The sequence below is a fragment of the Mus musculus genome, chromosome 5 (assembly GCF_000001635.26).
Source record: "Mus musculus strain C57BL/6J chromosome 5, GRCm38.p6 C57BL/6J".
NCBI lineage: Eukaryota > Metazoa > Chordata > Mammalia > Rodentia > Muridae > Mus > Mus musculus.
Window position 1 is genome coordinate 105,322,710 of NC_000071.6, and position 72,089 is coordinate 105,394,798.

At 40.8% G+C, this 72,089-nt stretch overlaps 1 pseudogene across 1 annotated transcript; it reads right to left on the reverse strand.

Annotated features, from left to right (window-relative positions):
- Positions 1–316: 316 nt before the first annotated feature.
- On the reverse strand, positions 317–23,767 carry Gbp11 (guanylate binding protein 11; annotated as a pseudogene). Its single transcript, NR_132129.1, has 11 exons — positions 23,705–23,767; positions 21,037–21,244; positions 19,290–19,417; positions 8,625–8,734; positions 8,243–8,439; positions 5,668–5,913; positions 4,626–4,906; positions 3,747–3,953; positions 2,721–2,823; positions 2,198–2,391; positions 317–1,291 (listed from the first exon to the last, which is right to left on the reverse strand). The product of NR_132129.1 is annotated as a guanylate binding protein 11, transcript variant 1, non-coding (transcript).
- Between the last annotated feature and the right edge of the window lie 48,322 nt (positions 23,768–72,089).

A 72,089-nucleotide genomic window follows, 5' to 3' on the forward strand; every position in this document is an offset into this window, starting at 1 on the left:
ACTCAAGTCTTGGTCTTGGGTTCCCTCTAGTGGCTTATGCCATTTCTAGAAGCAGAGATTTCATCCTGCACTGGTGGGTTTTAACTTATTGTCACTATCCTAAATTGTGAATTTGCTTTCCCAGCACTCTTCATGAAATGTATAAGACTGAGAATGTCATGGAATGCATATATCCGTTCAACATTTGACTCCAACTTATTTTCCCAAGATGAAGCCAGTAGATTAGGCTTTTTATTAATCTTCCAGAGGGCATTTTACTTGTGTTCTTGCATGTTGGCATGATAGTAGCATTTCTAATAATGATTGCACAGTTGTATGGTGTTTTCACTTTATTTTTAAGATATATTTTAGCTCAATTTAGATCATTATACAGATAGGTTGACTGATATTTGTTTCTTCACTATATAGTACTACAAGATCAAGCCATATAAAAATTTGTTGCCAATCTAACTCAGGGATGTTTAAGTAGTTTCCAGGTTATCACAGTTATAATATCAATGACTTTTCCTATTGTTATGATGAAATACCCTCACAAAACCAACTTAAGAAAGGGTTTGTTGTGGTCCATGAATCATGATGATACATTCTGTCAAGGTTGGAGAATGCATTCTGAGAGAAGTCGAGGCTGGCTTGTTGTATGGCATCCATAGTCAGGAAGCTACAAGTGGTAGGGCGATTTGTTTTCAACATTCTCTGTGTCTTCAGTCCACAAGAACAGTGCTGCCCACCCACAGAATGGGTTCCCTACCATATTAACCTGAGACAATCCTGCACAACCTATCCTGGGCTGAATGATCCTCACAAGAATACAGAAAACCTTGTCTCCTAGCTTATTCGATTTTCAGTTAAATTGGCCAGCAGTGATCGCATGTAATGACTAAATGCATAGCTTCCATAGGAATGTTTTCAAAATGTGTTCTCTAAAGGCAAGCATTGTCTGTGCAGACACGTAGGAGCTGTTCTATGTCTTCTGTGTGGGGCACAGATGCCCTCTAATCAGCACTTTTTATGTTTAATCTTCTCTGCAGAATGAAAATGGAAAACAGGCAGCTTCAAATAACACAAACTATATCACAGTCTCTCATTTGCTCCTAAAGAATGAAATAAGGCCTTTTATAGCCTTTTCAATCAGTAAAGAGGAAAGAAATAAAGCAAGGTCTCTTACAGCACTGTCCACAAAGAAATCACTGTTTTGTTTCATATCCTTGATGTTATGTCTCAGTCGATAGATCTCTCTTCTCATTTCCTCAGCTTTCTTCTTATAGCCTTCCTCAAGGAGAGCCTTTTGTTCCTAAAACAGTGAACATGACAGAAAAATAACTATTGTCAAGTTCAAACATTGTATGGCTTACAATTTGAAAACCTTAGCAAGCGATCCTTAGTGCATTTCTAAAAACTTTCCCTTACCATGAAGAAGATACACCAAAGTGAGACCTACACATTGTGAGGAAGCAGAGTTGAAACTTGACTAATTTTCATCTACCATGTTTGTTTCAGCTGTGATGGTAGTAAAGTTGTGCAAATGTGCTTAGGCTCATGTCCACAAAAATGCCACTGGGCTGACTGAGGAGAGCTCAACCCATGGAGAGTATATGGCAAATTTATCATGCAGACAAAGGCAACTCATTGGATGATAAAGAAGCTAATTACCATTTCACTTGCAGCTGGACAATGGGCATTGCTCCAATGTCCTGTGCTTCTTCAAGGAGGCTGTCTTTCCTGGGCACAACTTCAGAACCCGCAGAAACTATCGGGTCACTGTGCCTTTAAACTGGACATTTCCTTCAGTTTTATGCAGCATAGATCATCCTGGGGAGATTGGAGTGGGGTGGTAGGGGTTGTGGGGTGCAGTCAGGTGCCTGATGATCTGGACAACCAAGACAGACCAGTTTCTGGCATTATTATATTGCTTGGTTGGGAAGTTTGTTTAGTGAAACCTCATAAGGTCATTTTTAAATATCCCAAGTCTGTAAGCCAAACCATTGTAGTCATTAAAACCCTGAAAGAGCAACAGAAAACCTGATGTCCCCAGAGTCTACATTAAGAGCAAAATTCAAAGTGTACATGAAACATAACACATGATGTGGAGAGACTATTAGCAATAATATATTATGACTGTGTTCTTCCCATGACCTGGCTGACAACTTTCTCCTACAGCCTGGGGTACTAGAACCACCAGGAGGATCAGGAGCCCCACCTTCATTAGCTTCTCCAGCATCATGTTATGGTCTTTGATGAGCTGCTCTCTCTCCTGCATCAGCTTCCTTCTCAGTTGCTCTAGGTTTTCCTTGTTCCTTTTCTCTTGAGCCTCCATATACTTCTGCTGCTCCTTCTGCTTCTGTCTTAGCAGATCCTGCTCCTTCTCAGCTGCCTCCTTGTTGGTGCACTTCTCTGCCCCAAGAAGATTCAGGAGAGATGAAAGTGATGGTTCAAGTAAAATGTTAACATTCCACAACCCAAAGAGCAATTCAAATATGAAAAAGAACATAGGAAACCAGACTCAACTCTGGTCCACACTTGGGGAGCATGTTTCTGAAGATAATGGAGAAGACCATGCCCATGTGACTGACACACAGTCAGGACTGCCTGTGGCTTCCAGGGTGGGCATCCACAGAAAGATAGAAAGCTAATGCTCTTGGCATGGGTTTAATATGGCTTCTATCAGAAAGCCATGGTAGGAATCTGACCTCTGCTGAGAGCCAAGAGACATGTTCCTGTACCTGCAATGGCCTTCTGCCCAGCAATGAGGGCTGTGTCTGCCTGCAGGATGGAACTCTCAATGATGGCCTGTGACTGAAGAAAGCTCTGGAAGACTTCAATTGCCTGTAGGACCAAGAGGGTGCAAAGAACCCTGATAAATCCTGAGAGAGTGAGGACCCATGAGACTCAACAGAGTCCTCACTGTGCCTCATTGTCAAATACCACAGGGAAGCAAGCAGATGGCCCAAGCTCTTCAGTGGCCCTGGATACTTCCTGACCTGTGGCTCCCTCCAGTAACCTCAACTAGAGATGCCTGCATCCTCTCAGATGTAGCATATCCATGTCATGTGCAGTTGTGAATGCTTCAACCTATGATGCCTTTAGATATTGTATTCTGCTGTAAAATACTGCATGATTGCGTATAAGCCAAGTCCTTCTCTCTTGCTGGGTGTATTCATAAGCAAATCACTTTACCTTCCCAAGCCTTGTAGTAGAGATGTGTGAATGTGCACAGTAGTGGGGGCATTGCTCAGTGCATTTAAAAAACTAAAGAAAGGTCTAAAAGAAGTACTTAAAATGGTATCACTGGCAATAACAGTAATATTTTAGCTATATTATTACACTCACTACTCCACAGGTAGACCATCCTGACAGAAATATAGAGTTATCACTCAGAATGCTTTGTGAGAATATTTCTAACAATTCATACTAAAAAGGAGTCATTTTGCACCTACCATGGTCAAGGTAAAGCACTTGCCTTGCAAAGCAAAGCCCTGGCTTTGGTCACCAACACCAACATAAAGCTAAGGTATCAGGCTATCTTCATGTTTTCTCATTCCTCTAAGCAGGGAGTTCCCGTGCTACCTGCTCCTCATCTTCACCATGTTCCCATGTTCCGCGCTCATCTTCACCCCATTCACAGCCTCAGAATGTTCCCTGTTCCTTACCTTGACCCCATTCCTGGGCTCCCTGCTTTTAATCTTTATCCCATTGATGTGCTACCTGCACTTCACTTTCACCAAATTCCCATGCTCCCTGCTCCTCACCTTCACCCCTTTCCTGGGAACCTGCTAGTAGTCATGTTCAATCTTCTCCCTCATGTCCATGTAGAGCCTGTGTCCCCCAGGAACAGAAAATGTTGAGATATTGTCCATCAAATCCTTTGAAAGTCGATCCAGTTCTTCCTGGCAGTATTTATCAGATGCCTCTTCATTCTTCAACAGGAAAAGCCCATTCTTCTCACTTATTAATTCCTACAATGGAAATGTACAGAGATCTGACACAATTGAAGGAACAGAAGGGATATAATTCCAAGAAACGTCATAGAAGAGCCAACCTATTCCCCATGAGAAAGCATTCCAGGGTAATAAGACCTCACGGGAATGTGAAGTGCTAAAACCTGAACTTGGGTGCTCAAAAAGCTGTGGAAGCCCACACTAAATGCATTTGCATTCCTGGTATTGAAGACCTATAAAGACATGGGGTACATGCTACCATCTCTGGTTCCTTGTAGTTGTCCAGTCCTGGAATTCTATCTTCAAAGACAAAATGATATAACACGGAGCAATAGAAGAACACTAGGCTCTACAGAGACTCCAGTGAGAAACAGTGTCTTAGGAACAAAAGAATATAGCAGCTTCAAGGATGCACTATAGATGTCCTGGGCAGGATCACAGTCCACAAACATTAACTGGGTAAAGGATTTGGGACACTATATACTCATTATTCCATCTGTTAGACATTACTAGACTAAAAATACTGGAAATTTGGGAAGTAGACATGCAATCATCCATAACTATATTCTTCTTGATGCTCTGAAGGACATATCTTTGATTAAGAAATGTTACATATGGCCAATGAAGGCTCATCAACACTACAGTCTTGGAATGGTAGTGCCATGACATTTAATGCCATCAACAGATTACCACCAGCTTCTTCAGGAATTGCTGATTTTCGTCCTTGAAGGAATGCTCCATGAAGACAGCCATGGCTTCCTTCTCACAGGCTGCATGCACATCCAGCAGCTCCTGGAGCGTTTCTGTGGGAAGCCTCAGTCGCTGGGCCATCTGCTCACTGTAGTGGTCAGCTGCCTTCTGCACAGCTACTGAGTTCTCACGCTGGGCCAGAGTTGTCACAGCATCATGCAGACAAGGCACTGCTCCACTGTTGATGGCATCCACATAGGTTGTCACTAGAATACCCAGTCCTTTGTGAATCAGGAGATTTAAAGGATAAATAAGAGGTATAAGTGAATGGGATGCAAGAATTTAAGACTATATTTTAAATCTCTCACAACTAGACATGCACACACACATGCACACAAGCACACACACAACCTCCTTCAGCAAGCTATCAGTTTCTTTGTCCTATTCTCACTTCATTTCTTTGGTTTTCTAGTTCAGATTGTTAAAAGAAATTAATATGCATCCTCACCTAATAAATTCAACTGTCTATGAAAATATTATATTGCATTTAATATTTTGAATGAATAAAAATTCATGAACTAACAAGGAAAGGTTTGACACATTACTTCTGGAGCTAATTCTAAAAACTATGGGTTTGTTTTACAGACTAGTATTTATATTGGTACTATTTAAATATCCAAATTATATTTCACATAGTCATTCTAAAATGTAACATACAAGACATTCCCTGTAAAAATAGAAGGTATCAGCTTTAGCGGTTTATACACTAATTCTATAATATATTAAGTACCTTTTCACTGGTGATTTTATTATCAGTTGAGAATTTTATACAGGTATGTTGCAGCTGTAAATACTAATGATGTGGTCTCCATTTTTAAAGAAGGGTTTCTAATCTACAGTTATGAAATACATACAGTTTAGAGTTGGGATACATGCATACTACCATTGTATATACAATTAAAAACTTACATGCTAATAAGTTCAGCATATACTACTCTATAAAGAAGTGTGATTTGAAAAAAAACAAACAAACAAACCTCACCATTCCCGGTGACCTTAATTCCCTCTTTGAGGGTCTTAATCTTTGCATAATTGAAGATGTAAGAGACAAAAGCCTTTGTTCTTTCCTGAAACATAGGATCCAGTTGGTCTTCTGAGATGGTCTCAAGTTTTTGTAGGAGTTCTATGTCATAAGTTGGCCGGTCAAAGACAAAACACTTCCGATTTGGAAAGAAACGTCTGATGCATTCCCTGGCCAAATTGGATGCTTGCATTCTGGGATTGTTATCTAGTGTTGGAGAAAACATAAAACAACAGGAGTTGTCTTAGCACAGAGAACAGATGAAGGAGGCCCTGGTCTATGTGAAAAGTTCTGCACTTACAGGCTCTTTAACATATCATGCAACATTTCTTTGCCTGTCAAAAGTATAACAAGTTTGTACTTGGTAGAAGTCTGATGAAATATTTCAGGAGTTATTTGATTCAGTGGAGAAGCCTATGGCTGAAATCCACAGACCTGAACATGGTGTCAAGCATAGTGTAGCTGTGGTGTCCTGGTGACTGAACAACAGGAGGCTAAAGGTGATTTCTGCCCTAATCACTGCTTGTAGAAAAAGATTTGTGGGACAAAAAAAAAAAAAAAAAAAAAAAAAAAAGAACAACAAATAAAGGGTAGTCAAGTATTAAAAATAGCAACATTGGTAAATCTAAGATCAATTCCATGATTACCGACGAAGAACTACTTTAAGGTTAAACAGAATTCATTTTTGTAAAAGTCAAATATACACTCATAGAAAGTAAAAGTGAGGAGGAAAGGAGGGACTATGGACACACATGGGATACATAAGTCTAGAAAGCTAATGAGAAACATTAATATAGAACTTCATGAAACTGTGTATGTATGTGTTGTGTATGTATGTCTTGTGTATGTATGCATGTCTGCTTGTGTGTGGGTGCATGTGGAAAGAGTCATTCTCCACCTTATTGGTGAAGGGTCTCTCAGGTGAAGTGGAAATCTCTAATACAGCCAATCTGGCTACCCATCATGCTCCGGAGCTCTCCTGTGTCCTCGGTCTGTGCACTGGATTGAAGGTAGACTATCATATCCACCCAGCATTGAAGTAATTCTGGAGATCTCACCTCCAGTCATCCCTTGGGTGACAGAGCTTTAAGCATGGATTCACCGCCTGGCTCATATATTTGGGATTTTTTCCTGAATCAATTTTAGTTGTCAACAGAAAGTTAGCAACGTGAGGTGACAGATGTATCATCTCCTCTACTGAGTAGCCATTGCCATAGTACCTACATGTGTTCTATAGTATCCAGTTACAAAGCTCAAGTTCAACAAGGAAGTGTTTTCTGAAAATTGTATACAGTGCTGGTAACCTTTTTCATCAAAAAATTATGATGATCTGCAGGAGTTTGAGGCTAGTATGATCTACATAGGGTATTCCAAGGTAGCAGAGTCTACAGTGTGAGATTTTGTCTTCCAAAAAAAAAACAAAAGCAAAAACAAAAGTACAAAACAAGAGGAAAGAAAGAGAGGGAGGGAGGGAGGTAGGGAGGAAGGGAGGGAGAAAGGGAGGGAAGGAAGAAGGGAAGAAAGGAAGGAGGGAGGGAGGGAAGAAGGAAGAGAGGGAGGAAGGAAGAAAGCTAGTCATACATCATTAATCCCAGTACATAGGAGGCAGAGGAAAGAGATATGCTGTGATCTTCAGGTCAGCCCGTCTGGTCTACATAGAAATTAACCACTAGCTAAGGCTACACAGAGACATACTGTTTACAATTAAACAGTAGTTGCAGGTCATATGTAAATTGTAAGACTGTGCCTACTCCAGAAATGCTCCTAGATGAATAAATGCACTGATTTCCCAGGCTGGTCTCTACCAACTGTGTGTCCAATGTTTAGAGAAAGCAGACTGAAAATAGAGCAGTGAGCATTCCAGAATATGTGTAACTCACAAGGCTCCATCAGCTTCATACTCAGGCTGACAATGCCCATGCAAATAGTTTCCAGACCATGAATGTAACTGCTCTTGACACTGTAGCATGAATTAAAATGGGTAGCTATGACAGTCAAATAGACTCAGGAAAAACAATACTAACTATGGAGAAGGCATAGCCTGAGAAGACACATCTGTCACAGCTGCTTGTACAGACATAATCAAGCCAGCATTAAATACCTATGTTCCTGCATAAGGAGAATGATGTATGTCTCTGGGAAATATTTTTTAAGATGGGCTACATACAAAAAAAAATTCATGAATAATAATTAGGAAGCCAATGGTTTCTTAAAGGAAAGCAGACACAAAGACAATACAAACACCTGGACTTCAGGATGCATTCGTTGATTCTAGATGCTAAACTACAAACTGTAAAGAATGTCACCTTGAATAACTTTGCTGTGCTATGAGCTCTACTCTTCCCAAATGAAATTAAACACCATTTCCCAAATGTTATCAGCCAAAGACCTATCAGCACTTCTGCAAACCTCCATCCCATTGGGAATAGGAAGGATTCCACTGAGCATGGGAGACATTCAGCAGGTGACACCCTGTCCCCACCCTTCCAATCCCAACCCTCCCTCCCCAGCCTGCCCACCCCAGTCCTCCCTGTACCTGGGATCAGCTTCAGGGCATTCTCCAGGTACCCATCACTTGTGATGTCTTCCCCATTTAACTTCAGCTTCAGTGTGAAATCCCGAACAGTCCAGACAAAGTCTGGAAAGAAACTCACAAACTCTGTGGAATTCTTTATTCCATGGGGATTTGGGGAAGATTTTGCTCTGATCAGCTCAGTGAGTTCTGTGACATAACTGGCACTTGGCTAAGGAAAAGGGACTTCATGCACACGCTCTCATGATTCTCTTATTAAAATAAATCATCCTAAACACTCTGCTCTGCCCCATCAAAAGCCACAGAGTGACAGGGCAGGGCAGTGAGTCCATATTCATTCCAGAGCACTCAATCAAACATGGTGACTCAGATCCCAGAAGGATACTGCAGCTTCTCCAGGGAATCATGGCTGATGGTGTTCATGCTGTTGTAGATGAAGGTGCTGCTCAGAAGCACGCTGAGGGCAAAGATCCACAAGTCGTTCTTAGGATCACCCTGGAAGATATGTGAAGGAAGAGGGCTGAGCAGAGCACTCCTCAGAAGGGACTTGGGCTGGTCCTGTGGCCTTCTTATTCCATGTACTCTGGGGGGCCAGAATAGGAGGTGCACAAGCCCTTTACCTGATTAAACAAAGGATGTAAGGTCAGCCTGAGAAACTTAGTAGAATCTGTATCACCCTACACAGAACAAAAACTTCAAGTAGAGCAAGGATCTCAATGTATGATCAGGTACTCTGAATTTCATAGGCAAGAGGAGGAGAGAATAAACTGGAAGTCATTTGCACAGGAAGACTTTCTTAACAGGACACAGGTCATACAGAACCTAAGAACAACAATAAATAAATAGTGCTTTGTGAATAGGAAAAGGTCTTTAACAATTATAAGTCTGATAGATGGTTAGTATCCAGAATATATACAGAAAAAGAAAAAAAAAAAAAAACGACAGCATGCGCTTCTTGGCATCCACAAAAGTGTCTGTGTTGGGTGATTGTATATATGGGATAGATCCCCAGGTGGGGCAGTTACTGGATGGCCTTTTGTTTTCAGTCTCTGCTCCACACTTTGTCTCCATATTTGCTCCTGTTAGTAATTTCTTCCCCCTTGTAAGCCTGACATAGCTGTCTCCTGATAGGCTCTGCCAGAGCATGACAAATACTGAGGTGGATGCTCACAGTCAACCATAGGACTGACAACACTGTTCCCAATAGAGGAGTTAGAGAAAGGAATGAAGAAACTGAAGGGGTTACCAATCCCATAGGAAGAACTATAATATCAACGAACCAGACTCCCCAGATCTCCCAGGAACTAAAACACCAACCAAAGAGTACACATGGAGGGACCCATGGCTCTAGCCACATATGTACCAGAGGATGGCCTTGTAGAACATCAATGAAGGAAGAGGCTCTTGGTCCTGTGAAGGCACTACACCCCAGAATAGGGAAATGCAAGGGTGAGGAAGGAGGAATGGGTGGGGAGGGGAGCACCTTCACAGAAGAATGGGAAAAGGAGGGGGTTTCTGGGGGGGAGACTGGGAAAGGTGATAACATTTAAAATGTGTATAAAGAAAATATCCGATATAAAAACTGAATATAAAGAAAATAAATGGCCCAATTTAAAATTTTGGATAGAACTAAACATAGGCAAGTTCTCAAATGATGGGACATATAAAAGGTGAGCCACTCTTGTGTAGACCTGGGACAGAGTGAGCAGAGGTGAGGTGCATGCTGTTCCCTGAGCTCCACTGTCAGGTCAAAGTCTCTGCCTGGCTCCCTGAGGAGTCCTATCAGCAGCAGGAACATCCAGCAGACACCAGGAACAACCAGATGGCTAAAGGACAGCATAACAACACAACCAGAAAGAGCCAGGGCAATATGGCACCACCAGGGCCTAGCTATCTTACCACAGCAAGCGCTGGATATCTTAACACAGCCAAAGCACAAAAAGATGACTGTAAACCCAGTCTTGTAAGGATAATAGAGGCTTTTAAAGAGGAAATGAATAAATTCCTTAAAGAAATACAGGGAAATACAATCAAACAGGAAATGAATAAAACTATTCAAGACATGGAAGTAGAACAACAAAGGAAACACAAACTGAGGGAATCCTGGAGATGGAAAACTTAGGGAAGAGTCAGGACAGATGCAAGCATCAACAACAGAGTACAAGAGATGGAAGGGAATCTCAGGAAGAAAAGATACAATAGAAAAAATTGATACATCAATGGGCCAGATGGTTTTTATGGAGAATTCTACCAAACTTTCAAAGATGAGCTAATAACAACACTCCTCAAACTATTCCATAAAATGAAAACAGAAGGACGATTGCCAGACTCATTTTATAAGATCACCATCACCCTGATACCTAAAACAAAGACTCAATAAAATAAGAATTACAGACCAATTTCCCCTAGTATCATTAATGCAAAAATAATCAATAAAACACTTGAAAACCTAAGCCAAGAACACATCAAAATGTCTTCCACCATGATCAAGTAGGCTTCATCCCAGAGATGTGGGATATTTCAACATACAAAAACCCGTCAATGTAATATATCATATAAACAAACTGAAAGAAAACACATATTATTACATCATTAGATGCTGGAAATAGCCTTTGACAAAACCAAACATCATCTCATTGATAAAAGTCGTAGAGATATCAGGGATACAAGGCTAATATATAAACACAATAAAGACAATATACAGCAAGCCAATAGCCAACATCAAATTAAATGAAGACAAACTTAAAGCAATTCCACTAAAATAAGGAACAAGACAAGACTGTCCACTCTCTCCGTATCTATTCAATATAGTACCTGGAGTTCTACATACAAGAAAACTAAAGGAGATCAACGGGATACAAATTGAAAAGGAAGATGTCAAAACACCATTATTTGTAGATGAAATGATAGTGTATATGAGTTTCCCTAAAAATTCAACTAGGGAACATATACAGCTGATAAGCACTTTCAATGAAGTGGGTGGGAACAAGGTTAACTACAATAAATCAGTAGCCCTCCTATATACAAATGACAGACTGAGAAATAAAACAGGAAAACACTACCTTTCACAATAGTCTTTCATGATATAAAGTATCTTGCTGTAACTCTAACCAAGCAAGTGAAAGACCTGTACGACAAAAATGTCAAGTCTTTGAAGAAAGAAATTGAAGAAGGTATCAGAAGATAGAAAGACCTTCAGTGCTCATGGATTGGTAGGGTTAACGAAGTGAAAATGGCAATCTTACCAAAAGCAATCTATGGATTGAGTCCACTTCACATCAAAATTCCAACACAGTTCCAAACCTTTAAAGAGCAAGTCTCAAATTCATATGGAAAAGCAAAAACCCAAGATAGTGAAAAGTTCTGTACAATAAAAGAACTTGTGGAGGTATCACCATTCCTGATTTCAAGCTGTACTACAGAGAAATAAACACACACACACACACATTGTATTGCCATAAAAACAGATTGATCAGTGGAATAGAATCAAAGACCCAGGCGTAAATCCCCATACATACAGACACATGGATTTTTACAAGGAAAGCAAAAGCATACAATGATCAAAAAGAAAGCATTTTCAACAAATGGTGCATTTTGAAGAATGCAAATAGTGTATAAAACTTAAGTCCAAATGGATCAAAGACCTCAACATAAAACTAGATACACTAAATGTAATAGAAGTAGGGAATATCCTTGAACAAATTGGTTCAGGAGACAATTTCCTAAACAGAACAAGGACAGCTCAGGCACTAAGGCCAACAATCAATAAATGTGACCTCATCAAACTCAAAAGATTCTGTAAGGCAAAGGACACCATCAATAGGACAAAATGGCAACCTACAGAATGAGAAAAGATCTTCACCAGTCCTACATCTGACAGAGGGATAATATTCAAAATATGTAAAGAACTCAAGAAATTAAACATGAAAAAAACAAATAACCTAATTATAAAAATGGGGTATAGACTTAGACAATTTTCAACAGAGGAATAAAGAAATGTTCAATGTCCTTAGTCATCAATGAATGTAAATCAAAATGACTCTGAGATTCTATCTTATACCAGTCAGAATGGCTAAGATCAAAAGCTCAAGGGACAGTACATGCTGGTGTGGAAGTGGAGCAAGGGGAACACTCTTCCATTGCTGGTGGGAGTATAAAAATGCACAACCACATCACAAATCAATATGGTGGTTGCTCAGAAAACTGGGTATAGTTCTACCTCAAGACTCAACTATACCCCTCATAGGCGTATATCCAAAAGATGCTCCACTATAACATAAGGACCTTTGCTCAACTATGTTCATAGCAGATTTATTCAGAATAGTCAGAGACTGGAAACCACCTAAATATTCCTCAAAGAAAGAATGGATAAAGAAATGTGGTTGGTTGTCATGATTGAATACTATTCAGCTATTAACAACAAGGGTATCATGAGATTGCAGTCAACTGAATGGAAATAGAAAATGCTGATGTCCATGGAGTCATCTGACAAACCACATGAACACTGGTCACAGTCTGACAGGGATAGTTTATTGAGCATATGGCCCAGGATTGATCAACCAGGACCGTGGTACAGATTCGGAAACTAAACCATGTCCCTGGTTAGAGTCCTACAGGACTTATTAAGCCCAAGACCTATAAACATCTGTGTGCACGTTATTCCACAAATCAGGATTTAATAACAGGGTAATTTCCTTAAGATAGATCATTGGAGCCTGGTGCAAAATGGAGGACTTCTTTAACTATCAGGGATTCCCCTTCTCTGACCTTATCTGGGGATCCCTACTCCCCACACCCTCTATCTGGGGAAGATTGAGCAGTCTTTGGCAGACCTACAGAATTCCTCCCCCACCCCATCAGAACCCACCCAGTAAGTACCTGGGATTCCTGGACTGCCTCTCCATGCAAATGCAGTAATCAAAGAAATTTAAACCCTAGCCAATGATTTTCATTTGCGCTGAAACTCATTCTCATTCTCCAAGGTCCATATATACCCCCTGGTTCACCTTGAATAAAACGTACGCTTTCAAGCCCATCCTTAACTTGAATAACGATATGTGTGCAAGCTAAACTTGCCTAAGAGGTAGTTCATCGAAGATCATCAGAGAAGGCCTTCACCTAAAAGAGCTCTAACACTAAGATCCTTGGAGAAGGCCTTCTCTTCCCACACCCTCACTCCCAGCCAGACCAGGATGCTGCAGAACTCCACCTATTCTGAACTCCCCTTGATTTTTCCAGCCAAGTGTGCAGGTTTGGACACTCTGAGAATGAAAAATTGGAGGACGTGGACCCACAGCTGGTCCCCTAGAACACACACCACATTTAACAAAATTAAGGTTTAGCAAGAACAGCAACAAATATCCTGATTTAAAATAAATATCAGGGAAAAGTAATCAGAACAGTATGGTTTATATGAAAAACTTTCTCAAAGTGCTATTAACACATAATACAAGAAGAGCAAAAGGAGATGGCAGTGGACACTCCCTGTCTTGGAATATCATGGGTAATCCCATTCGCTTGTACAATTAACATGTATCAATGAGTATTCTTAAAGTATGATAATAACAAAAACAAGGATATACACTAATGGGGCAGAATAAGAAACCCCAATGTAAATCCATGAGTTAACTGTCAACTGATCTTTGACAAGGTGTCAGGAACACACAATGCAGGAAGACAGTGTCTTCAACAAAGAGTGCTAGGAAAAGAGGGCATTCATACACAGACAGCAAAATTAGATCCTATGCACATATACCCAAGTCAGCAAAAATAGAGATTAAAAGGCAAGCTGTGAGACTACGTCCAGCAACCCCAGCAGTATGTGAATGCAAAGGCAGGGAGAGCAGCACCCAACAGCACAGCCACAGCACTCAACAGTCAAGGCGTGGATTCATCATGCAGTAGGTGTGGATAGACTCTGAAACAGACACAGGAAGGAAGGAAGAAAAGAAGGAAGGACAGAGAGATAGGAAGGGAAAAAGGAAAAAGGGAAGGAAGTAAAGAAGGACAGACAGGAATGAAGGAAGGAACATAGGAAGGCAGAAGGAAGGAGTAAAGGAAGGAAGGAAGGAAAGAAGGAAGGAAGGAAGGAAGGAAGGAAGGAATGGAGAAAGAAAAGAAAGAAAGAGAGAGAGAGAGAGAGAGAGAGAGAGAGGGAGGAGGAGGGAGGAAGAAAGGAAGGAAGGACAGAGAGATAGGAAGGAAAAAAAGGAAAAAGGAAAAAAGGAAGGAAGTAAAGAAGGAAGGACAGACAGGAATGAAGGAAGGAACATAGGAAGGCAGAAGGAAGGAGTAAAGGAAGAAAGAAAGAAGGAAGGAAGGAAGGGAGAAAGAGAGAAAGAAAGAAAGAAAGAAAGAAAGAAAGAAAGAAAGAAAGAAAGAAAGAAAGAAAGAAAGAAAGAAAGAAAGAGGGAGGGAGGAGGAGGGAGGGAGGAAGGAAGGAAGGAAGGAAGGAAGGAAGGAAGGAAGGAAGGAAGGAAGGAAAGAAGGAAGGGAGAAAGGAAGAAAGAAAGGCAGATGACAGAAAGGAGGAAAAGAAGAAAAAGCAGACAGATAGGAAGGAAGGATGAAAGAAAGGAAGAACCTCACACCAGTCAGAATGGCTAAGATCAAAAATTCAGGTGACAGCAGATGCTGGCGTGGATGTGGAGAAAGAGGAACACTCCTCCATTGTTGGTGGGATTGCAGGCTTGTACAACCACTCTGGAAATCAGTCTGGCGGTTCCTCAGAAAATTGGACATAGTACTACCGGAGGATCCAGCAATACCTCTCCTGGGCATATATCCAGAAGATGTCCCAACTGGTAAGAAGGACACATGTTCCACTATGTTCATAGCAGCCTTATTTATAATAGCCAGAAGCTGGAAAGAACCCAGATGCCCCTCAACAGAGGAATGGATACAGAAAATGTGGTACATCTACACAATGGAGTACTACTCAGCTATTAAAAAGAATGAATTTATGAAATTCCTAGCCAAATGGATGGACCTGGAGGGCATCATCCTGAGTGAGGTAACACATTCACAAAGGAACTCACACAATATGTACTCACTGATAAGTGGATATTAGCCCCAAACCTAGGATACCCAAGATATAAGATACAGTTTGCTAAACACATGAAACTCAAGAAGAATGAAGACTGAAGTGTGGACACTATGCCCCTCCTTAGAATTGGGAACAAAACACCCATGGAAGGAGTTACAGAGACGGAGTTTGGAGCTGAGATGAAAGGATGGACCATGTAGAGACTGCCATATCCAGGGATCCACCCCATAATCAGCATCCAAACGCTGACACCATTGCATACACTAGCAAGATTTTATTGAAAGGACCCAGATGTAGCTGTCTCTTGTGAGACTATGCCAGGGCCTAGCAAACACAGAAGTGGATGCTCACAGTCAGCTATTGGATGGATCACAGGGCTCCCAATGGAGGAGCTAGAGAAAGTAGCCAAGGAGCTAAAGGGATCTGCAACCCTATAGGTGGAACAACATTATGAACTAACCAGTACCCCGGAGCTCTTGACTCTAGCTGCATATGTATCAAAAGATGGCCTAGTCGGCCATCACTGGAAAGAGAGGCCCATTGGACACGCAAACTTTATATGCCCCAGTACAGGGGAACGCCAGGGCCAAAAAGGGGGAGTGAGTGGGTAGGGGAGTGGGGGTGGGTGGGTATGGGGGATTTTTGGTATAGCATTGGAAATGTAAATGAGCTAAATACCTATTAAAAAAATGGAAAAAAAAAGAATGACTTGAAAAAAAAAGAAAGAAAGGAAGGAAGGAAGGAAGAAAAGAAGGAAAGAAGAATAGACAGGCAGGAAGGAAGGAGTAAAGGAAAGGAAAGAAAGGGAGGGAGAGATAGAGGGAGGAAGGAAGCAAGGAAGCAAGAAAGGAAGAACACAGACAGAAGGAAGGAAGAAAACGACACAGGTAAGCAGGAAGGAAAGATGGAAAGGACAGAAAGACCGGAAAAAGGAAAGACAGACAGAAAGGAAGGAAGGAAAGACAGGAAGAAAGGAAAGACAGACAGGAAGAAAGGAGGGAAGGAAAGAGACAAAAAGGAAGGAAAAATCCTGTGGAGGAAAAGTATGGATGAGTATAGCATACATCTGGGAAAATAGAATGACCAGGCACAGAAAGACAAACACCACAAGATCCAACTCACATACAAATCTTAAAAAGTTGAACAGAAATAACACAGTGGTGATTACCAGTGGCACTTCAAAAAATAATAGAGGAAATCTATAAAATTTCAGTTACATAATAAAGTTAACAGAAAGCATGAAACACTGAGAAGTAAAATTGGGTTTCTAGTCATTAATATGGATAACAGCATTGTTAGCTATGACACAAAAAGTATGAGAAACAAAATCAAAATTAAACAATTAGGACAGAACCTGACTAAAAAGTTTCTCTCCAGAAAACAAAATGACCAACCAAAAATACAAAACAGAACAGGAGAGCATTCTTTGCAAACCACATGTCTTCAGGGGACATTCAAAACATATAAAGCTAGCACACAACCCAATTACAACACCAATCCAATAACCCCAGTAAATATGAGAAAGGACTTGAATGTAATGTTTTTGAAATGAAAGCATACAAGTGGTTGATAATTTTCGAATGGACTGTGAACATCATCGATGCTCAGGGGAATGGAGTCAACCTGGGAAGGACATCATCACCATCTTAGGGCCACTGCCACTAAAAAGACAGCAGAGAACAAGTTTTGATGAAGGGAGTTTAAAAACAGACCCTGTGCATTATTAGTCAGAACACCAAGTGGTATAAACACTCTGGGGTGCATTAGAACAATTCCTAAAACAATAAAAGTAAAAGTCTGTATGATCCAGAGATCCCATTTCTATGCATAACTAATGGTTAATCTTCATTGTTGACTTGATGGAACTTCACATCAAATCTCTGGGCATATCTAGATGACATAGCATGGGGAACCTATCCTAAAGAAGAGTGGTCCTATTCCATTGTCTGGGTCTCAAGCTGAAGAGAAAGGAGGAAGAGAACTGAACACAGCTCTCTTTCCTCGGCTTCACAGTTGTAGAGGAGATGTGACCAGCTGCCTCATGTTCCTGATGACTGACTTGATGGGCTCTTGTAGAATCTCTTAGTAAGCATCACCCATCAATAAAAAAAGCCTACAGCCAATGAGCTGAGGCAGGAACTAGGAGGTGGGGCATCTGGAAGTGGGAGGGAAATTCTGGGGAACGGTCGAGGGATGTGCCTGGAAATCTGAGGAGGAGATGTGTGTTAAGGACACATTTAGATGAACTCAAGTTAGAATAAGGGCAGATTCATCCTGGGATGCTGAGGAGAGGGATGGAGACAAGCAGAGGTAAGACCAGCCATGTAGGTGAATGCAGGTTAGAAAAATTGGGATAATAAGTTAAGAGCAAGTTTGAGAACAAACTTCAGCTTGTGACCCAAGCATTTATTAAATAATTAGTCTCACACTTGTTATTTCTGGGAATTAAGTGGCCAGGAGAAAAAAAAAAACTTGGATAGTTTTATATAGGCTATATCTCTAGGAACACAACAGAAACCCTTTTTCCTGTAGATTGTTTTGTTGCTGTTGTTGTGATTATTGCTGTTGTTATTGTGATTATTGTTGTTGTTCATGGTGATGTTGGTAGTTCTTTTTCAGCTCTCAAAGACTAAACAACAAACCAAAGACTACATATGGAGGGTCACATGGCTCCAGCTGCATATGTAGCAGAAGATGGCCTTATCTGACATTAATGGAAAGAGAGGTCCTTGGTCATATGAAGGCTCGATGATGCCCCAGTGTAAGGTAACGCCAGGGTGATAAGGTGGGAGTGTGTGGGTAGGTGGGAGAGCATCCTCATAGAAGCAGGGGGAGGGGGAGAAGATAGGAGGTTTCTAGAGGGGAAACCAGGAAGGGGGATATCACTTGAAATGTAAATAAATAAAATAACCAATAAAAAATTTTAATTAAATAAAAAAGAATTTCCAGTATGCCCTCCCTTTGGACTGTTAATAAGCTTTACTATTTTTTTTTTAAATGTAAACCTGAGGGTTCTTCAGATGACTCAGTGGTAAGAATACTTGCTGTTCTTCCAAAGGACTGGAGTTTGGTTCCCAACATCCACATCAGGCAGCTTCTACCTTTCTATAACTCTAGCTGTGGCCTCTGAGCCCCAAAGATGCCTGAAACCACAGGTAGAAACACACACTACACATAATAAAAATAACAAAAATATATCTTTCAAAAATATAAATAGAGCTCCTTAACCGCATCCCCAAAACGCACCCTTGGTATCTCAGAAGACAGGCCAGAGCCATTCTTCACCCACACGGATGGGCAGATGACACCCACCTTCTCAGCAAATTGTCCTTACACTTCACTGCTCCTAGTAGAAGTGGCACTGTGCTGCCTGGGTCACCTTTCAAGACAGAAGGCCTTATTCCTCTAGCTCTGCGTACAGGTGGGTAACTGCACTCACATACCAGCACTCTGAATAACAAAGGCTTCCAGGGAAGACTTCCAGGAATAGAGAAGCAACAGGGATGGAGACCCAGCATCCTTGACCTAGCACAGACTAGGTCAGAAGTTCCAGCCACAGCTCTTCCTCTGGAGATTGACAGATCAGAGGCTGGCCCATGGTAGCTCTTGCCTCTCCCTACTGATTCTTTCCAGTTCCTGGACTATATTGGAGTACACAGGTTGGCTTATCAGTGAAACTAGAAGGGTTCTTGGAAATAGGAACCTTTAGTTTGTTCATTAGAATCTAAGTACTATGCCTGAAACCCAAGAATTTTAACTGTTGAATAAACTTCTATCACACTGAATCAAATCATTTGCCCAAATGGCAAAAAAAAAAAAAAAAAAAAAAAAAAAAAAAAAAAAAAGCATATTTTGCCTGTCAGAATATGCCTAACCAACCTTCTCTGAGACTGAAGACTAAAAAGAGCTCTCTTTATCTCACTGGTTGCAGTTCAGTCAGAATTCACACATAGATTATAGTTAGATAACAAGGGCACAGAAGGGCCAGCCTGAGCCTCATCCTACCTTTTCCACATCCCCCAGGCCCTCAGTGTCCAGGAGGACCAGGGTGTGCTCTGGCTTGGTGGGGTGTGGCACGCACCACATCCAGATGCCCTTGGTCTGAGATTGCACAGTGGAGCCCAGAGGGAAGCCTGAAGGGAAGAGAGGAGGAGGAAAGTCAGGATGTGAGTGTCCTGCACAGGTAGCCTTGTGTGCTAAAACCTCAGTGCCAAGCTGCCAGCATTATTGTGAGGGATTCTGAAGGTTTTAGGACTTGAAGCCCAGTAGAGGATGCAGGTAACTAGAGAAGGGATTTTGAAGGTTATAACTCAGTCTCCAGTCCCTTCCTCAGTTTCTGCCTGCCTCTACTGTGAAGCCAGTCCCAAGATCAATGAACCAAGAACTATGGAGTAAAATCTAAGTCAGGATAAGTGCCTCCTCATTAAGGTTTCTTCTTGAGTGTTGTGGTCACAGCCTCAAAAAAGTATAAAGAGGGAGCTATGCCTGTGAAGATTGGATGTAGCAGCAGAATGGAGGGAGTGTTGTACCTCAGCACTTGAAATGGTGCCCTGTCTCCCCTCAAGAAGGTCTTCCTTTATAGTTCATTCATTTCAAGTTATAAGGAACATTTAACAGGAGAACAAAGCCACACAAAGGCTCCAGATGGGAACTAAAAGGCACCCAAAAGGCAGAAAACATAGAGTGCTCTGGCAACTGCAGAGTCTTTGGAGCAGGCATGGTTGTACACACCTGCAATCCCAATAGGTAGGAGACACACACGGGAGAGTTGCCAGTAATTTGAGAGCCACTAGGACCCCATGGCTAGAGCCAAGCCGACCAACAAGACTTTTCAAAATAAGAAGGAAGGAAGAAAGGGAGGGAGGGAGGGAGGGAGGGAGGGAGGGAGGGAGGGAGGGAGGGAGGGAAAAAAGAAAATAAACAACAACAAAAACAAACAAAAATGAAGCAAACAAACAGACAACAACAAAAAACCCAAAGGTGTTTTTGCAAATGGTGGGGAAATGGCATGGATTCCAAGAGAGAGATACAAAAAAATAGAAAAAGGAAATAGTTATCATAGTTTTTGCATTTAGAATGATTAAAGACAAAAGTGTGTGGCTATAAAAGGATATCAAGTTCTTTTTAAAGTTTTTTCAAGACATATATTTCTAAATAAATAATTTTTGAGATTTACTTATTTCATTTTATGAATATTAGAATTTTACCTACATGTATATAAGTTCACACTGCTCATGCTTGGTGCCCATTGAAGCCAAAAAAAAAAAAAGCAAAAAAAGAACATCGGTTCCTCTCAGGTTGAAGTATAAGTCACCATGTGTTTTCGAGAACCCAAACTTCGCCAACATAAGCAACCAGTGTTCTTATCCACTGGACCAACTCTGCATCTCTACCTAGCAGAGATTTTTAAAGTCTTAAGTATTCAAAGACTTTCTATCCTGATGGAAATATCTTATTGAGAAAGGAGAACCTGCTGTAGGAGACAGGGGACTGAGGTGTAGGATCCCATTGTTCTGGGCATCAGAAAAGGCCTCATCTTGAGCACTCAGAAGGGAGATTTTCTTCAACAGAATGGAAGGGAAGAGCACAGGAGAGATTATTGGGGAGCAGCAATGAAGGGATTCAATTTAGCATGAGAGGGTGGCTTTGCTAAAAAGGAGTTCTGCTGTCCATTGTTATAATTGGGAATAAGAATTAAGGAAATGTGACAGAGACAGTCAAACCTTTGGCTGATACACAGCATGCCACTCACCATGATTCTGTCCCGCCAGACGGTTCATCAAATAGGACTTCCCTGTACGGTACAATCCAACAATAGCCACGACTACCACTGGCTGAGAAATCTTGTCCAGAATCTCTATGGCTTCCTGGTTCACCAACAGCTGTTCATTGTGGTTTTCCACAAGACAAATGGGAGCCATTTGTGGTTGGGTCATAGCAACCTGCCAACGTTGATGAATCTATAATAGGAGAAAGAGTGTAAGGTCATTCTCTGCTTCACTGACACCCAATGGCTCAGCGACTAGGACCAATCAGGAGGTGACCTTTGCAGGTTTCCTGTTGGCAGTGCCTAGCCTCATCTGGCAGCCTGTATTTTCACATCTGCAGTACAGAGGCCCTGCTTCTCTTCATTATTCTTCAAAACTCCAAAGAAGCCTTGGTAACACATGGGCTGCTCTCATCTATAAAGTTTTAGTTCAGTATAATAAAATCTAAACCATAGTGATCTTCATCAAGGTCAACCCAGCAAACAACCAGCAAAGTGGCAGACTAGTAGCCTCTCAGCCCTTGGGATCTCCATGAATAGATTTTCATATGGCTGAAAATATGTACAAACTGTGAACGATTCCCATGAGTTACACAGACACTGAGATATACAATTGAATACAGGGTGGGAATTACATGCATCCTTGTTTGACTTTTTACTGCCTCCACCCCACCTGACACAGGTTCTGTCTGCAGGAAGCAACACAGAGCTTAATTGCAACAGGCTAACCTGATCTCAGTTTTACCTAACTTGTGTTTCAAGTAGGAATTATTTCTGGAACAAAAAAAAAACAAAATCTCAACATGAGCAAATAAATAGAAAAAACAAACTTTGTAAAATTAAGGACTTTTCTGCACCAAAGGATTCTATAAACAATGTAAAAAGGCAACCCAAGAATGGGTGAAGACGACCTGTAAATCACATGTGTGATAAAGGTTTATTATCTTAAACAAAGTAGCAATACAGTTCGTCACAGACAACTCAGTTCTAAACTGAGAAAATCTCTGGGTTGTTATTTCTGCAGAGAAGGCTTACAAACGTCCATGAGCACACAAGATAATTTTCGTAGTTGCTAATCACCTTGTAAAAGAAAATATAAAATTAAAAAAATATTATTTGAGAAAGATGGAGTGTACAAACTGGGAAGTACCAGCGTGAAGGGTGAAGTGTCTCTGTTCCCAGAACAGAATGTCAATCAGGCTTTATTTATCAGGGAAACATTGGATGCAAAATGAAGAAACTTTTCATTACACAATTTGTGTTTTGCCAGGCTGGGGGACATGGTGTAAAGGCTATAGTCACATGATCAAGTGTGATTTGGCTTCTTAAACCTTACTGAGGCTGAGGCTTGATTTAAGCTAACATATATATTATTTGAAATTGCTTCTTTGTTTTGCGTATGTTTTCAATTTAGGGACGAATGAGGTTATTTTAAGAGCTACTTGGTCTTGTTGCTCAATAATTCTTCAGACCCAGTGTTCATTAAAACACGGCTTTGAAAAAAATTGAGGAAGTGCCAATCAAACCACAAGGCATCACTTCATACACACAAGAACAGCTACCACACAAAGCAAAAACAAATACATGTTACCTGGAATTTAAACAACTCAGGTGTCAGTCTTCTGCAGCCAAGAACACAGAATATTACCTCACAGGAAAAAGTCTTGGTTTCTCAGAAAATGACTAGTTACATTTGATCTAACAGCTCTTCTTTGATTTCAACACAAACAAACTAGAAAACAAGGACTCAGATGGACCTCTGAGCTGTGTTGTTCATCACAGCTGTGTTTACAATACCCACAATGTGGAAACAGCCCGGTCTCCCACCAACAGATCACCAATAGACACATACATTAACACAGTCTGATAGCACACACAATAGAATATTTTTCAGCCAGAGAAGGGAATAAAACTACTGTACACTATCTTGTAGACTTTCATAGACTTAAAGCCAGCCACAGACCCCTACAGATCAGACAACACATAACCTGCCTCCCCTGCCCTCAGTCCCAGATGAGCCTGAGGACATTATGCCAAGGACAGAGAATGTGTCAATCCCCAGAAGTCACTTGATTCCACAAGACAGTCTCTCTGCAGCTTAGTCCCTTTAATGAGATAAGAAGAGCAGCCCAAACAAAATGCACAGAGCCCATGGGATCTCTATATCTCACAAAAAAAAAAAAAAAAAAAAAAAAAAAAAAAACCTAAACATCAAGACAGAACTGGACTGTCTTCTTACACTTAATACAAAGTCAGTGAGGTAGGAACTAAGTTATTTCCAGATAGATGTTTGCCAAGCTCTTGTGCTGAGTTTTCCTCACACGGTTCCTCCACAGACTTTCCTCTGCCTACAGCTGCCTGTGAACCAGGGCAGGAGCTGTAGCTGTGGCCCCAGCTGAGGCAGGACCAGGGCTCCTCCCATAGTGTGTCTAACAGAGCAGGGCAGCCAGCTGTGTCAGGCTACAACTTTATATCTGTCCTTTGTCAGAGGAAAGAAACTCACCTCCTAGACCTAAAGCCAGCCACAGCCCCCTGCAGACCAGAGAGAGCAGAACCTGCCTCCCTTCCCCTTCCCTCAGTTTCCCCTTTGACTTGGAAATCAAGCTGAGGTCCAGACTAAGTTGCTCCTTAAAGAAAGGAAAAGTAAATATACCTGGTCCCACAGCACAGGTCCAAGTGCAGTTCTCAGCTGCTGCTGCTGCCTCCTCAGGCTCACTTCTGCTCTCCTCCCTCCTGCTCTCTTTGCTCCCCTTTTATGTGAGCTGAACACACACACACACACTGGGGAAAAAAATCTCATGCTGTAGGAAAAAACAAAACTGAAAGTAAGGTAGAATAAGGCCATGTTAACTTAGCCAAGCTGGGGGGTGGGGGGTGGAGGGGAGGTCAGAGGTTCCTGGCTATCAAAAAAGCCAGTGAGATACTCTGTTGCAGCCAAGGGACAGCAGGCCTCTACTGTGAAATGTGTTTACATTCTCTTTCCTTGGAACCCATCTACAGTTTCCTCCAGCCTTCTTGGCACAGATAAAACACAGTAAACCCAGGCCCCTATCAGTGGAAATGACACAATCCATGAGTATTACAAATTCCCAATGCTTCCTGAGAGAAGAGCTTTAGTGTTTTAAACATGTGTTTTCTAAAATAGGAACTGTCAAAGTTGGCATTTCTTCTGGGTTGCCCCACAGTTACCTGGCAACAACCAGGTGGGCCTGACTCAAAATAAAAGGAGCTGCTTGCCGACTCCCACCCCCTCTCTCTTGCTCAATAGTCCTCTCTTCCTTTTTTTTTTATTAAATATTTTCTTTATATACATTTCAGATGCTATCCCAAAAGTTCCCTATACCCTCCCCCGGCCCTGCTACCCTAGCCACCCACTCCTGCTTCTTGGCCCTGGCATTCCTGGCAGGGGTACTGGGGCATAAAAAGTTTGCAATACCAAGGGGCCTCTCTTCCCAGTGATGGCCGACTAGACCATCTTCTGCTACATATGCAGCTAGAGATACGAGCTCTGGGGGTATTAGTTGGTTCATATTGTTGTTCCACCTATAGCGTTACAGACCCCTTCAGCTCCTTGGGTGCTTTCTCTAGCTTCTCCACTGGGGGCCCTGTGTTCCATCTTATAGATGACTGTGAGCATCTATGTTTTCCAGACACTGGCATAGCCTCATATGAGACTGCTATAACAGGATTCCTTCAGCAAAATCTTTCTGGCATATGCAATAGTGTCTGGGTTTGGTGGCTAATTATGGGATGGATCCCTTGGTGGGGTAGTCTCTACATAGTCCATCCTTTCGTCTTAGCTCCAAACTTTGTCTCTGTAACTCCTTTCATGGCTATTTTGTTCCCTATTCTAAGGAGGAATGAAGTATCCATCCATTGGTCTTCCCTTCTCTTGATTTTCTTGTGTTTTGCAAATTGTATCTTGGGTGTTCTATGTTTCTGGGCTAATATCCACGTATCAGTGAGTGCACATCTAATGACTTCTTTTGTGATTGGATTACCTCACTAAAGATGATATCCTCCAGATACATCCATTTGTCCAAGAATTTTATAAATCCATTGTTTTTAATAGCTGAGTAGTACTCCATTGTGTAAATGTACCACATTTTCTGTATCCATTCTTCTGTTGAGGGACATCTGGCTATTATAAATAAGGCTGCTATGAACATAGTGGAGCATGTGTTCTTATTACCAGTTGGAACTTCTTTTCGGTATATGCCCAGGAGAGGTATTGCTGGATTCTCCAGTAGTGCTATGTCCAATTCTCTGAAGAACCTCCAGACTGACTTCCAGAGTAGTTATACAAGACTGCAATCCCACCAGCAGTGGAGGAGTGTTCCTCTTTCTCCACATCCTCGCCACCATCTGCTGTCACCTGAATTTTTGATCTTAGCCATTCTGGCTGGTGTAAGGTGGAATCTCAAGGTTGTTTTGATTTGCATTTCCCTGATGATTAAGGATGTTGAACATTTTTTCAGGTGCTTCTCAGCCATTCGGTATTCCTCAGTTGAGAATTCTTTAACTCTGAACCCCATTTTTAATGGGGTTATTTGAATTTCTGGTGTCCAGCTCCTTGAGCTCTTTGTATATATTGGATATTAGTCCCCTATCGGATTTAGGATTGGTAAAAATCCTTTCCCAATCTGTTGGTGGCCTTATTGTCTTATTGACAGTGTCTTTTGCCTTACAGACGCTTTGCAACTTTATAAGGTCCCATTTGTCAATTCTTGATCTTACAGCACAAGCCATTGCTGTTCTGTTTAGGAATTTTTACACTGTGCCCATATCTTGGAGGCTTTCCCCCACTTTCTCCTCTATTAATTTCAGAGTTTCTGGTCTTATGTGGAGGTCTTTGATCCACTTAGATTTGAGCTTTGTACAAGGAGATAAAAATGGATCAATTCGCATTCTTCTACATGATAACTTCCACTTGTGCCAGCACCATTTGTTGAAAAAGCTGTCTTTTTTTTCCACTGGATAGTTTTAGCTCCCTTGTCAAAGATCAAGTGACCATAGGTGTGTGGATTCCTTTCTGGGTCTTCAATTCTGTTCCATTGATCTACTTGTCTGTCACTGTACCAGTACCATGCAGTTTTTATCACAATTGCTCTGTAGTACAGCTTAATGTCAGGCATGGTGATTCCATAAGAGATTCTTTTATTGTTGAGAATAGTTTTTGCTATCCTAGATTTTTTATTTTTCCAGGTGAATGTGCAAATTGCCCTTTCTAACTCTGTGAAGAATTGAGTTGGAATTTTGATGGGAATTGCATTGAATCTGTAGATTGCTTTCGGCAGGATAGTCATTTTTACTATATTAATCCTGCCAATCCATGAGCATGGGAGATCTTTCCATCTTCTAAGATCTTCAATTTCTTTCTTCAGAGACTTGAAGTTCTTATCATACAGATCTTTCACTTCCTTAGTTAGAGTCATGCCAAGGTATTTTATATTATTTGTGACTATTGTGAAGGGTGTTGTTTCCCTAATTTCTTTCTCAGTCCATTTATCATTTGTGTAGAGAAAGGCCATTGATTTATTTGAGTTAATTTTATATCCAGCTACTTCATTGAAGCTGTTTCAGGTTTAGGAGTTCTCTGGTGGAATTTTTAGGGTCACTTATATATACTATCATATCATCTGCAAATAGTGATATTTTGACTTCTTCCTTTCCAATTTGTATCCCCTTGATGTCCTTTTGTTGTCTAACTGCTCTGGCTAGAACTTCAAGGACTATATTGAATAGGTAGGGAGAAAGTGGGCAGCCTTGTCTAGTCCCTGATTTTAGTGGGATTGCTTCAAGTTTCTCTCCATTTAGTTTGATGTTGGCTACTGGTTCACTGTAGATTGCTTTTATGTTTAGGTATGGGCCTTGAATTCCTGATCTTTCCAAAACTTTTATCATGAAGGGGTGTTAGATATTGTCAAATGCTTTCTCAGCATCTAACAAGATGATCATGTGGTTTTTGTCTTTGAGTTTGTTTATATAGTGTATTACATTGATGGATTTCCGTATATTAAACCATCCCTGCATCCCTGGGATGAAGCCTACTTGGTCATGATGGATGATCGTTTTGATGTGTTCTTGGATTCTATTTGCGCCTCTCTTTTTTTCTTAACCTCTTTCTTCTCTGTCCCTACTCCTCCTTTCTCCCCTCCCCCCATCCCTCTTTCTCTGTCTCTACTACCTCCTCAACTCCCCTCTCCAGGTCTTAAATAAACTCTATTCTATACTATACAACTGTGTGGCTGGTACCTCAGGAGGAGGAAGGGATGCTTCAGCACTGGCCCTCTGAGGCACCCCCTTTCACCTCACCATACCACGCCTCCACCACACATATCCCTGGCTTCTTTTTCTTTTTCAGAAAACATAACAGTCAGTCTAAAAAATGTTTTTAAAGAAGTAATTAAAGAATAGTAAGTAGGAGTTGTGTTCAGCGTAGAAGCTAAGAAAACTCACTTCAGAGATGGAAGCTTAAAAATGAAAGCTTTATTTTCTGAGCCCTTAGGGAGGCAGCCAGTTTGGGATCTGAACTTTGTCCCTGATGGGAGATTGAACAACATTTGTAAAGGATGAATCACAAAGTGACGGGGAACTGCAGAGTTAGCCATTGTGCTTTCACATGAAGGATTAAACAAGGGACTACCAGTTGGAGACTGTGTGGCATGAGGATATTCCAAACCTATGACAACACATAGGTAAGAGCACAACCTGCAACCTGCAGACCAGTTGCCAAGACAACAGGCATCATATTCCCAGCATCCATTTGACTCACCTCCCACCTTTACCTGTGTTAAATCATTTTCCATATAAATGACGGAGAACAGCCCTTCTTCCTCACTCTCTTTCCCCCTCTCCTCTTTCTACCACTACCTTGTCTAATAAAACCTCTTCCATGTGGAACTGCCTTGGCCGAGTGTGCTGTAGAAATGAGACCTGGCATTCTAACACGTCATACTTGGCCATATCCAGGCACCTAGCTTCAAGGTCCTTAATTTATTCTCCTAGACATTAGGTGCAGAGCTCAGAATGATAAAGGGACAAAGGAGCAGGTCAGTGGCATGGAGGTAAACTTGTACCTTAATTCTACTTCAGTGAACTCTGGCTATTCATCTGATGTGTCCGCACAGCCACCCATCTGCAGGTCCAGGTAGAACGCTCACAGAGTCCACACCAGGACTGGGAAGAAGTTCATGTCAGCAGGTTCTTGAATTTCACTAAGGCCAGGGGGGTTCTCTGGTCAGGAGCTAAGCAAAAATGTGTCCAACTCCTGTCAGTTGAGTGTCACTGCTTTGACAGGATTGAGGGGAACAGCAGGGGCAGGGCTGCCTCTAACACTTGCTTAAGCCATTTGTTCACTGCAGCACTCAGCTAAAACTACAAAACATCAGGATAAACCTGCGTGTTCCTTTCCCACACCTGTCTCCCCTACACCTGCCTCCTCCACATCTGCTTCTTCCACACAGGCTTCTTCCATACTTGCTTCCTCTACTCCTGCCACTTCCACAGCTGCCTCCCTTTCCTAAGATAATTTCATCATATATAAGGTTAATCATGCTGCTCCTTCCCTCCCTGCCCTGGGGTTTGATGTTCTTATGGGGAAACTGTGATACTTTTCCTCAGTTCTCATGGTATTTCAAATTCTAAACAGACATGTGGGAATAGGAGGTAATCACACCCTTCCTTAAAATGAGAGAGAGGAGTCCAAAGCTGGTTATTGGACAGTCCATTCTCAGTCTCCAAAACCTGCTTATGTCTGAGTAAAGTGACACCTAACCTTATGTTCAGTAAGTAAGAATGATACAAATGTTTCTATTCATTGTGTGCCAGGTGGTACTGAGCACTACCTCCCAGCTGGGAAGGAGGAAGGAGAACATTCAGCATTCAGCACATCACTAGGTTTTTCTGTATCCCTGTTGAGTTAATTATAACAACCATGATTACAATACTGGGGGTTGTGCAATTAGGAGTAACCATTCACTTTCTCATCGGATTCAAGGACACTCCATGACATGGAGCTTACACATGGCATTACTAAAGAGATCTAGAACCTGAATTCTTATGCCATAGACCTAGAGGAAAATCAAATACAGATGTTCCAACAGAAGACCACAGCAATAAAGTGACTCTTTCTGACATACTACTTTGTCCATGAAGTAAAGTTCCATGGGGTAACTTTGACCTCATTCAGTCCAAATCATTGATGGTTCCTCTTGCAGTAGATAGAAGTCAACATAGAGACCTACAACATCTTGCAGTAGATGAAAATCAACACAGAGACCTACAACTGGTCAATGTGCAGGCAGGGAGAGACTTTGGAACTCTCAGTCTTAACTGGGACATCTTCATCAAAACGCTCTCCTCAGAATTCTGGGAACTACATGGAAGAGGAGGCAAACGATTGTGAGATCCAGAGGTGATGGAAAACAACAGGAAACAAATGTCTTTCAGACACAAGACTGACACACATATAAACTCAGAGACAGTTGACGCATGCACAGGACCTGCACAGGTATAAGTCAGAGGGGATCCCAGTGCTGAGATGGGTCCTGAACACAGTCTCTATGCCTAACCAAGAAGGTATCTCCAACTGACATCTGCTTGCAAAGGAAACATCTGTTTTCTCCAAAGGAGACAGTGGGTAATAAACCACACTTACAGGTAGAACCCATGCCCAGCATATGATGGCTAACACAAAAGGAGATCATTGGTATTTGTGTAGACATTTTACCTCAAGTTGCTTTGTTTTTTGTTTGGTTTTGTTTGTATGGTGTCGGGGAGTGTTTTCTTTTCTTATAGTTTACTTATTTTTTTTTCTTTTTTTATTCTATTTTGTTTCCAAGGATTCTGTGAGAACACAAGGAGACTAGCAAAGCACTTTTTCCCACAACAGGCAATTTCACCCCCTGTATACAGCCAATTCCAAGCAGAGTTAGCATCCCTGTGATGGGCTTGCCCTCCCCCTCCTGGGATGTTGCTCTCAGAGATCCACTAACACACTTGTTTCCCAAGGACTCTCTCATCTACTGAGTCCAAGTTGGTTCTAACTTGAACATGCAGTCTCTAAGTACATGCCCACCAAAAGCAAAGGCAAATCGAAGGCTCCTCCATTTTCCTGTGGTGCCTGAGTGAGCTCAAAGGCTGACATAGAAGCTGCTGGGTCCAGATCTGAAGCCTGCTGCAGCAGACAAGATGCTGTGCTCAGGAGTGTGGCCCTAGGCTTAGGAACAATGGCGTCAGCTGACACAGAACTGAGTTCATTACTTTGTGGGAACCTCACTTCCAAATAGGAGACCCCAAAACTCAAAGACAAGTGTGGGGATCTCACTGAAGATCTGGAATGCCATTTATTCTAAAGACTCTGACTGTCACAAGTGAGGGAACCCACAGGCTCTCAACCCCTTATGCTTGGCTGCACCCTCTCCTTTACCTTATTTTCCCACTCTTGTTGACCATGAAAACATTCTCTAATGGGACTAAGGCATCACTCTTTCATTGTTCAGGTCTCTTCTGGTGTTCATATTCTTTTTTTTTTCATTTTTTTTCATATTCTTTTTCATGCCCCTGCCCTGCTCTGAAGGTATGTTGAGAGATTTTATAAATCTTTTGTTACAAACATTTTCATCAAGAATTTACATTGGATCTTAAAATAATAAACTTCTCCTTTTGCCTTTTTACTATATTTTCTCAGTAGCTATTCTCTGAGAGATGACAGGAAGACTGTGCACGAACACAGACAGCTGAAAATCACACAGCCACACTGACTTTGGAAGCCCTGTGGGAGGCTTTAACTGTGGAGGGCAGGGAAACAGCAGACACTGAAGAGTCACAATGACAGTTCTGAGACTTCAGTGAAGTTTTCAACCAAAACCATCACCCATGCCAGGAAGCCTTTCTAGATGTGACACATAGGTATGACAGTGTAAAATGCAGTGTCTACAAGCACTCTGCAGAAGTATCTGGGGTGTGGACACATGGCTTAGTTTGTAGATCCCTGGCCATTCAAGCCTGAGGACCTGAGATTAGATCCCCATGTGAGGCCATGTGAGGCTGCAGTGTGCATATGCAACCTCAGTGCTAGTGTGGCAAGGCACGTGACAGCGGCAGAAGAATACTGAGAAACAAAAGAGGTGCTCTGCCTCACACAGCATGGAGAGCAAGGACCTCCATCACAGTGAGACACACATGAACATGCACGCATTCATACAAACGTGTGTGCACACAGCATGCACACACACATAGAGACAGAGTCAGCAAGAAAGAAACTGAGAGACAGAACAGAGAAAGAGAAAGACACAGAGACTTTTTAAAAAGAAGAAAAATCTCACCAGAGTAAGTAGTTTAATAACCTTTGTACTTTAATTTTGTAGTTGGATATCTTGTTGGAGCCTTTAAAAAAATCACTTTCCTATTTTGCTGACACAAAATGCAACTGAGTTCCTAGAAATGCCTCATTTACACAACAGCTCAGTTGCTTTCAGTTTGCATCAGAATCATGTTCCAGGAAATGCCTTTCAGGGGCTGAGCTTTGTCAGGGTTGTCTCTCTGGCTGCCCGGCAACTCTGCTAAGCTGGAAGAGCATTCAGTTTAGAGGGTGAATCCTCAAAAGTCAAACCCCCAGACTCACAATTTCTTTTTTTTTCTTTTAATATTTTTATTAGGTATTTTCCTCATTTACATTTCCAATGCTATCCCAAAAGTCCCCCAAACCCTCCCCCACACTCCCCTACCCACCCACTCCCATTTTTTGGCCCTGGCATTCCCCTGTACTGGGGCATATAAAGTTTGCAAGTCCAATGGGCTTCTCTTTCCAGTGATGGCCAACTAGGCCATCTTTTGATACATATGCAGCTAGAGTCAAGAGCTCCGAGGTACTGATTAGTTCATAATGTTGTTCCACCTATAGGGTTGCAGATCCCTTTAGCTCCTTGGGTACTTTCTCTAGTTCTTCCATTGGGGACCCTGTGATCCATCCAATAGCTGACTGTGAGCTTCTGTGTTTGCTAGCAGACTCACAATTTCATAGCAAGTATATGCTTGGCACTCTTAAAGTCTTTCTATACTTCAACCGAATGTATACAGGCCTGCTGCACACATGAGCATGAACATGCACACACATGTGCACACATATGCACATATATTACAGTGCACAGACATGCACAAGTACACACAAACACACATGCACATATACAATACATGCACACACAGTACAGTGCACAGACATGCACACACACACACACACAAACACATGCACACACACACATACATGCACACACAATACAGTGCACAGACATACACACTCACACAGGCACATACATGTACACACATGCACATACATGATCTTGGGTGGTATAATAGGTCATCATTCAGGTCCCTGAGTTTGGTTCTCAAGGCTGAAAAGAGGGTAAGGTGCTTTGTTTTCTCAGGTTTTTCAGGAGCTGTAGTGTGTCAACACCATCAGACACCTCCTCATGCTCACCTCATAGCTTCCGTGCTCCCTGCTCCTCACCCTCACTCCTCTCCTGTGCTCCCTGCTCCTCACCCTCACTCCTCCCCCATGCTCCCAGCTCTTTACCTTCACTCCTCTCTTGAGCACCCTTCAATAGTCATGCTCAGTCTTCTCCCTCACGACCTTCAGACACTGAAACCTTAGGGGCTGAATTCTCTCTGAGAGCCGCTGAAGTTGACCAGCTCTCCCTTGGTGATCACAGATGTCTCTTCATTCTTCTGTACAAATCACCTCCTTATCTACTACTGATTCCTACAAGGAAAATGTACAGAGATGTGACCAAATGGGAAAAAACAGAAAGGAATTTTCAAAGAACCTAGTAAAAATGTCAGTTTGACTACCTCTCATGAGAAGTAGTTTCTGGTGTATTAAGACTTGGAATAAGTCAAGAATCAAAAATGTGACTTATTCACAACTGAAAAGACAACAATGACTTCCTTCTCACAGGCTGTGTGAGCATCAGCAGCCTCTGGAACATGTCTGAGGGGAGCCTCAGTCACTGGGCCTTCTACCCACTGTAGTGGTCAGCTGCCTTCTGCACAGCTACTGAGTTCTCATGCAGGACTAGAGTTGTCCCCAGACAAGGCACTAAGTATAGTTTGCAGCCCATACACTCTTGGGTGTATAACATTCACTGTATGGTGGTCATCCCACCAGGGGCTGCAACACTAAAAAAATAAAAACATGACTCCCTCAGCCCCCACCAGTAGCTGTGACTCCTCAGCTAGAAGTGGAATTCTGTGTCCCCTTCCATCTAGCCAGGACCAACAACAGTGATAGTATTTCTACCACATTTTTTTAGAGAGGCCCTGGGTTTTAATAGATCAAACCTGTGCCTGAACCCAGACACTATTGCATATGCCAGAAAGATTTTACTGAAGGGACCCTGTTATACCTGTCTCATATGAGGCTATGCCAGTGCCTGGCAAATACAGAAGTGGATGCTCAGAGTCCTCTATAAGAGGGAACACAGGGCCCCCAATGGAGAAGCTAGAGAAAGCACCCAAGGAGCTGAAGGGGTCTGCAACCCTATAGGTAGAACAACAATATTTCTACCTCTTCTGTGATAGAAATAACTTTTCCATTGAAACTACTCCACTGTTGATTGCATCCACCTAGGTTGTCACCTGAGTCCTCAAATCCTCTGTGAACTTTGTGAAAATATATATAAATATCAAATCTCCAACTCAGTAAAATCCATGTCTCTGAGATTGAGTCTAAGATCACAAGCACTCACTGAAATGGAGTAAACCTTTGACTTCCTCAAAAATTCAGTCCTTAGACTCAACTACACAGGATGTGGAGCCTTTCATGAGATGTTTAAGTGGGAAGTGCAGAGGTCTTGTGGCTGTAACTGCTGTTCTTACAAAATCTCCCCAGACAACTCACTGGCCCTCCCATAGTGTGAGGAGACACCATAAGTCAGTGGTCATTAACCTAAATGACAACTCCTCAGACACCAGCATGCTGATACTCTGATTTTGAAGTCCCGGGGTTTAAAACTAAGAAATAAGTTTCTGTTATTTTTATGTTCATCCTTTGTGTAGGGGGTTTTTTAATCCTAGCACTAAAAGACACGAAAACATGCATGTCTATACTTATTCTGACTGTCAGCGCCTGCATGTTCAGGTTTACACTTCATTGCATTCTTCCATGGGGTCTATCATTTAACATAGGTTATCATGTCTCTTGTTCGTGGCCAGAAGAAAATCCAGTGTGGAGAGGAAACAGGGACACACAGTTTCACCCTAGCTAAGGAGTCATAGTTACTGGGGAAAAGAGTCAGATTTTTATTCTTTAATGTTGCAGCCTCTGGTGGGATGACCACTCTCTAGAGAATGCTATACACTCTGGAGTATATGGACAGCACAATCTGTCCTTCATGGTTTTGAGAGAAAAGACATGAAGTTGGTGTGTGGGGAAGGAAGGAATGTCAGTAGAGATGGGATAAAAATTGATTGTGTGAAATTCTCAGAGAACTAATAAACTGATAGAAAATAAATTATCAACTTTCTAAAATCATCAAAGTTGTCCACAAAAAACCACTTCCACATTAACATGAAATTTGAGGGGAAAAGACAGATTTGAGAGGCTAAGCTACACTGTCTTGTTTTAAAGTCTTGAGGCATATGAATATTTTCAGGACCTTGTAAATTGATACTTCCTTTGGCATGGTTAGAACTCCCAGTGGTCTTCTTAAGAAATAACTTCTGTATTAGAGGTACAGAGAGGGTCAAAGGTTAAGAGCACTGGATCTGGCAGAGGACATAGGCTCTGTGCCCAGCACACACATGGAGGCTTACAACCATTGCTAATTCCAATTCCAGAACATCTGCAGCCCTCTCCTGCACTCCAAAGGCAATGCAGGAAATGTCCCCATATACACAAAATAAAATGAAAATCTAAATAATGTTGTAAAAAAGAAATCACCTATGTGACTTCACTGAAGAAAAAAATTTTTGAGTTAATGATATTTTATTAAAGATGGGGAACTTCATACATGTGGAGACACCTGATGCCACCAACATATCTGAGAAGTTGTAAGCATGAACACACATTTCAATATGGCATACCAATTGTGGTGATTTTATCCTTAGGCTAATGGATTTGAATGCTTGGTCCCCAGTTGGTAGAACTGGTTGAGAAGGACTAGGGGGTGTGTCCTTGATGGAGTTGGTGTCACTTGGGTGGGCTTTGAGGTTTCAAAAGACTCACATTCCCATCGAGCTCTTTCTCTCTGCCTTGTGCTTGTGCATCAGAGGTAAGTAAGACCTCAGCTACTGCTCCAGGGCAGGCCTGCTCGCCTGTGTGCAGGTTCCCTGCCATCATGGTTGTGGAATCACCCTCTGAAACAATTAGCATCAAATAAGTTCTTTCTTCTGTACATTGCCTTGGTCATGGTACCTTGGTACAGTACTAGAAAAATTACTAAGACATGAATATTATCAAATACATGCTTCTGTGTAGAAATAAACCAAATTACAGAATAATGTGCTACAATGAAATACTCAGTGCACAGTACCACACCAAAATATGACTTAAAAAGGAGGCTCACAAATACATGTGACCTTCACTCCTGGTCCTGAACCTTGCATTAGAAACTTTAGAAAACTTTGGATTGCTCTAGAATGTTTGTATCATGATTATTTTCAGATAACTATGCCATAGAATATTTTTTTTTAAATACTGAGTGGTCAAAGACAGAATGCTTCCATCTAGAGAGTAAAAATTTATACTCTGTGAGAATATTGAAGCTTTCAGCTCTGGGGTTGCCTCCTGAGGATGACAGAAAGGGAGTTACACTGAGCAGTGGTGCAATGTTTTAGGCCTCTTTTTCTTCATTCCTAACCAGGTATATACTGCCTCTACCAGTGTGATGGTTTCCATATGCAAGGACCAGGGAGTGGTACTATTAGGAGGTATGGCCTTGTTGGAGGAAGTGCATCACTGTGAGTGTGGGCTTTAAGACCCTCATTCTAGCTGTCTAGAAGTCAGTATTCTGCTAACAGCCTTCAGATGAAGATGTAGAACTATCAGGTCCTCCTGCATCATGCCTGCCTGGATGCTGTCATGCTCCTGCCTTGATGATAATGGACTGAACCTCTGAACATGTAAACCAGCCCCAAATATATGGTGTCCTATATAAGACTTGCCTTCATCATGGTGTCTGTTCACAGCAGTAAAACCCTAAGACAGCCAGCAAGTATTTATGGTCCATGAGATACTGAAAGGGAGAATGTGATTCCACCAGCACCTAGAGAAGTGATGTCAGGTCATTGGTTTCATAATATGAAAGTGTTTTTCAGAGACTGCTATGGACTTTGGTTTTGTTTGAGCAGAACAAATATCACCTTAGTCGTCGGCCTCTTGGTCAAAAGCCTCTTGACAACACTTCCACTTTCTGTCTCAGCTGGATTTGCATGCTCTTCCATTTCAGGTACCTTCATGTTTTCACACAGAAAGTCAACAGAATACACTGAAGATAAAACGGGAAATCTGGAGGAACTATGCCAGAGAAAATGAATGTAGATTCAGCCATTCATGACCCTTAGTAGTATATAAATAAGACATAGCTCTGGTGTGGCTGTATCTATGATACTGAAGGTGACTATGTGCAGTGGGCATTGTTGGCATGGGTAGAATTAGCTGCCATTGGAGTTTGGCTCGACTTTGGAAAGGATTGAGCTGATACTTTGGTAAAATTGTTACGAAGAAACTCAATGGTTGAAATATATTGAACTCATGTGCTATTTCTAAGGACTTGAGAACTCATTCATTCTTGTTGCTAAGAAATTACTGATTTATCTGTAGATCAACAAGACACAAAGTAGATAACCCTTTCTCAAGAAATGACCCAAGGGGCCCCAATATCAAATTCAAGTCAGCCATCTCAGGTCAGTGGTGGAAAAACTAATCCTCGCAATTATACAGCACTGCTCTGGATCTAAATGTTAATAACCCAGATATCAAAACCAGAGCAGCTTTAATAGTAAAGGGAAAAATCAAGAGAGAGCAAAGGCCTAATGAATACAGGAGCAGATACAAGAAAGAGATGCTTAATAAATAAAAAGGAATAAGAAATCCCTCAGAGACAGATAAAAAACACTGCATTGGGGAAGAGAGTATGTTTTTGTTTCCACAAGAAAAAGAAAAACTATGAATTCCATAGTAATTAATAAAAATCAGATTTGAAGGGGAAGACTCCCTGAAGATCTTAGTGAAAGAAAGAAAGAAAGAAAGAAAGAAAGAAAGAAAGAAAGAAAGAAAGAAAGAAAGAAAGAAAGAAAGAAAGAAAGAGAGAGAGAAAGTGCCAGGGACTCTGGTGGAGTCAGCTTGACAAAGCGAAAGCTGGGAAGCTGGTTCATGAAGCAAAGAGTTTCAAGGAAACTCCCTTCCCGGGGGCCTGGCATTTTCTCCCTAATCTATATAAACCATAAAATTAATTTTTCCATTCCCGCATTAATCTAGTGTATAGATTCACGTGCACTCTATATAGTATTACCTTATAGTAAATGCCTTTTAAGATTGTATTCTAACATAGCTAAAGCCTTTTTCCAGTGTTCTTAGATTCCAGATAGCAGCAAGGAGCTTAACCTATTTAGTAACTAATTAGCTGTATCATAAAACAATATAAACATCTGTCATTTACTCAGCTGTCTGTAGATAGAGACTAAAAGTCTCACTGAGATAGAAATCTTTTACTACAGGCTACATTCTATGTCAAGTATAAGTTGATATACTACCCTGATAAGGGGGAACTCTCCAGACAAGATAAGTTTTACTAGACCTAAGAATTTAGAGCTCTGTGATAACGCATTACTCTTAAGGCCTGTCAAGAGTTAACAACCCCCTGATGCTTTTAACCTTAAAGTGTGAAATTCTTGCCTGGCATTAGGCTGATCCTAGGCAGGGCTTGTTATCCCTAATGTAAACATTTAATTAGCCCCTGCAAATTCCTTTTTGCTGTAACTGGTGAATTTCAGTGTATCTTGTCTTTTTGTGATTTGTATCCTCTGATAATTCGTTGTTATATAAGTCTGAAGCTCAACCAGAAGAATACATTCAGATCCAACACCATTCTCCGTGTTCGACTGTCTGTCACTACATCTTATCTCTGCCCATCTACTCTAGAGACCCTTTCTTACGCAGGCACAGGGGACCAGAGGGCCTGTGGCAGATGGCGCCTTCGAACAGGGACACCAGAGTAGATTAGTCTTTTCTTTTCTTTCTTTCTATTCTTTATTTTCTCAGGCAAAGATAGGACCTCGTCAACGCGCTGCAGACGGGCTGATACGTATATCAGTTAAGAAACGAGTAAGTTTTTATCATGGGGCAGTCAAAATCAAAAGGGAATATTAAAGCGTGTATAGATGCCTCACTGGCTGTAATGCAGGAATTAGCTTACGCCACAGCAAGGAAAGGGAAGAAATTCGGCGCTACGTGTGGAATTACATGTTTCGGTTGTGAAAAACCGGGGCACCTGAGAAAAGATTGTAAAAATCTCTCAGGAGACAAGAAGAGCATTCCTTTGGGTCCCTCCCAGTGTTGTGACAAGCACTGGAGAAGTGAATGTAAATCAAAGTCCCATAAGGATGGGACTCAGCTCACTAGAGAAGCTGGAAAGACAAAGAACTATAGAACTGCATGTTTCGGTTGTGAAAAACTGGGGCACCTGAGTAAAGATTGTAAAAATCCCTCGGGGAAAGAAGGGCCTTTCTCCAGGTCTCTGTCCAGGCTGCGGTGGAAACGTTGGGGGAATGATTGCAGATCAAAGTCCCATAAGGATGGGACTCTGCTCACTAAGAAGCAGGTAAGGCGAAAAACTAAAGGGGCAGTCTCTTAGCCCTGTTCAGAAACTGTGGAGCTCATTATAAGACACAGCTCCAGTTAGAAGAAAAACTTCAAGTTGTGAATTCTGATACTTTAGGCTAAATTAAAAGTTATGGTTAAATTATGGTCAAAGTATAAAAAGAGACTTCATAAAAGTCAAAATATAGGTCACTTCTTACTGTTACCTTATTTACAATTTCCCAATCTTACATTGTGCTAAAAATTTGTAGAAAAGGCTCTATTGAAAGTTAAGTAATCTCCTAAAACATATATAATTCATTCCATAAATGGTATTTTTGTTGGTTGCAGAAAATAGCATTTTTTGCAGGTGACTATAAAATATATGACTAAGTGTGGACTGATGATGGCTTCAATAAGATTCAGCATGGTAAACTTTTTGGCTATTTGAGACATTTAGCGTATAGAGATTGTGTGTTTTCTCAAAAATTTGCCCTCAGATTAAATAAATTAGAAGTTTGGATGCTTGCCAGAGCTGTTAGAAAATTTTGGATTTTAATCTTGATTTGACAACCTGTCTCTTACAAGCAGGAAAGGAAAAGAAAGGGATAAAAACAAATAGATTTTAGAATTCTCCCAGGGACAGAGAGAAATCGGGGGACGCCCTGTTTCATTCTCTCTGGCCCCTACAGGAGAAATTCTTTACCCACTATATGTGTTGTCTAATGTTCGGTGCACCAATCATGTCAATTCATGTATATCTTTTTTGTTTCATTGTCTGAATGATTGTGTTGTTGTCTGAATGACTGTTTTATGTTTCATGTTGAAAAAAAATTAAACAAAAATAATGGTTAAAACTTTACCTGCTGATTCACTCTCAGTTTACACAAAAGAGGCTGAGAGAGAGCCTTCACTATAGCCATAAATCAAGCACTGCAAGAGAGGCCCTGCTAGAAACTGTTTTTTAAAAAAAAAGGAATCTGCAACCTCTTAGTTCTAAGGCAAATAAGCTGATAGTTGTTTTTTCCTAAAACTTTCTCTGCAAGTTTGTGATCATTGTGTTTAGCAAATAACAAATTGCTTTTTTATCTTACAAGTATAGCTATAAAAGGTAAAACTCTTTAATTGATCTAAATCTATAAGATTCATGTAACCACTTCATTTGGTCTTTGATTGGTCTTAAAGGTATAAATATGATCTAACATGTCTTGGTCATAGAGAATTGGTTTATAAGTTATTTGGGTATAATTAAAAAGATGTAACACTGGTTACAAAGTTAACTTAAAAGTAGTAACTCAAAGATAGAGTCATTTTCAAATAAAAGCACCTGACATAAATCAGCCCAGAGAACTAGTCCTCTAAAGATACTTCTAAATTGAGATAACATTTTATGTAATTCTTATCCTAAAAGATAGACTTATAAAGATAAGATTTTAAAACAATGTCTCTTTAATGAAACATTAAAATTTAAACTGTCATACATTAATGAATTAACAGCCAAATTTTGTAACGTGATAGTGATGTTTTTAGTATTGATTTTAAGGAGAATAAATTGTTTAAAATTGGGTCTTACTTACCAAAAGTTATAGATATGTTCTAATATTGCAACAAAAACTTAAAAATTCTGATTAAAATTGCCAGTGTCCCATTGACTGCAGTTTGCAGTTTAATCAAAAGCTTAAGACTTTTAACTCACCCATAATTAAGATTATTACTAGAATAATCAACTTATAAGAGAGCTAATGCTGCTCACTTGGGCCATTCAGCCATACAAAGCAAAACAGAATTAACTAGATATATTCATCTTTGTACAGAAATTAGACCCTCACACAATCAGTTTGACTATGGCTGCGGCCTTGTAGGACCATAAAAGGTCATAAAAGAAAATGTTTAAGGTATAAGTCATCTTAAGAAAGATTGTCCAAAATCAGAGGCATGGACAAACAGTTAAATTGCTCCTTTAGAATCTGTCCTCATTGCAGGAGGGCAAGATGCTCAAATTAAAAAATATATACATTTGGGTTAATACAAAGCTTAAAGCAGCCTCAGAGAAGCTTGTGCAAAGTTTCTTGCGTTTTACAGACTGCGCCTAGAAAAGTTCTTGAAACTTCACCCTCCCTGCCTTCAGGGGGAATTTCTTTTAGCTAAACAACATTTTTTCTTTTCAGATCTACCCAAGTGTTGTTCATGATTAAGTCTAAACTCAAGATTTATAAAAAGTCAATCAGGCTATAAAACTTATAAAGGCATTACAAGATAACTTGCCTACTTCATATTATTATAGATTTGAATGTCTATTTTTTCCATTTGTAAAAAGTTTATTTCTAGTAAACTGGTGACCATTAAAGGTTTTTGCCCCTAGGTATGGCTAATATAGTCTTATATTATGTAAGAAATTTTCATTGTCCAGGCTTCAATACAAAAAACAAAAAGTTTAAATCTTTCAGTATATATTGTTTCCTAAGTGGAAAGTATTTTATTAACTAATGTCTCTAAAGAGAAGTTTAAAGTTCTGTAAAATAGTTGTTGCTTCATAAGATTCAGAGGCAATATTTTTTTAATATCTAGGGTTTTAGTTATATTAAAAAATTGGTACAAATTTACTTCAAAATTTTATTTTCAAAAAGCTTCCAGGAGATGTTAATTGACTAAGACCTCACCTTAAATTCACCACAAGAAAACCTAAGCCTTTGTTTAGTGCTATCAAATAAAGTTCAAATTAACTGGAGAGAACTAAAAAGGCTTTAACAGAAAGTAGAGAAAACTTCTATAATATATTGATATCGATTGTAATTGATGGTAATCAAATATTAGCTACATATTCTAGTTATTGTTATTAAATGTGTCCACAGCTATTCTTTGACAAAAGAAAACATTAATGTAAAAGTCATCTTTCTTCACCTCAAAGTTTTAACATCCTATTATATATAAGGCTGCTGTGGTACTAATTAAAAATTAAAAATTCTTTTTTCCAAACAGCTATTAGTTATTACAAAATATTGATATTTAACCTATTGCATACCATCATTTTAAATAAAATTAATATTCATCCTAAAAATAAGCTAATTGCTTATTATATATGCTTTTGTAAATTCATACATACATGCATCCCATTTACTGTATTTAAAAACAACCTTTCTATGGAAAGAAAAATATATGTAAATTGGATCACATGTTTATTCTTTTGAGTTTCTGCCTACTTCAGCACAAATAATTAAATTATGTGCTGTAAATGGTATTTTAAAATGTTAAAGATTGCCTGGTAAAAACCTCTTAAGGCAATGCCATGTTAGATTTCTATCCCAGGTAAATTATAGATCTTATACAAAAATAATTGGCCATATAATCTCATTCTTTACATCATCAAAATAGTAATGGCTTGAGATAATAATTTGGTATTTAAAATAAATAAATTAATTAATTAATTAATTAATTAATGTGCATGTCATATTGTAAAGATTTGATCTCAGTGTCCTCAGTTTCTACCTGTTCCACACATTGGTATTAATTCTTGAGGACGTATACTTAATCATTTATTACAAATAGATACTTTTTAATTTTACAAAAATAAAATATGCACATGTGACTATTGATAACTTTTTAATCTAATTACAACTGCTCTAATAAAAATAGCAACTAAAAATATAGTTGCCTATGTTGATTATTTTTTACTTGGTGTTCCAAATCAAATTAAAACTGGCTATTATAGCCAAGCATTTGAGATGTTTTATCAACAATTTAATGTTATCCATGTTACTGAGATTTTTATTATTCCCAAGGAAACAGTACTGTGGAACTTTAAATCTATATCTTTTAAAAAAAATTTTAAATGTCAAAAATCTCTCTAAGTGTCTATGGCACCCTACAATCAAACATACTCATAAGATGAAGGGATCCACTTATTGGCACATGGCATGATCCTGTTCAGATACTTAATATGGGGAAAAGGGGGCAATATTTCTGTTTTTTCCACAGAATGCTACAAGAGCATGCTAGCTCCCAGAATGATTCATGTGACAGGCTGACCTGTGAGTTCCTGAGTGCCCTGACAGTGGTGACCAGAAAGCTGTATTGAGTGCACAGAAGAAACAGAAATCAGAAAACAGCCACTCACAAGCAAAATAAAGAAACTCTTCCTATCTCGGCCATGGACTACAACAAGGAGAGCAGACCTGGTGTCAACTTGGAGACAACTGAAAAAGCTGACTCGTGAGGCGCAAAGACTGCTACAAAGTATTAGACAAGATTTCATCAGAGACTGATTTTGGCCATTCAGGCCAGTCCCCTATAGCTGTAAAAGCTTGTGTACCTTACCTGTATGCTTATTGTTAAATGATTTTAAGAGTTAAGATCACCAATCTTGACAAGTCTTTTTATATACATTGTAATTCCTGTCATTTAACTAATTGTGTAGATCCTAATTTAAATAAGAAATCTACTGTTATGATTTTGTTAAAAAGATTCTGCATATGTTTTACTGCCTGTAGAGTTAGGAAACGATCCTTGGTTTAAAAATTCTTAATTGCAAACTTTAAAAAGACTAAACGAACTTATTAGACCTAAGAGATTTGTAGCAGCTTTGATCCTGGGAATTACTGCTTTAATTGCTATTTTAGCTTCCTTTACATTATCCACCACAGCCTTAGTACAGCAACAACATACTGCTCACTTTGTTAATGACATGCATAAGAATATCTCTGTAGCTTTGTCAGAGTTGTATTTTATAGATAAAAAATTGGAAGCAAAGGTTAACGCCCTAAAAGAAGTCATGCTGGCAATAGGACAAGATATTGCTAATATCAAGACCAGGTTAGCTACTAAATGTCATGCTTTTTTCCAATACATTTGTGTCACTCCTTTACCTTACAATCACTGATTGGGAAAAGACAATAACACATTTACAGGGTATATAGAAAGATACTGATATTTCTCATGACTTAGAACAGTTAAAGGTAAAAATTTCAGATATTAGTAAAAGCCATCTGGACACTGGGAACATTGATAAATTGGCCAGAGATTTGAAAAACAACTTAAATGCATTGAACCCCCTGGATTGGGTTCAATATATCATCCTACTTGTGATTATTTTTGGCATTGTTTTATTAGTAATCATTGTGTTTCCACTCATCTTTAGAGTGTTCCTGAGATCTGTAGCTACGACGAAGCGGGACATCCTGGAACTTTGGCTGAGAAATAAAGATAAATTATCAATTATTAAAAAAAAGGGTGGAATGCCAGGGACTCTGGTGGAGTCAGCTTGACAAAGCGAAAGCTGGGAAGCTGGTTCATGAAGCAAAGAGTTTCAAGGAAACTCCCTTCCCGGGGGCCTGGCATTTTCTCCCTAATCTATATAAACCATAAAATTAATTTTTCCATTCCCGCATTAATCTAGTGTATAGATTCACGTGCACTCTATATAGTATTACCTTATAGTAAATGCCTTTTAAGATTGTATTCTAACATAGCTAAAGCCTTTTTCCAGTGTTCTTAGATTCCAGATAGCAGCAAGGAGCTTAACCTATTTAGTAACTAATTAGCTGTATCATAAAACAATATAAACATCTGTCATTTACTCAGCTGTCTGTAGATAGAGACTAAAAGTCTCACTGAGATAGAAATCTTTTACTACAGGCTACATTCTATGTCAAGTATAAGTTGATATACTACCCTGATAAGGGGGAACTCTCCAGACAAGATAAGTTTTACTAGACCTAAGAATTTAGAGCTCTGTGATAACGCATTACTCTTAAGGCCTGTCAAGAGTTAACAACCCCCTGATGCTTTTAACCTTAAAGTGTGAAATTCTTGCCTGGCATTAGGCTGATCCTAGGCAGGGCTTGTTATCCCTAATGTAAACATTTAATTAGCCCCTGCAAATTCCTTTTTGCTGTAACTGGTGAATTTCAGTGTATCTTGTCTTTTTGTGATTTGTATCCTCTGATAATTCGTTGTTATATAAGTCTGAAGCTCAACCAGAAGAATACATTCAGATCCAACACCATTCTCCGTGTTCGACTGTCTGTCACTACATCTTATCTCTGCCCATCTACTCTAGAGACCCTTTCTTACGCAGGCACAGGGGACCAGAGGGCCTGTGGCAAGAAAGAAAGAAGAAGGAAGGAAGGAAAGAAGGAAGAAAGAGAGGAAGGAAGAAGAGGAAGAACAAAAAGTAAAGTACACACTGATCCCCTACATGAGAACAGCTCTGAGACAGGCTAAGACATGAAAATGTCTCCAGTCCAGAACTTCAGCTATGCACAGCCAATATATCTCACTGGTGAAAGATCCTCAAGACTTATCATAATATCCTTTCAATTGGCATAGATAGAAATTTATGTTACAGCTCAGTTATATAATCCAAACTAACTTGTTTTTTTTGTTTGTTTGTTTGTTTGTTTGGTTTGTTTTGTTTTTTGAGACAGGGTTTCTCTGTATAGCCCTGGCCATCCTGGAACTCACTTTGTAGACCAGGCTGGCCTCGAACTCAGAAATCCGCCTGCCTCTGTCTCCCAACCAAACTAACTTGTAAAAAGAGATGCCTTACCTGTTCAAACAGAGAGCAGAAAGTCACCTTTAGCTAAATTGTGCACATTCCATACATATGTTAACACAGAAATGTATATTACCTCTGAAAGCTTATGTGTTCACATGAGAGAGAAACATGAGTCAGAGAGACACAGAGAGAGACAGAGACAGAGAGAGAGAGAGAGAGACAGACAGACAGACAGACAGACAGACAGACAGACAGACAGAGACCAGATCTTGCAAGATTCACCCTTAGGGATGCTGAGATGATGAGACATATTGTCCCCGCATTCTGTCTGATCCTAACTCAGACGGCCTTAATCACTGTTTCAACAGAACTTGCTTCCAGGACAGCTTCGAAGAAAGCTACTGACCCCAGACAACCTTAATTTATCCAGTTTTACAGATTGACCCAGTCAGGAATTCACTTAAGCCTGAGCTTTCTCAGCTTGCAGACACTGAACAATAACTGTTTTAGCTGGCTTTCTTTTCTTTTCTTCTTTAATTTTATTTATTTTATTTGATTTATAATTTATTTTTACACTCCATATTCCATCCCCCCCCCCAGACACACACACCTTCCCTCTGCTTCACATCCCACACCTCCTCCCCAACCTACTCTGTCTCCTCGTGAATGTTCCCACCTCTCACCCCACCTGACCTCTAAACTCCCTGGGCCTCCAATCTCTTGAGGGTTAGGTGCATCATCTCTGAATGAACACAGACCCGGTGGGTCCTCTATTATATATGTATTGTGAGCCTCATATCAGCTGTTGTATGCTGTCTGTTTGGTGGTCCAGTGTTTAAGAGATCTTGAGGGTTCAGATTAATTGAGACTGCTGGTCCTCCTACAGGATTGCCCTTCTCAGCTTCTTTCAACCTTCCCTAATTCAACAACAGGGCCAGCTGCTTCTGTCCATTGGTTGGGTGCAAATATCTGTGCCTGACTCTTTCAGCTGCTTGTTGACTCACAGCTAGCTTTTTTTTTTTAATTAATTTATTTTTTATTAGGTATTTTCCTCATTTACATTTCCAATGCTATCCCAAAGTCCCCCATACTCTCTCCCCCACTCCCCTACCCACCCACTCCCACTTTTTGGTCCTGGCATTCCCCTGTACTGGGGCATATAAAGTTTGCAAGTCCAATGGGCCTCTCTTTCCAGTGATGGCCTACTAGCCCATCTTTTGATACATATGCAGCTAGAGTCAAGAGCTCCGGGGTACTGGTTAGTTCATATTGTTGTTCCACCTATAGGGTTGCAGATCCCTTTAGCTCTTTGGGTATTTTCTCTAGCTCCTCCATTGGGGGCCCTGTGATCCATCCAATAGCTGACTGTGAGCATCCACTTATGTGTTTGCTAGGCCCCGACGTAGTCTCACTAGAGACAGCTATATCAGGGTCCTATCAGCAAAATCTTGCTACTGTATGCAATGGTGTCAGCATTTGGAGGCTGATTATGGGATGGATCCCTGGATATGGCAGTCTCTAGATGGTCCATCCTTTTGTCTCAGCTCCAAACTTTGTCTCTGTAACTCCTTCCATGGGTGTTTTGTTCCCAATTCTAAGAAGGGGCAAAGTATCCACACTTTGGTCTTCGTTCTTCTTCAGTTTCATGTGTTTTGCAAATTGTAACTTATATCTTGGGTATTCTAAGTTTCTGGGCTAATATCCACTTATCAGTGAGTACATATCATTTGAGTTCTTTTGTGATTGGGTTACCTCACTCAGGATAATGCCCTCCAGGTCTATTCATTTGCCCAGGAATTTCATAAATTCATTCTTTTTAATAGCTGAGTAGTATTCCATTGTGTAAATGTACCACACTTTTTGTATCCATTCCTCTGTTGAGGGGCATCTGGGTTCTTTCCAGCTTCTGGCTATTATAAATAAGGCTGCTATGAACATGGTGGAGCATGTGTCTTTCTTACCAGTTGGAACATCTTCTGGATATATACCCAGGAGAGGTATTGCGGGATCCTCTGGTAGTACCATGTCCAATTTTCTGATAAACTGCCAGACTGATTTTCAGAGTGGTTGTACAAGCTTGCAATCCCACCAACAGTGGAGGAGTATTCCTCTTTCTCCACATCCTCGCCAGCATCTGCTGTCTGAATTTTTGATCTTAGCCATTCTGACTGGTGTGAGGGGGGAATCTTAGGGTTGTTTTGATTTGCATTTCCCTGATGATTAAGGATGCTCAACATTTTTTCAGGTGTTTATCAGCCATTCGGTATTCCTCAGGTGAGAATTCTTTGTTTAGCTCTGAGCCCCATCTTTTAAGGGGGTTATTTGATTTTCTGGAGTCCACCTTCTTGAGTTCTTTATATATATTGGATATTAGTCCTCTATCTGATTTAGGATAGGTAGAGATCCTTTCCCAATCTGTTGGTGGCCTTTTTGTCTTATTGACAGTGTCGTTTGCCTTACAGAAGCTTTGCAGTTTCATGAGGTACCATTTGTCAATTCTCGATCTTAAGCACAAGCCGTTGCTGTTCTATTCAGGAATTTTTCCCCTGTGCCCATATCTTCAAGGCTTTTCCCCACTTTCTCCTCTATAAGTTTCAATGTCTCTGGTTTTATGTGGAGCTCCTTGATCCACTTAGATTTGACCTTAGTACAAGGAGATAGGAATGGATCAATTCGAATTCTTCTACACGAGAACCGCCAGTTGTGCCAGCACCATTTGTTGAAAATGCTGTCTTTCTTCCACTGGATGGTTTTAGCTCCCTTGTCAAAGATCAAGTGACCATAGGTGTGTGGATTCATTTCTGGGTCTTCAATTCTATTCCATTGGTCTACTTTTCTGTCGTTATACCAGTACCATGCAGTTTTTATCACAATTGCTCTGTAGTACAGCTTTAGGTCAGGCATGGTGATTCCACCAGAGGTTCTTTTATCCTTGAGAAGAGTTTTTGCTATCCTAGGATTTTTGTTATTCCAGATGAATTTGCAGATTGCTCTTTCTAATTCTTTGAAGAATTGAGTTGGAATTTTGATGGGGATTGCATTGAACCTGTAGATTGCTTTTGGCAAGGTAGCCATTTTTACAATGTTGATCCTGCTAATCCATGAGCATGGGAGATCTTTCCATCTTCTGAGATCTTCTTTAATTTCTTTCTTTAGAGACTTGAAGTTCTTATCATACAGATCTTTCACTTCCTTAGTTAGAGTCACGCCAAGGTATTTTATATTATTTGTGACTATTGAAAAGGGTGTTGTTTCCCTAATTTCTTTCTCAGTCTGTTTATTCTTTGTGTAGAGAAAGGCCATTGACTTGTTTGAGTTAATTTTATATCCAGCTACTTCACCGAAGCTGTTTATCAGGTTTAGGAGTTCTCTGGTGGAATTTTTAGGGTCACTTATATATACTATCATATCATCTGCAAAAAGTGATATTTTGACTTCTTCTTTTCCAATTTGTATCCCTTTGATCTCCTTTTGTTGTCGAATTTCTCTGGCTAGGACTTCAAGTACAATGTTGAATAGGTAGGGAGAAATTGGGCAGCCTTGTCTAGTCCTTGATTTTAGTGGGATTGCTTCCAGCTTCTCACCATTTACTTTGATGTTGGCTACTGGTTTGCTGTAGATTGTTTTTATCATGTTTAGGTATGTACCTTGAATTCCTGATCTTTCCAAGACTTTTATCATGAATGGGTGTTGGATTTTGTCAAATGCTTTCTCCGCATCTAACGAGATGATCATGTGGTTTTTGTCTTTGAGTTTGTTTATATAATGGATTACGTTGATGGATTTCCATATATTGAACCATCCCTGCATCCTTGGGATGAAACCTACTTGATCAGGATGGATGATTGTTTTGATGTGTTTTTGGATTCGGTTAGCAAGAGCTTTATTGAGGACTTTTGCATCGATATTCATAACGGTTATTGGTCTGAAGTTCTCTATCTTTGTTGGATCTTTTTGTGGTTTAGGTATCAGAGTAATTGTGGCTTCATAGAATGAGTTGGGTAGAGTACTTTCTACTTCTATTTTGTGGAATACTTTGTGCAGAACTGGAATTAGATCTTCTTTGAAGGTATGATAGAACTCTGCACTAAACCCATCTGGTCCTGGGCTTTTTTTGGTTGGGAGACCATTAATGACTGCTTCTATTTCTTTAGGGAATATGGGACTGTTTAGATCATTAACTTGATCCTGGTTTAACTTTGGTACCTGGTATCTGTCTAGAAATTTGTCCATTTCATCCAGGTTTTCCAGTTTTGTTGAGTATAGCCTTTTGTAGAAGGATCTCATGGTGTTTTGGATTTCTTCAGGGTCTGTTGTTATGTCTTCCTTTTCATTTCTGATTTTGTTAATTAGGATGCTGTCCCTGTGCCCTCTAGGGAGTCTGGCTAAGGGCTTATCTATCTTGTTGATTTTCTCAAAGAACCAGCTCCTTGATTGGTTGATTCTTTGAATAGTTCTTCTTGTTTCCACTTGGTTGATTTCACCCCTGAGTTTGATTATTTCCTGCCATCTACTCCTCTTGGGTGAATTTTCTTCCTTTTTTTCTAGAGCTTTTAGATGTGTTGTCAAGCAGCTAGTGTGTGCTCTCTCCAGTTTCTTCTTTTTTTTTTTTTTTTTTTTCTTCCATTTTTTATTAGGTATTTAACTCATTTACATTTCCAGTGCTATACCAAAAGTCCCCCATATCCACCCACCCCCACTCCCCTGCCCACCCACTCCCCCATTTTGGCCCTGGTATTCCCCTGTACTGGGGCATATAAAGTTTGCAAGTCCAATGGGCCTCTCTTTCCAGTGATGGCCGACTAGGCCATCTTTTGATATATATGCAGCTAGAGTCAAGAGCTCCGGGGTACTGGTTAGCTCATAATGTTGTTCCACCTATAGGGTTGCAGATCCCTTTAGCTCCTTGGCTACTTTCTCTAGCTCCTCCATTGGGAGCCCTATGATCCATCCATTAGCTGACTGTGAGCATCCACTTCTGTGTTTGCTGGGCCCCGGCATAGTCTCACAAGAGACAGCTACATCTGCGTCCTTTCAATAAAATCTTGCTAGTGTATGCAATGGTGTCAGCGTTTGGATGCTGATTATGGGGTGGATCCCTGGATATGGCAGTCTCTACATGGTCCATCCTTTCATCTCAGCTCCAAACTCCGTCTCTGTAACTCCTTCCATGGGTGTTTTGTTCCCAAATCTAAGGAGGGACATAGTGTCCACACTTCAGTCTTCATTCTCCTTGAGTTTCATGTGTTTAGCAAATTATATCTTATATCTTGGGTATCCTAGGTTTGGGGCTAATATCCACTTATCAGTGAATACATATTGTGTGAGTTTCTTTGTGAATGTGTTACCTCACTCAGGATGATGCCCTCCAGGTCCATCCATTTGGCTAGGAATTTCATAAATTCATTCTTTTTAATAGCTGAGTAGTACTCCATTGTGTAGATGTACCACATTTTCTGTATCCATTCCTCTGTTGAGGGGCATCTAGGTTCTTTCCAGCTTCTGGCTATTATAAATAAGGCTGCTATGAACATAGTGGAGCATGTGTCCTTCTTACCTGTTGGGGCATCTTCTGGATATATGCCCAGGAGAGGTATTGCTGGATCCTCCGGTAGTACTATGTCCAGTTTTCTGAGGAACCGCCAGACTGATTTCCAGAGTGGTTGTACAAGCCTGCACTCCCACCAACAATGGAGGAGTGTTCCTCTTTCTCCACATCCTCGCCAGCATCTGCTGTCACCTGAATTTTTGATCTTAGCCATTCTGACTGGTGTGAGGTGGAATCTCAGGGTTGTTTTGATTTGCATTTCCCTGATGATTAAGGATGTTGAACATTTTTTCAAGTGCTTCTCTGCCATTCGGTATTCCTCAGGTGAGAATTCTTTGTTCAGTTCTGAGCCCCATTTTTTAATGGGGTTATTTGATTTTCTGAAGTCCACCTTCTTGAGTTCTTTATATATGTTGGATATTAGTCCCCTATCTGATTTAGGATAGGTAAAGATCCTTTCCCAATCTGTTGGTGGTCTTTTTGTCTTATTGACAGTGTCTTTTGCCTTGCAGAAACTTTGGAGTTTCATTAGGTCCCATTTGTCGATTCTCGATCTTACAGCACAAGCCATTGCTGTTCTGTTCAGGAATTTTTCCCCTGTGCCCATATCTTCAAGGCTTTTCCCCACTTTCTCCTCTATAAGTTTCAGTGTCTCTGGTTTTATGTGAAGTTCCTTGATCCACTTAGATTTGACCTTAGTACAAGGAGATAAGTATGGATCGATTCGCATTCTTCTACATGATAACAACCAGTTGTGCCAGCACCAATTGTTGAAAATGCTGTCTTTCTTCCACTGGATGGTTTTAGCTCCCTTGTCGAAGATCAAGTGACCATAGGTGTGTGGGTTCATTTCTGGATCTTCAATTCTATTCCATTGGTCTACTTGTCTGTCTCTATACCAGTACCATGCAGTTTTTATCACAATTGCTCTGTAGTAAAGCTTTAGGTCTGGCATGGTGATTCCGCCAGAAGTTCTTTTATCCTTGAGAAGACTTTTTGCTATCCTAGGTTTTTTGTTATTCCAGACAAATTTGCAAATTGCTCCTTCCAATTCGTTGAAGAATTGAGTTGGAATTTTGATGGGGATTGCATTGAATCTGTAGATTGCTTTTGGCAAGATAGCCATTTTTACAATGTTGATCCTGCCAATCCATGAGCATGGGAGATCTTTCCATCTTCTGAGATCTTCTTTAATTTCTTTCTTCAGAGATTTGAAGTTTTTATCATACAGACCTTTCACCTCCTTAGTTAGAGTCACGCCAAGATATTTTATATTATTTGTGACTATTGAGAAGGGTGTTGTTTCCCTAATTTCTTTCTCAGCCTGTTTATTCTTTGTATAGAGAAAGGCCATTGACTTGTTTGAGTTTATTTTATATCCAGCTACTTCACCGAAGCTGTTTATCAGGTTTAGGAGTTCTCTGGTAGAATTTTTAGGGTCACTTATATATACTATCATATCATCTGCAAAAAGTGATATTTTGACTTCCTCTTTTCCAATTTGTATCCCCTTGATCTCCTTTTGTTGTCGAATTGCTCTGGCTAATACTTCAAGTAGTATGTTGAAAAGGTAGGGAGAAAGTGGGCAGCCTTGTCTAGTCCCTGATTTTAGTGGGATTGCTTCCAGCTTCTCTCCATTTACTTTGATGTTGGCTACTGGTTTGCTGTAGATTGCTTTTATCATGTTTAGGTATGGGCCTTGAATTCCTGATCTTTCCAAAACTTTTATCATGAATGGGTGTTGGATCTTGTCAAATGCTTTTTCTGCATCTAACGAGATGATTATGTGGTTTTTGTCTTTGAGTTTGTTTATATAATGGATTACATTGATGGATTTTCGTATATTAAACCATCCCTGCATCCCTGGAATAAAACCTACTTGGTCAGGATGGATGATTGCTTTAATGTGTTCTTGGATTCGGTTAGCGAGAATTTTATTGAGGATTTTTGCATCGATATTCATAAGAGAAATTGGTCTGAAGTTCTCTATCTTTGTTGGATCTTTCTGTGGTTTAGGTATCAGAGTAATAGTGGCTTCATAAAATGAGTTGGGTAGAGTACCTTCTACTTCTATTTTGTGAAATAGTTTGTGCAGAATTGGAATTAGATCTTCTTTGAAGGTCTGATAGAACTCTGCACTAAACCCATCTGGTCCTGGGCTTTTTTTGGTTGGGAGACTATTAATAACTGCTTCTATTTCTTTAGGTGATATGGGACTGTTTAGATGGTCAACTTGATCCTGATTCAACTTTGGTACCTGGTATCTGTCCAGAAATTTGTCCATTTCGTCCAGGTTTTCCAGTTTTGTTGAGTATAGCCTTTTGTAGAAGGATCTGATGGTGTTTTGGATTTCTTCAGGATCTCTTGTTATGTCTCCCTTTTCATTTCTGATTTTGTTAATTAGGATTTTGTCCCTGTGCCCTTTAGTGAGTCTAGCTAAGGGTTTATCTATCTTGTTGATTTTCTCAAAGAACCAACTCCTCGTTTGGTTAATTCTTTGAATAGTTCTTCTTGTTTCCACTTGGTTGATTTCACCCCTGAGTTTGATTATTTCCTGCCGTCTACTCCTCTTGGGTGAATTTGCTTCCTTTTTTTCTAGGGCTTTTAGATGTGTTGTCAAGCTGCTAGTATGTGCTGTCTCCCGTTTCTTCTTGGAGGCACTCAGCGCTATGAGTTTCCCTCTTAGAAACGCTTTCATTGTGTCCCATAGGTTTGGGTACGTTGTGGCTTCATTTTCATTAAACTCTAAAAAGTCTTTAATTTCTTTCTTTATTCCTTCCTTGACCAAGGTATCATTGAGAAGAGTGTTATTCAGTTTCCACGTGAATGTTGGCTTTCCATTATTTATGTTGTTATTGAAGATCAGTCTTAGGCCATGGTGGTCTGATAGGATACATGGGACAATTTCAATATTTTTGTATCTATTGAGGCCTGTTTTGTGACCAATTATATGGTCAATTTTGGAGAAGGTCCCGTGAGGTGCTGAGAAGAAGGTATATCCTTTTGTTTTAGGATAAAATGTTCTGTAGATATCTGTCAGGTCCATTTGTTTCATAACTTCTGTTAGTTTCACTGTGTCCCTGTTTAGTTTCTGTTTCCACGATCTGTCCTTTGAAGAAAGTGGTGTGTTGAAGTCTCCCACTATTATTGTGTGAGGTGCAATGTATGCTTTGAGCTTTACTAAAGTGTCTCTAATGAATGTGGCTGCCCTTGCATTTGGTGCGTAGATATTCAGAATTGAGAGTTCCTCTTGGAGGATTTTACCTTTGATGAGTATGAAGTGTCCCTCCTTGCCTTTTTTGATAACTTTGGGTTGGAAGTCGATTTTATCCGATATTAAAATGGCTACTCCAGCTTGTTTCTTCAGTCCATTTGCTTGGAAAATTGTTTTCCAGCCTTTCACTCTGAGGTAGTGTCTGTCTTTTTCCCTGAGATGGGTTTCCTGTAAGCAGCAGAATGTTGGGTCCTGTTTGTGTAGCCAGTCTGTTAGTCTATGTCTTTTTATTGGGGAATTGAGTCCATTGATATTAAGAGATATTAAGGAAAAGTAATTGTTGCTCCCTTTTATTTTTGTTGTTAGAGTTGGCATTCTGTTCTTGTGGCTGTCTTCTTTTTGGTTTGTTGAATGATTACTTTCTTGGTTGTTCTAGGGCGTGATTTCCGTCCTTGTATTGCTTCTTTTCTGTTATTATCCTTTGAAGGGCTGGATTCGTGGAAAGATATTGTGTGAACTTGGTTTTGTCGTGGAATACTTTGGTTTCTCCATCTATGGTAATTGAGAGTTTGGCCGGGTATAGTAGCCTGGGCTGGCATTTGTGTTCTCTTAGTGTCTGTATAACATCTGTCCAGGCTCTTCTGGCTTTCATAGTCTCTGGTGAAAAGTCTGGTGTAATTCTGATAGGCCTTCCTTTATATGTTACTTGACCTTTCTCCCTTACTGCTTTTAATATTCTATCTTTATTTAGTGCATTTGTTGTTCTGATTATTATGTGTCGGGAGGAATTTCTTTTCTGGTCCAGTCTATTTGGAGTTCTGTATGCTTCTTGTATGATCATGGGCATCTCTTTTTTTATGTTTGGGAAGTTTTCTTCTATTATTTTGTTGAAGATATTAGCTGGCCCTTTAAGTTGAAAATCTTCATTCTCATCAATTCCTATTATCCGTAGGTTTGGTCTTCTCATTGTGTCCTGGATTACCTGGATGTTTTGAGTTAGGATCCTTTTGCATTTTGTATTTTCTTTGACTGTTGTGTCGATGTTCTCTATGGAATCTTCTGCACCTGAGATTCTCTCTTCCATTTCTTGTATTCTGTTGCTGATGCTCGCATCTATGGTTCCAGATCTCTTTCCTAGGGTTTCTATCTCCAGCGTTGCCTCGCTTTGGGTTTTCTTTATTGTGTCTACTTCCCCTTTTAGTTCTAGTATGGTTTTGTTCATTTCCATCACCTGTTTGGCTGTGTTTTCCTGCTTTTCTTTAAGAGCCTGTAACTCTTTAGCAGTGCTCTCCTGTAAATCTTTAAGTGACTTATGAAAGTCCTTCTTGATGTCCTCTATCATCATCATGAGAAATGTTTTTAAATCTGGGTCTAGATTTTCGGTTGTGTTGGGGTGCCCAGGACTAGGTGGGGTGGGAGTGCTGCGTTCTGATGATGGTGAGTGGTCTTGATTTCTGTTAGTAGGATTCTTACGTTTGCCTTTCGCCATCTGGTAATCTCTGAAGCTAGCTGTTTTAGTTGTCACTGTTAAAAGCTTGTTCTTCAGGTGACTCTGTTAGCCTCTATGAGCAGACCTGGAGGGTAGCACTCTCCTTAGTTTCAGTGGGCAGAGTATTCTCTGCAGGCAAGCTCTCTTCTTGCAAGGCAGGTACCCAGATATCTGGTGTTCGAACCAGACTCCTGGCAGAAGTTGTGTTCCACTCACTAGAGGTCTTAGGATCACGTGTGGAATCCTGTGTGGGCCCTTGCGGGTGTCAGGCGACTCAGCTGGCAAGGTAGCCGGGGCTCGAGTGGAGTGGAAGGGGTTTGTGCCCCAGATCAAGCCCGGGTAGCCTGCTTCCCTATGTACCGCAGTCTCAAGTTCCACGCGATTGGATTGGGGTAGGCGCTGTGTTCCACTCACCAAAGGTCTTAGGGTCCCGTGGGGAGTCCCGTGTGGGCCCTTGCGGGTGTTGGGCAAGACTCTGCTGTCAAGGTAGCTCGGGGCTCGAGTCTCGAGTCGAGCGGAAGGGACTTGTGCCCCAGATCAGGCCCGGGTAGCCTGCTTCCCTATGTACCGCAGTCTCAAGTTCCGCGCGATTGGATTGGGGCAGGCACTGTGATCCACTCACCAGAGGTCTTAGGGTCCCGTGGGGAGTCCCGTGTGGACCCTTGCGGGTGTTGGGCAAGACTCTGCTGGCAAGGTAGCCCGGGGCTCGAGTCTCGATCCAGTTTCTTCTTGAAGGCACTCAGAGCTATTAGTTTCCCTCTTAGAAATGCTTTCATAGTGTCCCATAAGTTTGGGTATGTTGTAGCTTCATGTTCATTAAACTCTAAAAAGTCTTTAATTTCTTTCTTTATTCCTTCCTTGACCAAGGTATCATTGAGAAGGGTGTTGTTCAGTTTCCACGTGAATGTTGGCTTTCTATTATTTATTTTGTTATTGAAGATCAGCCTTAGGCCATGGTGATCTGATAGGATGCATGGGACAATTTCAATATTTTTGTATATGTTGAGGCCTGTTTTGTGACCAATTATATGGTCAATTTTGGAGAAGGTCCTGTGAGGTGCTGAAAAGAAGGTATATCCTTTTGTTTTAGGATAAAAGGTTCTGTAGATATCTGTCAGATCCATTTGTTTCATAACTTCTGTTAGTTTCACTTTGTCCCTGTTTAGTTTCTGTTTCCACAATCTGTCCATTGATGAAAGTGGTGTGTTGAAGTCTCCCACTATTATTGTGTGAGGTGCAATGTGTGCTTTGAGCTTTACTAAGGTGTCTTTAATGAATGTGGCTGCCCTTGCATTTGGAGCATAGATATTCAGAATTGAGAGTTCCTCTTAGAGGATTTTACCTTTGATGAGTATGAAGTGTCCCTCCTTGTCTTTTTTGATATCTTTGGGTTGGAAGTCGATTTTATTAGATATTAGAATGGCTACTCCTGCTTGTTTCTTCAAACCATTTGCTTGGAAAATTGTTTTCCAGCCTTTCACTCTGAGGTAGTGTCTGTCTTTTTTCCTGAGATGGGTTTCCTGTAAGCAGCAGAATGTTGGGTCCTGTTTGTGTAGCCAGTCTGTTAGTCTATGTCTTTTTATTGGGGAATTGAGTCCATTGATATTAAGAGATATTAAGGAAAGGTAATTGTTGCTTCCTATTATTTTTGTTTTTAGAGGTGGCATTCTGTTTTTGTGGCTGTCTTCTTTTTGGTGTGTTGAGGGATTACATTCTTGCTTTTTCTAGGGCGTGGTTTCCGTCCTTGTACTGGTTTTTTTTTCTGTTATTATCCTTTGAAGGGCTGGATTGGTGGAAAGATACACAGCTAGCTTTCTTAAGACTTGCCCATTTTCCCAATTTTGGGATCCGCCCCCAACAAAGAAAAATGATGCGCCAAATAAGCAGGAACCAATTTTAAGAGAACTACTTCCAATTCCCCAGAGGTGAGGTGGATGGTGTTTAGGACATTCTACAGATGTTGAATGTTTTCATCACTTAAGTGGGTGGTAACAAATTGTAACAGTCTTGGGTCATGAAAGACCCAAAGTTAAAACAGTTAGACTCAGGGATTCCTCTCTTTCTCTTTCTTTCTTCTGTCCTTCTCTCTCTCCTATTTAATGTTAGGAAGAAGAGATGAAAAGCAAAGGGGAATCTATAGGGGTAGTATAGAAATAATAGAAAAAAGAATAGATCACTAAATCTACTCTTTTTTGGGGGTGGGGGGTTCGAGACAGGGTTTCTCTGTATAGCCCTGGCTGTCCTGGAATCCACTTTGTAGACCAGGCCTCGAACTCAGAAATCTGCCTGCCTCTACCTCCCGAGTGCTGGGATTAAAGGCGTGCGCCACCACGCCCAGCTTAAATCTACTCTTAAACCAAAAGCAGTACCAAGCCCAAAGGCTTGCACTGATCTAGATCTTTGTATATTGATAAAAAATTAGGTTATATTTGTCTACAACACACTAAATACTGGGTCTGTTTAAGGTTTTGTACCAACATAATTCCTAAAAATGCAATGTTAAGTTCTAGTCCATTTAAAATCTGCCATCACCAACTGTTTAGGATAAACAAGAAATGCAAGTTTAGTAGTCAGACAATCAAACTTATGGTCATGTTAGATACTAGTCTAGTTTTTTTTTTACTAGACATAGTAATATGCTTTATAATATGAAATATGTAATATGAAAACAGAAATATGTTTTCAAAGTTGAGCAGCTAGTTAATAGCTAAAAACAAACAATTCATATATAGACAGACAGGTTTCTTTAAAAGCCTCAGAGATCCATGTAATATGGCACTTAGTTTGCTTTATCATTAAAAGCCTTTCTTGACAATGAGACAGATCTGTTCCTGGCAGTACCCTCATTCTACTTCAAAGAAGATGGTGAGCATCTGGGATGTTTGTTGTGCTGGTGTTGGTTTGATTGTAGGTTTTGTCATTGATTCTTTGTTTAGAGGTTCTATTTGTTTGGTTTGGTTTTGATGCAGAGTCTTATTATGTAGCCCTGACTGGCCTGGAACTCACTCCATAGACCAGGATAACCTTGAACTCACAGAGATCCCCCTGCCTTTGCTCCTGAGTGCTAGGATTAAAGGTGAGTGCTGCCTTAACTTGTTTTTTTTTTTAATTTAACAAGGAATAAGTTTAAATTCTAATGGTATAAAATGCACTGTATTGCAGAAGAGCAACTGTAACTAATGGTTTCTTATGCAGTCATAATCCTCTAGTCATATCAGATGTTCTGATAAGCATTGACAAAGAGCACATGCCTAGGGATTCAACATGAAAATTCTCAGGGGCTCCAGAGATGGTTCAGTGGTTAAGAGTATGTGTTGCCCTTGCAGAGAACCCAACTTCAATTCCCATCACCCGTATTAGGCAACTCACAATGGCCTGCAATTGCGGCACTAGGGCATCAGACAGGAAACCACAAGTGGCCACCTAGACAGCTAGGACATTTACTTAGCAAAGATATTGCCAGAGTTGTTTTAAACACACCAGCATTGCTCTACTGCAAGTAGTTGTTACTCAGGGTTGTCTTGTCCACAGGGCAGAATTATATTTCTCTTGATAAGAGCACAGGGAACTTAAATCCAAACTAGGATTTTAGGAATGTTTGTGACCCTGTGCTGCCTCCTGGAGCTGCCAGTTCGAGATAGAGCTCAGGTAGGGGAATTTTTTTTTTTCCACATACATAAAAAACTTAATTAAAATGAAACAAGACTTGGGTTCCTTCTGATCAACAGATTCCACATCCCCAAATCTTCCAGCTTGCTCTTTACAAATCAATCAGTTCCTGTCTACACCATAATACTTAAGGTCCCAATGACAACCGTCTCTAAACTCTATCTCTAACTATAAACTCTGGGCTTTATTTAGCAGCTTTCTCCATAGTGTCTCACTGGGATCTCAACCCACATGCATTCACAGGTGCATTTTTACTCTTTCTCTCCATCTGAGCCTCAAGTCCATCTTACTTGAGACTAGGAATCATCCTTTGTTCCCTCCTCCCCTTAACTCACACCCACCAGTTTTTCTTGGTCAACAGCCAGTACATACTTTGCAAATATCCACTGCTCCCCCTGGGCTGTGCCAAGGCCTCAAATACTGCCATCTACAGGTTTCCAGTATCTTCCCTTCAATCAGTTCTTCGAGGATCAAGGAACCTATGTGTTATTTAGGTCTCTACTAAGATTTCCGTGTTCCAAGATCCGTCTTCCCTACTAAATATTTTTACTATATATTTGTGCTGTGTATGTGTGTGCGTTCATGTGTGCAAGCATACTATAATACATATGCCAAGGCCAGAGGACTTGTTGAAGTTGGCTCTCCTTCTATCGTGTGCATCCTGGGGACTGAACTCAGACACTCAGACTTGGCAGCAAACACCTTTAAATATTGAGTCCTCTTGCCAGTCTGTATGGGGCCCTTTCTGACCTCCCAAGCTCAGCAAGGTCTTCTATGTTTTGCTTGCAATCTGGCTGCTTCTTGTCACGGCTTTATTATAAGAGGTGGCTGTTTTTCTGTTTTTTTTTTATTAGGTATTTTCCTCATTTACATTTTCAATGCTATCCCAAAGGTCCCCAATACCCACCCCCCCCAATCCCCTACCTACCCACTCCCCCTTTTTGGCCCTGGCGTTCCCCTGTACTGGGGCATATAAAGTTTGCAAGTCCAATGGGCCTCTCTTTGCAGTGATGGCCGACTAGGCCATCTTTTGATACATATGCAGCTAAAGACAAGAGCTCCCGGGTACTGGTTAGTTCATATCGTTGTTCCACCTATAGGGTTGCAGTTCCCTATAGCTCCTTGGGTAATTTCTCTAGCTCCTCCATTAGGGGCCGTGTGACCCATCCAATAGCTGACTGTGATCATCCACTTCTGTGTTTGCTAGGCCCCGGCACAGTCTCACAAGAGAGAGCTATAACTGGGTCCTTTCAGCGAAATCTTGCTAGTGTATGCAATGGTGTCAGCATTTGGAAGCTGATTATGGGATGGATCCCTGCATATGGCAGTCACTAGATGGTCCATCCTTTCGTCACAGCTCCAAATTTTGTCTCTGTAACTCCTTATATGGGTGTTGTGTTCCCATTTCTAAGAAAGGGTAAAGTGTCCACACTTTGGTCTTCCTTCTTCTTGAATTTCATGTATTTGGCAAGTTGTATCTTATATCTTGGGTATCCTAAGTTTCTGGGCTATTATCCACTTATCAGTGAGTACATATTGTGCGAGTTCCTTTGTGATTGGGTTACTTCACTCAGGATGATACCCTCCAGGTCCATCCATTTGCCTAGGAATTTCATAAATTCATTTTTTTAATAGCTGAGTAGTATTCCATTGTGTAAATGTACCACATTTTCTGTATCCATTCCTCTGTTGAGGGGCATCTGGGTTCTTTCCAGCTTCTGGCTATTATAAACAAGGCTGCTATGAACATAGTGGAGCATGTGTTCTTCTTACCGGTTGGGACATCTTCTGGATATATGCCCAGGAGAGGTATTTCGGGATCCTCCTGTAGTACTATGTCCAATTTTCTGAGGAACCGCCAGACTGATTTCCAGAGTGGTTGTACAAGCTTGCAATCCCACCAACAATGGAGGAGTGTTCCCCTTTCTCGACATCCTCACCAACATCTGCTGTCACCTGAGTTTTTGATCTTAGCCATTCTGACTGGAGTGAAGTGGAATCTCAGTGTTGTTTTGATTTGCATTTCCCTGATGATTAAGGATGTTGAACATTTTTTCAGGTGTTTCTCTGCCATTCGGTATTCCTCAGGTGAGAATTCTTTGTTCAGCTCTGAGCCCCATTTTTTAATGGGGTTATTTGATTTTCTGGACTCCACCTTCTTGAGTTCTTTATATATATTGGATATTAGCCCCCTATCCGATTTGGGATAGGTAAAGATCCTTTCCCAATCTGTTGGTGGCCTTTTTGTCTTATTGACGGTGTCTTTTGCTTTGCAGAAGCTTTGCAATTTTATGAGGTCCCATTTATCGATTCTTGATCTTACAGCACAAGCCGTTGCTGTTCTATTCAGGAATTTTTCCCCTGTACCCATATCTTCGAGGCTTTTCCCTACTTTCTCCTCTATAAGTTTCAGTGTCTCTGGTTTTATGTGGAGTTCCTTAATCCACTTAGATTTGACCTTAGTACAAGGAGATAGAAATGGATCAATTCACATTCTTCTACATGATAACCGCCAGTTGTGCCAGCACCATTTGTTGAAAATGCTGTCTTTTTTCCACTGGATGGTTTTAGCTCCCTTGTCAAAGATCAAGTGACCATAGGTGTGTGGGTTCATCTCTGGGTCTTCAATTCTGTTCCATTGGTCTACTTGTCTGTCACTATACCAGTACCATGGAGTTTTGATCACAATTGCTCTGTAGTACAGTTTTAGGTCAGATATGTGATTCCACCAGAGGTTCTTTTATCCTTGAGAAGAGTTTTTGCTATCCTAGGATTTTTGTTATTCCAGATGAATCTGCCGATTGCCCTTTCTAATTCGTTGAAGAATTGAGTTGGAATTTTGATGGGGATTGCATTGAATCTGTAGATTGCTTTTGGCAAGATAGCCATTTTTACAATGTTGATCCTGCCAATCCATGAGCATGGGAGATCTTTCCATCTTCTGAGATCTTCTTTAATTTCTTTCTTTAGAGACTTGAAGTTCTTATCATACAGATCTTTCACTTCCTTAGTTAGAGTCACGCCAAGGTATTTTATATTATTTGTGACTATTGAGAAGGGTGTTGTTTCCCTAATTTCTTTCCCAGCCTGTTTATCCTCTGTATACAGAAAGGCCATTGACTTGTGTGAGTTAATTTTATATCCATCAACTTCATTGAAGCTGTTTATCAGGCTTAGGAGTTCTCTGGTGGAATTTTTAGGGTCACTTATATATACTATCATATCATCTGCAAAAAGTGATATTTTGACTTCTTCCTTTCCAATTTGTATCCCCTTAATCTCCTTTTGTTGTCTAATTGCTCTGGCTAGGACTTCAAGTACAATGTTGAATAGGTAGGGCGAGAGTGGATAGCCTTGTCTAGTGACTGATTTTAGTGGGATTGCTTCCAGCCTCTCACCATTTACTTTGATGTTGGCTATTGGTTTGCTGTAGATTGCTTTTATCATGTTTAGGTATGTGCCTTGAATTCCTGATCTTTCCAAGACTTTTATCATGAATGGGTGTTGGATCTTGTCAAATGCTTTCTCCGCATCTAACGAGATGATCATGTGGTTTTTGTCTTTGAGATTGTTTATATACTGGATTACATTGATGGATTTCCGTATATTAAACCATCCCTGCATCCCTGGGATGAAACCTACTTGGTCAGGATGGATGATTGTTTTGATGTGTTCTTGGATTCGGTTAGCAAGAACTTTATTGAGGATTTTTGCATCGATATTCATAAGGGAAATTGGTCTGAAGTTCTCTATCTTTGTTGGGTCTTTTTGTGGTTTAGGTATCAGAGTAATTGTGGCTTCATAGAATGAGTTGGGTAGAGTACCTTCTGTTTCTATTTTGTGGAATAGTTTGTGAAGAACTGGAATTAGGTCTTCTTTGAAGGTCTGATAGAACTCTGCACTAAACCCATCTGGTCCTGGGCTTTTTTTGGCTGGGAGACTATTAATAACTGCTTCTATTTCTTTAGGGGATATGGGACTGTTTAGATGGTCAACTTGATCCTGATTCAACTTTGGTACCTGGTATCTGTCCAGAAATTTGTCCATTTCGTCCAGGTTTTCCAGTTTTGTTGAGTATAGCCTTTTGTAGAAGGATCTGATAGTGTTTTGGATTTCTTCAGGGTCTGTTGTTATGTCTCCCTTTTCATTTCTGATTTTGTTAATTAGGATTTTGTCCCTGTGCCCTTTAGTGAGTCTAGCTAAGGGTTTATCTATCTTGTTGATTTTCTCAAAGAACCAACTCCTCGTTTGGTTAATTCTTTGAATAGTTCTTCTTGTTTCCACTTGGTTGATTTCACCCCTGAGTTTGATTATTTCCTGCCTTCTACTCCTCTTGGGTGAATTTGCTTCCTTTTGTTCTAGACCTTTTAGGTGTGTTGTCAAGCTGCTAATGTGTGCTCTCTCTAGTTTCTTTTTGGAGGCACTCAGAGCTATGAGTTTTCCTCTTAGGGATGCTTTCATTGTGTCCCATAAGTTGGGTATGTTGTGGCTTCATTTTCATTAAACTCCAAAAAGTCCTTAATTTCTTTCTTTATTCCTTCCTTGACCAAGGTATCATTGAGAAGAGTGTTGTTCAGTTTCCACGTGAATGTTGGCTTTCTATTATTTATTTTGTTATTGAAGATCAGCCTTAGTCCATGGTGATCTGATAGGATGCATGGGACAATTTCAATATTTTTGTATATGTTGAGGCTTGTTTTGTGACCAATTATGTGGTCAATTTTAGAGAAGGTACCATGAGGTGCTGAGAAGAAGGTATATCCTTTTGTTTTAGGATAAAATGTTCTGTAGATATCTGTTAAGTCCATTTGTTTCATCACTTCTGTTAGTTTCACTGTGTCCCTGTTTAGTTTCTGTTTCCATGAAAGTGGTGTGTTGAAGTCTCCCACTATTATTGTGTGAGGTGCAATGTGTGCTTTGAGCTTTACTAAAGTTTCTTTAATGAATGTGGCTGCCCTTGTATTTGGAGCATAGATATTCAGAATTGAGAGTTCCTCTTGGAGGATTTTACCTTTGATAAGTATGAAGTGCCCCTCCTTGTCTTTTTTGATGACTTTGGGTTGGAAGTCAATCTTATCAGATATTAGGATGGCTACTCCAGCTTGTTTCTTCATACCATTTGCTTGGAAAATTGTTTTCCAGCCTTTCATTCTGAGGTAGTGTCTATCTTTTTCTCTGAGATGAGTTTCCTGTAAGCAGCAAAATGTTGGGTCTTGTTTGTTTAGCCAGTTTGTTAGTCTATGTCTTTTTATTGGGGAGTTGAGACCATTGATATTAAGAGATATTAAGGAAAAGTAATTGTTGCTTCCTATTATTTTTGTTGTTAAAGTTGGCATTCTGTTCTTGTGGCTGTCTTCTTTTAGTTTTGTTGAGGGATTACATTTTTGTTTTTTCTAGGGCGTGGTTCCCGTCCTTGTATTGGTTTTTTTCTGTTATTATCCTTTGAAGGGCTGGATTCGTGGAGAGATTATGGGTGAATTTAGTTTTGTCGTGGAATACTTTGGTTTCTCCATCTATGGTAATTGAGAGCTTGGCTGGGTATAGTAGCCTGGGCTGGAATTTGTGTTCTCTTAGTGTCTGTAGAACATCTGTCCAGGCTCTTCTGGCTTTCATAGTCTCTGGTGAAAAATCTGGTGTAATTCTGATAGGCTTGCCTTTATATGTTACTTGACCTTTTTCCCTTACTGCTTTTAGTATTCTGTCTTTATTTAGTGCATTTGATGTTCTGATTATTATGTGTCGGGAGGAATTTCTTTTCTGGTCCAGTCTATTTGGAGTTCTGTAGGCTTCTTGTATGCTCATGGGCATCTCTTTCTTTAGATTTGGGAAGTTTTCTTCAATAATTTTGTTGAAGATGTTTGCTGGTCCTTTGAGTTGAAAATCTTCATTCTCATCCACTCCTATTATCCTTAGGTTTGGTCTTCTCATTGTGTCCTGGATTTCCTGGATGTTTTGAGTTAGGATCTTTTTGCATTTTCCATTTTCTTTGATTGTTGTGCCGATGTTCTCTATGGAATCTTCTGCACCTGAGATTCTCTCTTCCATCTCTTGTATTCTGTTGCTGATGCTGGCATCTATGGTTCCAGATTTCTTTCCTAGGGTTTCTATCTCCAGCGTTGCCTCACTTTGGGTTTTCTTTATTGTGTCTACTTCCCTTTTTAGGTCTAGTATGGTTTTGTTCATTTCCATCACCTGTTTGGATGTGTTTTCCTGTTTTTGTATAAGGACTTCTACCTATTTGGTTGTGTTTTCCTGTTTTTCTTTAAGGACTTGTAACTCTTTAGCAGTGTTCTCCTATATTTCTTTAAGTGAGTTATTAAATTCCTTCTTTATGTCCTCTACCATCATCATGAGATACGCTTTTAAATCCAGGTCTACCTTTTCAGGTGTGTTAGGGTGCCCTGGACTGGGCGAAGTGGGCATTCTGGGTTCTGATGATGGTGAGTGGTCCTGGTTTCTGTTAGTAGGATTCTTACGTTTACCTTTTGCCATCTGGCAATCTCTGGAGTTAGTTGTTATAGTTGTCTTTGTTTAGAGATTGTTCTTCTGTTGATTTTGTTACCCTCTATCAGCAGATGTGGGAGACTAGCTCTCTCCTCTGAGTTTCAGTGGTCAGAGCAGTCTCTGCAGGCAAGCTCTCCTCTTTCAGGGAAGGTGCACAGTTATCTGGTGTTTGGACCTCCTCCTGGCTGAAGATGAAGGCCCAAAACAGGATCTTTCCCAGAAGCTGTGTTGCTTTGGCCAGGAAGGTGGCCGGTTGTCTAGAGCCGAAGATGGCGCCGCCTCAGAAGCTTTCTGGCTCTCGCCTGTCCCAGAAACTGCTGGCCTCTGTATTCCACACCCTCACCCATGCAGCCTGCCCTCCGCGGAGTCCGGGAGCCAAGGAGGCTCCCGCCGGGGCTTGAGGCACAAACCTCTCGGGCCGGGCGGACCCCTGTGCTCTCACCAGGAAGGTGGCCGGTTGTCTGGAGCCGAAGATGGCGCCGCCTCAGAAGCTCTGTGGCTCCTGCCTGTCCCAGAAACGGCTGGCCTCTGTATTCCACACCCTCACCCGTGCAGCCTGCCCTCCGCAGAGTCCCGGAGCCAAGGAGGCTCCCGCCACCGGGGCCTGAGGCAGAAACCTCTCCGGCCGGGCGGACCCCTGAGCTCTCACCAGGAAGGTGGCTGGTTGTCTGGAGCCTGTTTTTCTGTTTTGTTAAGATGTATTTTACTTCTGTGTACATCTGTGTGCTTATAGATGGTGTGCCCATGTCCTGTCCATGAAGATGCTCGAGGAGATCAAACGGCAGTGGATCTTAGGGCTGGAATAACAGGCAGTTGTGAACTACCTAGGTTCTGGGAACTGAATCTGGGTCCTCTGCAAGAGCTGTACATGCTGATGGCTGAGTCATCTCTCCAGGCCAGTAACTGTATTCACACAGTGTGGATGTGGTTGCTAACAGCGGTCTTCTCTACTGGAGGATATGAGCCTAAGTGTGAGCAAGAACTTCTAGGGAACCCAGCTCAGGTAGGGGAATCTCTTTTTTTTTTTTTAAGATTTATTTATTACATTTATATGAGTACACTGTAGCTGTTTTCAGACACACCAGAAGAGGGCATCAGATTCTATTACAGATGGTTATGAGCCACCATGTGGTTGCTAGGAATTGAACTCATGACCTCTGGAAGAGCAGTCGGTGCTCTTAACCACTGAGCCATCTCTCTAGCCCCCCCCCCCCCCAGGTAAGGGAATCTTAAGTCATTGCCCACCATCTCCTTTGCCATGGCAATGCTATCTAATGGTGGGTCAGAACTGATGAATAAACTGTTACATCCTAGCATCCTGAATCCGACTTATCTCTAACAAGCCTGGTTATTTTGTAGGCAATGCTCCTCGTGTGACTTTGTCTCCTAAGAAATCTGCTATTAAGTGCTTTGTAATATCAATTTTATTCTTTTTTTTTTCCACACCAATAGGTTCAGGCAAGACACACAAGAAAGAAAATAAGGGCCAACAAGACAGTTCAGTGGGTAGAAGTGCCTGTCGCCAAGCCTGGGGACCTGAGTTCAACCCCTAGGACACACACGAAGGGAGGGAGCCCATCGTGCACATTGTCTTCTCACCTCCATGTGCCATGGCATATGTGCACGTGCATGCACACATGCACACACACATGTACATACAAAATAAATAAAGTATAATACAAAAGAAAAGGAGATACAACAGAGCTATTGGATACATACTTTAAATATCTTTTAATAATATTGTTGAAGAATTGTTTGAAGATTTTAAGAAGGTAAGCAAAGAAGTAAGACTCTTCCTTTATATATATGTGTGTGTGTGTGTGTGTGTGTGTGTGTGTGTGTGTGTATAACATGATATGGCTATCTCCTGAGAGGCTCTGCCAGAGCCTGACAAATACAGAGGTGGATGCTCGCATCCAGCCATTGGACTGAACATGGGCTCCCAGATGGAGGAGTTGGAGAAGGGACTGAAGGAGCTGAGGGGGTTTGCAGCCCCATGGGGGAGGGGGAGCAACAGTGTCAACAGCCAGATCTCCCGGAGCTCCCAGGGACTGGACCACCAACCAAAGAGCACACATGAAGAGACCCATGGGTGCAGCAACATATGTGGCAGAGGATGGCCTTGTTGGACATCAGTGGGAGGAGTAGCCTTTGGGCCTGAAGGGGTTCAATGCCCCAGTGCAAGGGAATGCCTGGACTGAAAGGCAGAAGTGGGTGGGTGGGTGGATTAGCATCCTAGTAGAGTCCAGGGTTGGAGAAGAGGGAATAGGGGGCTTCCAAAGGGGAGACCTGGAAAGAGGAAAACATTTGAAAGATAAATAAAGAAAACATCCAATAAAGGGGGGGAGAAAAGTAGGTTGGGCCAGCACTCATGGGGGCTTCTACATCAGCTCCTGCCTCCAGGTTTCCATCCCCTTTGAATTCTTGTCCTGGCTTCCTTCAGTGTTGGACTACAATGGGGAAGTGTAAACCCAATAAACTCTTTCCTCTCCAAAAAAAGAGATAAAACAAAAACTATCACGTTGAAATTGGACAATGCAAACCAACAGGAAGAAAAGAGCCCAAGAGAAGGCACAAGAATCAGAGACCCGCTTGTACCCACACTCAGGAATCCCATAAAAATACTACACTAAAAGCCATAATATATCTGCCTGGGACCAGTGCAGATTAACGCTGGCCCTGTGCTTGGTGCATTAGTCTCAGCTCACATGCACCTTGCTCAGTTGATTTAGAGGGTCTCATCTTCTTGGTGTCCTCCATCCCCTCTGGTTCTTCCAGTCTTTGCACCCCTTCTTCTAAGGGGTTCACTGAGCACTGACAGGAGGAGTTTGATGAAGACCTCCCATTTAAAGCTGAGTACTCCAAGGTTTAATGTCTGACTGTGGGCTGTTTGCGTTCCCGTCTGCTGCAGGAGGAAGCATCTCTGATGCTGGCTAAGGAAGGCACTCATCCATGAGCATGAACTAAAACTCTATGAAAATCATCTCTCCAAGGAAAATCCCAACACATGAGCCATAAGGTCTATAAGCCTTGAGGTTGTCATGCAAAGTTATGCTAAGGGAATAAACCACAACATTACAAAGACAAATATTAGTGATATCATTTACATGAGACACCTAGAGCAGCAATGGGAGTTGTGGTCTAAAGGGAGTGATGTTTCTGTGTGGGTAGAGACAAGTTTTTCAGTGTGCACAAATGTGTGAACCAACCGGGTATCTCTCTCTGCATTAGTCACTTTAAATCGTAACATGATAAAACTCTATGCTGTAGACTTAGATTTTTCCAAAACCCATTTTAGTAAGGGTTCTTAAACACTTCAACCTCTCTTCTAGCCCTCCATCCACCAGAGGTAGTGAAATAGAAATGTTAGTAGAAAACAGAGTTGTGGACCTGTTTAGAAATAGTTCTTTGGGGCTACTCTAATCTTTGTTGTCATTATTCCAGTCCACTCAGCAATCACCACTCACGAATCAACAATGGCAGTTTGATCCAGAAGAAGCTGTGAGGCTCTGCTAATGGGCCAAAGTCTGGAGAAGTAACCAGAATATCATGAGAAGTTCTTTGAAGAGTTACTTTCGATGTCACAAGTGAAGATCAGCAACGTGAGACAAGGCAAACCAATGCCAGAGTGACCCAGTCCAAGGGTCAGTCAACAGGGTCTGCAAGAAAGAGAGTGGGGACATAGAGGCAAGAGATGTAAAGAATGGATACCAGACAGTTTGTCTGATCAAGTCTCAGGTCTCATTTATTGGAAGGTAACTATGGATATATAAGCACGAGCTGGGAAGTACAGCTGGAGACACTTTACCACAAGTCCAGGATGTATAGGAGGAAACCAAGATGTTATCAGAGTGTGTTCAGATGTGGTGGGCTTCTTGCAAAAACATCATGCTAGGAAAACAAGTCTCTTGTCAGGGTGTAAAAGTATCACCTGTATGTAAGTAGCCCTCTATGGCTGCAGAGATGAAACACCAGAGTGTCCTCAGTGAAGACTAGCAAGAGGGAGCAAGGCAAACCAATGCCAGAGCCTCCTCCCACTGTCTGTGGGGTCATATTTATATTCTTTCTAAACTTCACACGTTCTCTCATAAGTCTGCTTCAGCAAAACATCCTCTTAACTGTATCTGCATCAGCAAAACATTCTTTCACGTGTTTTCTTCAACATCCTTTCAGGTATCTGCTTCAGCAAAACATCATTTCACTTATGTCTCCTTATGTAAAAGATCCTTTCACCTGTCTGCCCCAGCAAAGCTGAGTTTCCAAGAAACCAGAAATTTCCACTTTACTATGCCACACACATACACACAAATTACTATTAAGTAAAGAGAAAGACAATCACACCAAAGCCCTGTGATCTCCACTGAAAGAAAACCACTGGAATTTAGACCTCTATGATTAGATTGAAATTTGACTTGGATCTGTCACGGGCTGGACTCAGTCAGTTTCTCAACCTGGGGGAGAAATCAGGGTCCTGGTACTCAGGTGGGCAAGAAATAGGCAAGTGACAAACAGACACAAACACTAGAGAGAGTGTTGGATCTGAATGTAATTTCTCAAAGTGAGCATCAGACTTATAATACAGAAGAAAAACAAGAAAGTTAGGTGGTACATTAGCCAAGGTGCATCGAGGTTATCTGATGCATAATGACTCTTTACAGAAAAATGCATACATAAAAGCTTAGCAGGAGCTGGGTGTGGTGGCACACGCCTTTAATCCCAGCACTCGGGAGGCAGAGGCAGGTGGATTTCTGAGTTCGAGGCCAACCTGGTCTACAAAGTGAGTTCCAGGACAGCCAGGGCTATACAGAGAAACCCTGTCTCAAAAAAAAAAAAAAAAAAAAAAGCTTAGCAGGAACCAGGCAGTATTTACAACTGAGATAAGGTCAATCCTATCTAAAGTCAGCTATTTTTAGGAGCCAGATGAGAGGGCTATATGCCCAGGTGCAATTTTAGTAGATTGTTTAACCCACCACCAGGGATCACTTATTAAATACCTAATTATATTATTCTTCTGGGCCTATTGAAAAACATGCACCACGGGGAGTTCCGTTCTATTAACCTTTTTATGAATAATACAATACTCCAGTTCCTCTTTTTTTTTTTTTTTTTTTTTTTTTTTGGTTTTTCGAGACAGGGTTTCTCTGTATAGCCCTGGCTATCCTAGAACTCACTTTGTAGACCAGGTTGGCCTCGAACTCAGAAATCCACCTGCCTCTGCCTCCCGAGTGCTGGGATTAAAGGCCTGCGCCACCACACCCAGCTCAGTTCCTCCTTAAACCACAACCTTCTTTCTACTATTATGTAATGTAGTCTGCCATTCATGTCTGTAATGAGAATTCTAAGTTTACTTTGTTGAAATAGCCCTGAGATTTCTAGCTCTTATCTAGTAAGCTGTAATGCCTGATTTCTTTCACTATCTCTCTGGAGGCATTTTGTCTGAATAAGTAACATTCTTACGAAAGTCTAAGCCAAGGGTCGGCTCAAAGACTGCCTAGGATATTGCGACACTGGTAAACGCCAGGAAGCAATGTTCAATCTAACTTAGCTATTTGTCAAATCATTCCTTGGGGACATTTATAATAAAGCAATACTGAAAAAAAAACATGCAAGACCCTCCACACTATCGCAAAGACAAATCTTCTGTGTTATGGGACGCCAAGGCCTCCAGGAGACCAGTTTCCATGAAACTTTTTGTCTCAAGACTGTGGCCAAACTTTTGGACTTGTCACGCAGACTCCACTGGAGTGGGTATGGCATGGATCCATTAGTATCTGCAGAAGGAAGGCCATATTCCAGCCATAAGAGAGTGATATGAGCCTTAGAGTGGCTTTCACTGGGAAGTCTCTAGCTGGCTTCATCCTTAACCTAATTTGTACTCTGAACAGCTTTTTGCCTGGAATCACAGGGGGTAAATTGGGAAATTTTCCAATTAACGACATTTTTTTCCTGTTAGTTGACTCTAGTCAATAAATAGATCAGTTTTATTTGTTAATATGAATAAAATATTCTTTTTATTGATATTGAATATTTAATTCTAATCAATGTGGATATATTAGGGAAAGCTAAAATAAGCTTTCCTTTATGCTCAGTTATTTAGATGAAGCCTGACTCCTATTAGAAAATGTATGACAAGAGAATTTTTTTTCTAGAACTATGCCAATCTTTTGTAATCATTTACTACTGCCTACACTTATTAGATAATACCAATTTATGATGAATCCATTATATACAAAAAATTAAATTAAATCTCTAGATTTTTAAGTGAAAATTATGCCTGGCAGGTGTCTTAGGGTTTCAATTGCTGTGATGAAACACCATGACCAA